Source organism: Myotis nattereri, assembly GCF_964212035.1.
Source record: "Myotis nattereri genome assembly, chromosome: 11".
Lineage (NCBI taxonomy): Eukaryota > Metazoa > Chordata > Mammalia > Chiroptera > Vespertilionidae > Myotis > Myotis nattereri.
In genome coordinates, this window is record NC_138086.1 from 80,422,790 (window position 1) to 80,491,549 (window position 68,760).

The window sequence follows — 68,760 nt, forward strand, 5'->3', positions numbered from 1 at the left end:
GGTTCCCCAACATCAGGAGGTTTTCTACATTCAACTCACTTTGGACACTTGTCTTCCCAAGACCATAGGGACCTCAGGTTAAGGGCTCAGCCCCTACTTCAGATGCCAACCACAAGCCCGGGCCCCGTGCTCTGACCCCCCAGCTGTAGAGCGAGGTGCTCCTTGGGTTCGGTGACTCTGCTAGAGCAGCGCGCAGAGCCCTGGAAGCCTGTTGGCTGGCTGGGTACGCGTGTGTCGCACAGATAGGAGACAGCGATTGAGCTCAGTTGGTGGGAGCAGCACGGGAAGGCCCACGCAGGGGCCTCTGCCCGTGGATCCGGCCGGAGGACAGCACGTGGACACATTGTGGTCCATCAGCCCCGGAGCTCCGCCCCTGTCCTATGGGTCGGTGCAGAGGCTCAGGCCTGCGGGACCAAACCATCGGCCGTGGGTGATGGAGCTCAGCCTCCAGCTGCTCGCCCTGCAAGGAGGTGGGGAGGGGTGGGGCCTGAAAGTTCCGACCCTCGGAGTGCATTGACTCCATGTCCCAGTCCCTGGGTGCCCCCAGAGTCGCTCCCGTGCACATCAGTGCAGCCTCAACCCTCAGGAAATGCCAGGGACCTCAGGAGCTGTGTGCCAGGACAGAGGCAAGACCAAACACTTCTCACTACAAATCACATCACACCTATCACCAACCTCAGTCCCAGACGGATGGAGGTGATGAAAGTGAGCCTGATGGCAGCTTACAGAAGCAACTTGCACAGAACTGCAGGCAGCTCACACAGAGTCACTGAATTCCTGCCTAACCAGGTAATCGCACTCAGAAGTTGAAGGCGGGCGTGTTGTAAAAGCGGCGGCCTGAAGCAGAAGGACTATTGCATGTGCTCCGGAGACGATGGTAGAGTGACCTGTAGCGCTTGTGAAGACGAGACCAGGCACGTGTCACACGTAGGACAGCCTCTGTCCCATGGAACGCGCTCGGCAAACGTTGTTGATCACACAACTACCAGTAACACCGCATCTCGCCAGTGAGAGGCGTGGGGAGCGGGAGCGCTGTGGAAAGGGAGGGAGGGTGCATACAGACCTAAGTGAACAAGAGAAAGTCCTGGTGTCCTAAATGACATGACAGTGGCAGAGAGTGAGGGCAAGAGGCGGGAGTGGTTAGCCAGTTCGCAGCTGTGGGCCCCTAACAAGGCACTCCCACTCCTTAATGTATGTCGGAGCCGGGACTCAACCTCCACCTCCCGCGGCTGAGCGGCCCCTGTGGGAGCTCTCAGGCCTGTAGCCGGTGACCAGGCTCTTCCTTGTAGCCTGTGCACCTGCCCTGGAACTGGCCCGCGTGCGGGTGTGAACCTTCCTGGCAGACCAGTGAGCGTTGTTGACACTGTGATGGGAGGCGGCAGCCTTGGCTTCACTTGTGGCAGATCAGGCTGTTCCGTGGGCTCTGCCGTTCCAGACGTCAGCTCCTGCTTTCCTCTGTACAGACACTGACGTGCTCTAATCGCTTTCTCCTGATTGGCTGGTTTCTGCCATTTCCCCCCTGGCACACATGCTTGTTCCTGCTCCCGTGTGCGACCCCTGCGCCTGTGCGGAGAGCCACCTGTGCTGTCTGCAGCTTCATTCGCGTTGCCCTGCCTGCAGCGCAGGAGGCAGGATGGACGAGCGCTGTCCCCACCCTCTGCTGCCCAGCGTGACATTTTAAACCCATCAGACAGCGCACAGCCTGTTATGACGACCCTCCGCCTAATCCACAGGCTGGTCTTGTGTTCTTACAACGGTGGCTTTTACCCAGCCTGCTTTGCCTTGACAGTTTGTCTGGTTTCATCAACTGCTTGGAGAAGTTCAACTGCGTAACATCTGAGGCACTCTTCATTATAAGTATTTCTCTCTTCGGAGTGTGACCAGCACAGCTAGAGAGCAGTCCAACAAGTCCGTGAATAAAGTCTTGCGTGCACCAGCATGGCTTGCTACCATGAAGACCTCGCCTCCCGGGTCTAAAACGGGGCTTTTCTGTGCGCTGTGCGCCCTGATGGCGCGAGGTCCCGTTCTGCAGATTGGAGCTCTGGCATCTTCCACGGCTGCGACTTCTCTGCCAGCCTCCCGAGTCCGGCCTGCACACATCCAGCTCAGGATTTGCACAAACATCCAAGCATCCGGTGGTGTCCTTGAGCTCTTCTGCAGCTCCCTCCTTCCTGGTATCTTGTCCCACAGATTCCACTCACTTGAATATCTTTTTTTTTTTTAATGTGTATTTTTTTAATTGATTTCAGAGAGGAAGGGAGAGAGAGAGGGAGAGAGAAACATCATCGGCTGCCTCCTGCACACTCCCCACTGGGGATGGGGCCCACAGCCAGGCATGCACCCTGACAGGGAATTGAACTGCGACCTCCTGGTTCATAGGTCGATGCTCAACCACTGAGCCACGCCAGCTGGACTCACTTGAGTATCTTAAACTCCTGTCTCTTTTTTCTCTACCAAGCAAGGCAGCTGTAGTTCGATTGGGTGTAATTTTTCTGTGTTGCAAGTTGAAAAACACCACCCAACAGAGAATGATGTATTTCTCTAAAGGGCCCAGCCCTGTGCTGTCTGTTACCCGATGTCAGGAAACAGATGAGATATCTGCAGCATCTGTGTAGTTCGCAGGGGATTGTGATGTCCCTTCTCCCATGCTGCTGGAGCCGAAGAGCAGGATGGGTCTCTATTGCGGTCGCTCCTGAATGTTTTTCTTCAGTGGATTACTGTTGCAGATGTCTGGTGAAACGTTTCCAGAAAGGCCACATGGACCAGGATAAGCCACTAGACCCTCGCTCGTATTTAAGCTGTTCCATAAATACTTACGGAATCAGCCGTAAACTTCACGAAGCTCCTACTTTGAGCCCCATGCAATGAGAGACGCTGGAGAGTAGATGCCAGTGTAATACAAGAACAGTATAGAGACTTTTTATAACTTCAAAGACTTTCCATATCCTTTCCGCAGAGAAGCAGGCCGCGCCAGAGAGGGTGGGAGTGAGCAGAGGATGGCTGCTGCCTGGGTAACAATTACATCCCACATTTAATAACCCGGGCGCAGTTGAACCCTGTCCATCAATTACCTGACTTCAGGTGGTGCCAAAGCATATTTCAGATGATCTGAGTCAGAGTAATTATACGTGTAAACAGTGTTTAGGGGAAGTTTTTCCAGCAGCCGAGGGAGGATGGCCTGAGGGAGAGAGTGAGGTCGGGAGACCCTGGAGACGATTCACGGTAATCCCACAGCCACTGGTTGGAAAGGGCCTCGGCGACGGCGCTGGGAACAGTGGAGAGAGGCAACAGGAACCGTCGTGCAAGTGAACAACTGATCAGAACCTGATTCCAGAGTAAACCGGACCACAGGAAGGAGCAAGTCAAAGACCCACCACGTTTTGTCTCTGAGAGATGGTGAGGATGACTACTGAAGAGGGAGCAGGACGAGTTTTGTGCACAGCCTTCAATGGAGTGTCTGCAGTCATTTGCCAGTGTGGGTTGAAATTTATTTTAAATACTAGAGGCCTGTTGCACAAAAAGATTCGTGCAATAGGCCTTCCCTTTCTCTGGCTGCCGGCACCGGTTTTCCTCCAGCACCTGGGACCCAGGCCTTCGCTCCGGCCGGAGCCACCTTCAAGCCTTCACTGCTCCGGCGGGAGCCGCCTTCAGTCTTTGTTCCGCCGCTTGGCGCCTACATATGCAAATTAACCTCCATCTTTGTTGGCAGTTAATTTGCCTATCTCGCTGATTAGCCAGTGGGAGGCGTAGCGAAGGTATGGTCAATTACCATGTTTGTCTATTAGGTAGGATATTTTTATTGATTCATTTTTTAATATAGTTTTATTGATTTCATAGAGGGAGAGGGAGAGAGATAGAAACATCAATGCTGAGAGAGAATCATGGATCAGCTGCCTCTTGCGCGCCCCACACTGGGGACCAAGCCCATAACCCAGGCATATGCCCTGACCAGGAATCAAACCGTGACCTCCTGGTTCATAGGTCAATGCTCAACCACTGAGCCACATGGGCCAGGCCTAGAGTTGGAAGTTAAATGCAAGTGGAATGGAGAAATTTAAAATGCTGTCCGCATCCCTATACGCTGCCCCCTGTGCTTCCACCCGGTGTCTCCCGTCAGGGCTGGCCGTGCTGCATTGCTCACTGTGCACCTACCAGGTCTCATCAGGCATCTGCTTCTACTTTGCAGAAAGGAATTCTGGAGCAGCAGCAGCGGGAGCGAAATGACAACAACTTCCATGGCATCTGCATGTTTTGCGATGAGGAATTCCTCGGGAACAGGTTTGCCATTGTGCATGTCTTTAAACATGACTATTTCGTGTGAAAACTCATCAGAACATCGGTGATGTCAGAATTTATATCAGTTAGTCCCATGGGTTCCCTCAGGAGCCTTTCCTGTTACCAGCAGTGATTTTTTTAAAAATGCCCAACAGCAGAGGTGAACTGTCATTGCTGTGAGCAGAGGAGGGAAATGCCTTTTCTAATTGGCCGACAGGAGGACTGTGAGCAAGCGGCTGCAGACACACTGTCCCCGTTAACGCGTTAACTCTAACTGTGAGCACATTGGGTGTTTTACTTTGGAAAAAGAATCACTAAGTTTCTGTGACCCAAGCTCACAGCCAGTCACATTCATCTCAGGCAGCTGTCTCTCTGGTCCCCATGATGAACTGGAAAAGGAAGGCACTGTTTGTTTAATAGTTTTAAGGACAGAAACCCAGTTCACCTGTAGAGGGAAACCTGACAGTGGCTCACGTACCTGCTAGCTGTCTCCATGGCCTGGTGTGTGTTTTGGTAACACTTGCGTGCACTTCTATTAGGTTGTTTCTCGTTATACATGCGCTCGTGCTGACCTGACTTGTTCCTGAGTGATTTGTACATAATACAAACTGCTCAGCTTTCTTCCTAGATCTGTGCTATTGAACCACATGGCCAGAGAGCATGCCTTCAACATCGGGCTGCCGGACAACATCGTGAACTGTGGTGAATTCCTGTGCACGTTGCAGAGAAAGCTGGACAAGTAAGTACTTCATGCAGCACAGCCTGCAGCCCTGAGTCCTGGACTCGTTGAATGTTTAAAACTTAGATGACCTGAAGTAGCTACAGCAATGGACTCTTCATTTTTCATGGTGGAGGACCTCTGTCAGGTGCAAGTCTCATTCTGTGCAGATCACGTTGTCTTTGATGGGTTTTTTTTTTATATTCATTTTATTGATTTTTCACAAAGAGGAAGGGAGAGGGATAGAGAGTTGAAACATCGATGAGAGAGAAACATCGATCAGCTGCCTCCTGCACATCTCCTACTGGGATTGTGCCCGCAACCAAGGTACATGCCCTTGACCGGAATCGAACCTGGGACCTTTCCGTCCGCAGGCCAACGCTCTATCCACTGAGCCAAACCGATTAGGGTGTCTTTGATGTTTTTAAGTGAAGACGGCACCTATCCCCAGCGCTGCATTCCACCTCAGGTGCGCACAGTGAGCTGGGAGGCGCACGCTCGCGTCTGGCCTAGGAAATGGGGCGCCTGGGGTTGGTTCCGTCTCTGCGCGCCCTCCTCCGAGCACTTCCCAAACCACGGTTCCGAATGTGATGTGTGATTTCTTTACTTCTCATTATAACCTCCTAGTGTGTCAGTAAATATCCTGCACGTGTGGTATGTTCTTCAGCTCCATGTGCGCTGCGGAGGCTGTGCACCCTCCCGCCTGTTCAGGGCACCCAGCCGGGCCTCGCCGCTCCCTTGGGGAGCGCGGCCACGCGTTACCATGGTTGTTCCTGAAGAACAGGCCTCCGTGTGCATGGGCAGCCGGGGCAGGTTGATTAGTAAACCACCTAAGTAATAGGGGGCACAGCCCTCTTTGTTTCGGTTTTAACTAAACAGCCAGCTTAGCAAGCGCAGAAATAAGCACGCATCCTGCCTAGCCAGGCACTGGAAACGGGGGTCGGCAAGGGGGCGCGTCCCAGTGGAAGGTGCGGAGTGGCCTAGAATGAACACGCGTGACCGGATAGTGAGCAAGCGGCTGCCCGGCCTGCGGAGCCCCTGACCGCCTGTGCCCGCAGCCTGCAGTGCCTGTACTGCGAGAGGACCTTCAGGGACAGGAGCCTGCTCAAGGACCACATGCGGAAGAAGCAGCACCGCAGGATCAACCCCCGCAACCGGGAGTACGACCGGTTCTACGTCATCAACTACTTGGTAAGTCCTCGCCTGCAACGCGATTGCTCCCCCAGACGGCCGCCAGCCGGGGCGTCCGCCACTGCCAGCAGCACTGCCAAGGCCAGGTGTCCCCGGCATGTCGAGCAGCCGCTGGCGTGGGGAGGGGAGTGTGCAGAGCACAACAGAACCACTGGTCTCGCTGCAAAAGTGAGTGCCCAGGAAGCACATGGGTGTGCACGTGCTCCCCGTTTCTCCTGTGTCTGCTGCCTGAGGCCAGAGCCCCTGTGCTCTGGTCAGAGTCTGTGTGGGCCTCTGGCCATGCTGGGGCAGTGCTAGCTAATTCCTTAAAACAAAACAGTCTCTTCACTCTTCCCTCCTTCCCTGGTAAAAACCTCCCCTTCCCCACCCACCCCACAATTATCTTTATTATTCTCTTGTGCCAGCTTATTTTTAATGGCAATTTTATTTTTTTAAATATATTTCTATTGACTTCAGAGAGGAAGGGAGAGGGAGAGAGACAGAAACATCAATGAGAGAGAGTCATTGACTGGCTGCCTCCTGCATGCCCCTACACTGGGGATGGAGCCCATAACCTGGGCATGTGCCCTGACCGGGAGTCAAACCCTGACCTCCTGGTTCATAGGTCGATGCTCAACCACTGAGCCGCACAGTCCACGCCCTATTTGTAATGGGAATTTTAGAGAAACCAAGTCATTTCAGTCATTTCACTGGGCAAGAGGACTGTTACGTGTGGCTTTTAGGACCGACTCACGGGGTCACAGGGTAAGGATTTTCCACCCTGAGCGTTCTCCTGCTCAGAAACCACAATCCCACGGCCAGACCCCTGAGGTCCCGTTTCTCTGGGTTAGGAAAAGGGGTTCAGGGAGAGGCGTGTTATTAGGGGCATGGGGGAGTTTACGGGGGTTATGATTGACACAGTGACCACTGCCCCTGCCCGACCTGCTGCTTGGGGGTGAACATAACCCTAGGAAAAGCACTGCTTGTGTGCAGGGAGGGAGGAACTGCCGGGGGCGGGACGGAAGGTGCTGTGTCTGGCACTCCCCAAGCACAGGAAATGGTTTCCCTTCAGGGTGAGTGCTTGGCATGCGGCGCAGCCTCAGAAGGTTCTGTGGACAGAGGAGCGTGTCCCGACTGTGTGGCAGTGTCTGCTCTGGGGTGGAATTTCTGTCTATTCTGTGGACCCGTGTTGGAATGCGTTCCCCTGGAAGCGGGCTTAGCGTGTGTGAAGATGGACTGAGAGGGGCCATGGTTTGCTGCCGACGTTTTACAGCTGGCTCGGGGCGAAGGGTCAGGGTCAGGGTTAGGGCAGTGACGGCGAACCTGTGACACGCGTGTCCGAGGTGGCACGCGAACTCATTTTTTTGGTTGATTTTTCTTTGTTAAATGGCATTTAAATATATAAAATAAAATACCAAAAATATGTCTTTGTTTTATTATGGTTGCAAAGATCAAAAAATTCCTATATGTGACACGGCACCAGAGTTAGGTTAGGGTTTTTCAAAATGCGGACACGCCGAGCTCAAAAGGTTCGCCATCACTGGGCTAGGGCATCCCCCACCTGCTCTAGAGAAATAAAAAGTGACTTGGAAGAGGGCTGTTGTTTAGACCAGACTGAGCCGTGTCGGCAGGTGAATGCACAGGTGAGCGGCGGTGTTTTAGGAGGTGACAGGCAGGGCAGGAGGAGCTGGGACAGCGGAGGGCCTTCTGGTTGGAGCAGCTGAGCAGGTGGTGGGCCGCGTAGAGCCTGGAGGCCCTGGCGAGGATTGGGATTTCGTCCTCCGTGTGCACAACACCCCCAAAGGGTTTATAGGGACGGGGAAGGACGGAGGGTTCACAGGGACGGGGAAGGACGGAGAGTTCACAGGGACGGGGAAGGGCCGTCCTGCCTAGGAAACCGACCACAGGGGGTCTCACGTGCATCCAGGGTTGAGAAACACGGATTTACTTCCGTCTAAGAGAAGAGACCGTGAGAGGGCCTGCTGCTTCTCCAACGAGAAAGGACGCTGAAAGCCTTGGGGACACATCCTTCCTGTGCTGAGAGCTGGTGGGACCCCCGCAGTGTGTGTGGGACGCTGCGTGTGGGTTTGCTGCCGAGTCTGTCCGCCTTCTCTTCCTCCCCTCCCCCGCCCCCCCCCCCCCAATCCCTGTTTCTCCTACAAAGGAACTGGGAAAATCCTGGGAAGAGGTTCAGTCGGAAGACGACCGGGAGCTGCTGGAGCAGCAGGAAGAGTAAGACTCGGGGTCGCTGCTGATGGGTGGTGTTTGGGGAGCTGGGACGGTTCTCTAGTTGGTCTCACACGCCCCCTGGGACGACAGGAGGAAGGAGGGACACCTTCTCAGCCAGGCAGCCTTGCATGTGGTGCGGCAAGAACTGGGCTCAGCAGGACTCTCCCTAAAGCCACGGCACTGCTGGTGTCCCGCCAAGTGGGGCGTGGTCATGAGGCTGCTGACCCGCACGCAGGCTGCACACGCTGGCCAGGTGTCACTCAGAGGTGCTGTCCCAGGGCCTGGCTGGCTCGTGGCCCCGGGGGGGACGGTGCGTGGGCTTTGAGCTCCGGGCTGGGGAGATGACTGGTTCACGGTCGCCTGCTCAGCCCAGTGGTGACACCGAGGACACACACGGCTGCTGGCGGGAAGTCCAAGCTGCGGGCCCTCAGCCTGGAAGGGTCCTGTGTCCCCCAACACCCCCCATCCCCACCTCCACTCCCATCAGTGCCCTTCGGCCCGTTTCCCTCCCTCAGGGCTGAGCTTGATGTCCTGGTTTAGGAGTGACAGAGGTTGTCCTGGTTTAGGAGTGACAGAGGTTGGCAGTATTTCAAAAAATGAATGCAAGGAGAGGAGGAAATGGTAAAAACGGGGGTGTGGGGGATATGCTTTTTGAGTTCTCCATCTACCAACTTGCCCCACTTGAAACGATCACTATTTCCAGTACGAGGTACAGTTTGCTTTTTCAACGCACACCATTTGTCATGCGGAAACCTACCCAGCAGGGCGCATGCACCCAGCGGTGTGTTTATGAGCGCACCCCCACACGTGTCCCCCGCACCCCCACATGTGTCCTCTGCCGTGAAGCCGTGACACGGGCCTCCTGGAGGCAGGCAGGGCCCTAGGAAGTCGCTGCTCAGAGGAGCAGGTGCTCAGCTCTCATGCTGCTTCCTGGGGCTGCTCTGCGTGCCGGAGGCTGCATCAGCCGCATTGATGTGTAGACAGTCTCCCCAAAACAGCGGAGAGATGGGCGGCTTCTGGGGGATGGGGGAGATACACCATGGGCCCTAACGAAGGGGTCTGCCTTCTCTGCTGGGCACAGGGACTGGTCGGACTGGGAGGAGTGCCCCATCTCCGCCGTGTGTCTGTTCTGTGAAAAGCAAGCGGAAACGACAGAGCAGCTGTGTGCCCACATGGAGGTGAGACGGCTCATTTCATCCTGTTCTGCTCCGCGGAGGAGGCGACCACACCGAGGCCTCGCCAGGTTACACCCTTGTTCCTGGAGCACCTTCCACTCCGGAGTGTGTGGGGAAGCGGAAGGCAGGCCACGCCCTCGTGCCACGGCCTGGGGGCATGGAGGGTGGGGCGGGGAGGGGACGGGCCCAGGTGTGGTCTTGCAGCTCCTCCGGGAAAGGATTTGGAGAGAAGAGCAGAGATCCCCAGTGTGTATGTTCCCTTCTTCATAAAGAAGCTCGAAGCGAGCGGTTCTGAGCCTGTTTCCACCCAGGACATGTTGGGGAGGACCCTCCTGACACCCCCTGAGAGAGGGCAGCCGTGCCTCGGGACAGCACTGTGGCTGGACTCGGGGCTGAGGGCTGACTGCGTGGCCGTGCGATTTCGGACATGCCCCTGCCCACCTGTGCCCACCTGTGCCACAGGCAACTCCACTGCCTGTCCCCCCTCACTGCTCCCTGGTCAAAGACTACTCAGCACAGTGAGGACAGGGCGGGTCCAGGAAGGGCACGGGCGCACACAGATGCAGCAGACGGCAGCTTCTCTGCACCGGCCGCCAGCAGTGTGTGCACTCATCCCTGTGTGCACAGGTCCCGTGAGCACAGGTCCTGTGTGCACTGGTCCCATGTGCACAGGTTTTCTGTGTGCACTGGTCCCCATGTGCTCAGATCCCCGTGTGCACTGGTCTCCGTGTGTACAGATACCCGTGTGCGCTGGTCCCCGTGTGTGCTGGTCCCCGTGTGTACAGATCCTGTGTGCGCTGGTCCCCGTGTGTACAGATCCCGTGTGTACAGATCCCGTGTGTACAGATCCCATGTGTACAGGTCCCCATGTGCGCTGGTCCCCATGTGCACTGGTTCCTCTGTGCACTGGTGTCCGTGCACATGTAATTCACAATGTCCGACATGTTAGAACTGGAAGCTGCTGTGTCCCGCCCTGTGTGGGGGTCCCCCCTGCAGCCTCTTTGACCCGAGCCCCCACCCTCTGCTCAGTCCCTTTCGGTGACGACTGTCAGGGAGCCCCATCGTCCTGCCTGTGGGCCCCTGGATGATCAGGGTGAGGTGGCCTTTACTCTGTGCGCTTGTAAGTTCAACCGTTCACCCCGATGAACATGACAGGGATGGACTAGAATAAAGTAAGCGTCTGCGCCGTGAAGCGTTTTAAGTGCTTTACGGGAAGAGTGTGTAAGGAGAAGCCGGCCGGCTTGTCAGGGACAGCATGGAGGGAAGAGCAGAGCGTGTCACAGCACCTCTGCGTGGAGAAGAGCCCGTGTCCACAGCTCTATCCCGACGTGGGACGCAAGGCCACGTCTCCCTCGCACACTGCGTCCCACGTAGTGAACTGCGGAGACTGCAGGACGGGCGGGTGAGGGGTTCATCTGATTGGCGGGCTTGTGTGGAGTCGGGGAGTAGCCGGATGGCAAGACGTCAGACGCCGAGGACAATGCGCTGAGCCGGGGCCTCGGTCTGAGGCTCCTGTGAACCGGCTGGAAGATCGAGGACCTCCCTGCTCAGCTCTCCCCATCCCTTCTTCCAGGAGGCGCACGGATTTGACCTCCTCAGAACGAAGGCAGAGCTGGGTGAGTCAGACTCAGCGCTGCGCCGCTTCCGGCCGGCCATGAACACGCTGGTTCCGTGGTCGTGACGGCAGGCGCACGGCCACCTCGTCCCCGCACACGGTCCCCCCACTGCCGGAACTCCGTGTTCACAGCCAGGGTTCGGCCTCAGGTGGCCCCTTCTCCTTGCCCGCGTATGTGAGGCTTCTAATGGGACCCAGGGTAATGGTCACTGTCTGCCAGAGGCCGAGCAGCGGTCCCAGTCCAGCTGCCGGCCTGCTGGGCGAACGGGACAGGGCGTGGGCGACGTACACAAGACACCTCGTGCTGCTGGGGTGCAGCTGGACTCGCCATCATAGAAGCGCCCGTGCCTGGTTCTCGGGGTCACCGTGACAGAAAGATTCAGGCATTAAACACACAGTAGGGCTTGCTGATGGGCCCAGACCATGGAAAGCTCGCCTTGCGCACAGCAGCCTCCCTCCTGCCTCCGGGTGTGACTGTGCTTTGGTGCTTCTGTAGACAAGTGTATGTGTGTTACAGACACGTGCCTGTGTTATAGACACGTGTATGTTATAGACGTGTCTGTGTTACAGACACTTGTATGTTATAGACACATGCGTTACAGACACGTGTGTTACAGACACGTGTCTGTGTTATAGACACTTGTATGTTATAGACACATGCGTTACAGACACGTGTGTTACAGACACGTGCCTCTGTTATAGACACGTGTATGTTATAGGCGTGTGTTATGGACACATGCGTTACAGACACATGTGTTATAGACACGTGCCTGTGTTACAGACGTGCCTGTTATAGACAGGTGTGTGTGCTATAGACGGGCCTGTGTTAACAGTATATAACAGTGCATGGGTGACTCTGCACTTGCCTCCCTCAGGACTGAATTTCTATGAGCAAGTGAAGCTGGTCAACTTCATCCGACGGCAGGTTCACCAAGGCCGATGCTATGGCTGCTGCACCAGGTTTCCATCCAGGGCCGACCTGGGGGCCCACCTGGCGGAGGCCAAGCACGCGGCCCTGCTCCCTGACAGGAAGACCTGGGACCAGCCCGAGTGAGTAACCGCGATGGGGTGGCCTGAGAGGCTGTGGGGTTCCGGCTGTGTGGAGGTCCCTCTATTCCCGGGTATGTTCCATCAGATCCCCCAGAACTCTAGCCAGGAAGCTCTAGAACAGGTTTTCCTCCTTAACACAAAGGCTTTGGCTTTCCCACAAATCCCAGGTGTGTGTTGACCAGGTGCCTTGTTCCTGTAATTCTCATTCTGAGGTGCCCCAGAACTGACCACACGTGTGTCCAGACAAGGACCCAGCATGACCCGCAAATGTCCATAGAGCTCTGTTGTTGTTACTATTACTAGAGGCCCGGTGCCCAGATTCGTGCACCAGTGGGATCTCTCGGCCTGGCCTGCAAGGATCCGGCTGAAACCAGCTCTCCAGCATCCCCCAAGGGGTCCCAGATTGTAAGAGGGCAGCTCTTGGGTGACACACCCCGGAATTGGGCTCCCTCCTCTCTGGTTCCGGGTGCATCACCCGAGAACTGCAGCTGCCAAGTCACTGCAGCTCAGCAGTTCCTGCATTGAGCGTCTACCCCCTGGTGGTCAGTGCACATCATAGCTACAGATCAGAGCATCTGCCCCCTGGTGGTCATTGCATGTCATGGCTAACGGTCAGACGGTTGCTTAGGCTTGTATATATATAGACTAGAGGCCCAATGCACAAAATTTGTGTAAGGCTCAGCCCTCGCAGCCCCGGCTTTGTCTGGAAGGTTGTCCGGCTGTCCGGTCTAATTAGCATATAACGCTTTTGTTGTTATAGATTATCATCTCCTAGAATGAAGGAACCAGTGATGGTTAGGCTGGGGAAGAAACAGGGAAAGCCATTGTTCTCATCAGATCTTAGCGATGGAGTGTTAGGGAGGAGCTGTATTTGAAGGCTGCTGCCCAGTGGGGGAGAGCGGGGCCTTTGAGGAGGGAGGAGGGATGTCAGCTTCAGCCTCGGAGCGGGAGGCGCTGCCTGGCTGGCGGCCCGAGGTGGAGGGGCGGCCTCTGGCCCAGTGAGCTTGTCTTTCTTTATGTAGAAAACCAGCGAGGACCCTAGCAAGATGTGCGGCAGGAAGGGTCAGGCTGAGCCCTCAGAAGGGTCTCCCTCACGGCCTGTGCTGTTGAGATTGTGGCGAGGAAAGCCATGGAGCCGCGCGGCCTGGACGGCCTCTGGGTGAGGTGCAGTCTGTGAGGCCTGTCCCGCGCGGCCTGGACGGCCTCTGGGTGAGGTGCAGTCTGTGAGGCCTGTCCCGCGCGGCCTGGACGGTCTCTGGGTGAGCTGCGGTCTGTGAGGCCTGTCTGTGCTGCTGCAGGTACTACTTCCCCACCTACGAGAACGACGGCCTGCTGTGCACGCTGTCCGACAGCGAGGGCGACCTGTCGGCCCTGGGGCAGAGCAGGGGCGTCACCGTCATCAGTGAGGACACGTCCCAGCTCCAGGCGCTGAGGCAGAGCAGCGTCCTGAACCAGCTGCTGCCACGGGGCTGGGAGGGCTGACACGAGCCAGGAGTGTGAACCAGAGCCCCAGCCAGGGATGCGTCCTGGCCAAATAAACTGAAAAATGATCTTTTACTCTAAAGTTTTACTATGTAACCAGCGCACCTGGTCTCATTTCATCAGACCAATTGTCTGTGATAGGACACGCACATCACAAAGAAATAAAATGTTCGCCTGGCCGTATGGCTCAGTGGTTGGGCCTCAACCTGTGAACCAGGAGGTCATGGTTCGATTCTTGGTCAGGGCGCATGCCTGGCTTGTGGGCCGGCGGGCTTGCTCCCCAGTAGGGGGTGTGCAGGAGGCAGCCAATCAGTGATTCTCATCATGGATGTTTCTCTCCCTCTCCCTTCCTCTCTGAAATCAATAAAAATATATTTTAAAAATAAATGAAATGTTCAGATTATTTATAAGCCAGGTTTCAGCCACTGTCTTCAGCGCCTTCCCCCCAATTCCACCCCCACCCCTCTCCCTTCGTCCAGGAAGTCACAGTTTTGACCACACATGCTTCATGCCTGCGCTGGGCAACCTGGAGGGCGGAGGCCCGACGCGGAGTCGCGGAGGCAAGGAGCCGGGCCAAGCCAGGTGGCACACAGATGGGCACTGTTTCAGAACAGCCAAGAGTGACCATGTCACCGTTATGCCTTCTGCCTGGAGTTGCAAACTCCCTAGAAATGGATGTGAAGCCAAATAAGTTCACTTTCCCTGCAATATGTCCACATCATTCACGGACAAGTGCCATTTTCTAAGGTGTAACCACATTCCATCGTGACCTCACAGAACTAACAATCACACGGTTTCCGGTTTCCCTACTCACAGTGCCTTTTCCAGGGGTGTCGGCTGTGAGACAGGTGCTCTGTGCCTCCTGATGAGATGCGGTGAGGCGGGCGGAGGAAGCATCGCTTTCGGGGATCCTCCCAAAAACGTTAATGCGAATAGAAGGGAACAGCAGCCCACACCGGGGCAGGTACAGGCTAGAAACAATTGGCCTTCGTTCTAAGTCCAGGCCAGGGAAAAGCAGAAGCAGCTACGTTCCTGACTGAAGAGGCACCACACCTGCAACCCGCGATTGGATCCTGGACCAAGAAAAAAGGGTTTTCACCCGGCTGGTGTGGCTCAGTGGTTAAACTTTGACCCATGAACCAAGAGGTCGCCAGTCCAGTTCCAGTCAGGGCACATGCCCTAGTTGCAGGCTTGCTCTCCAGCAGGGGGCGTGCAGGAGGCAGCTCACCCATGTTTCCAGCTCTCTAGCCCTATCCCTTCCTCTCTCTAAAAATTAATAAAAAATTTTTAAAGGTTTTTCTTATGCGTAAAAAGTATTAGAGGGACAACTGGCAAAACTTGGTAAGGTCTGTAGTACATGTTGTGATGTTGGAGTCAGTTTCCAGTTGTTGGTGATTTATATGCAGGGCTAATACACCACCCACTTCCTCCAACGGGGGCCCGGCGCAGCCTTGGTGTGCTTGGCCAGCAGAGGCAGCCCCCACCCCCACCCCCCCGCCGCCCTGGAGTCTCCCCGATGGGGGAGCTGCGGGTGACAGCAGCTGCAGCACCACCCCAGGAGCCACAGTGGAACTCTAACGTCTCGTGACTGATAAGCTGGAGAGCACAGCAGTTCAGTCCCCTCTGACAGCAATTTGCAAGACTGAGTGGCGCTGTAAGAATGCTAATTGAAACGGAAACACTCAGTGAGTTCATGCAGCGTTAACTCAGTGTCTAAGATTCAAGGGGAGCTGGGTCCTTTGGGGCCTAGGAAACCAGACTACGAAACACAGATTTGTGAGGACATTCTCACTCAGTTGGTTTGGATACAGCGTGAGCAGTAAATGAAAATCTAATCACCGTCAGCTGTGATTTGGGTATTGTCATCATTTGGAAACATTGGGAGATCAAAAGAATATGGTGTGGTAAACAGCAGAAGCAAAAATAAATTGATGTCTTACCTTCAGCAAGGCAGCCCCTCCCACACCTGCCTCGCTGCCCAGAAGGAGTCACCAACGACAGCACCAACAAGTGGAACAACAAACAAAAGCTGCTCTCTCTCCTTTCCTCTCTAACAGCAAAAAATAAATTAAAAACAAAACAAAAAAAAACTTCAGCTTGGCCCGTGTGGTTCAGAGGTTGAGCGTTGACCTATGAACCAGGAGGTCACGGTTAGATTCCTGGTCCAGGCACAGGCCCGGGCTGTGGGCTCGATCCCCAGTGTGCGGCATGCAGGAGGCAGCCAATCAGTGATGCTCTCTCATCATTACTGTTTCAATCTCCCTCTCCCTTCTCTGAAATCAATAAAAATAAATTTTTTAAAAAGAAAGTTTATTTGTCAAGGTAGAAGCGAGCATGTGTTATTGAACAGCTTGTTAGCGTCATTGATAACTTCACCAGTTTAGACGCACAGTATGTCGGCCTTCACCGTTCCCTGGCCCCAGGTCCCACGAGTGCTTGGGGAAAGCCCACCGTGGGCCTCATCCCAGGAGGGTCTGGTCCATCGGCACGAGAACGTGAGAGTCCAGGCGCCCTGCCCAAACCTGGCCCCGCTGACACCAAGTCCCACGTGCTAACACTGAGAGCGCCCAGAGATGGACTGTGGGTAGACTGTACTAGTTACATGTGATATTTTCCTTTTGTTACTGTGGAAATGTTAACCAAAATTATAATTAAAGCAGTTAAGTGAGTAGTACATAAAATACAAGGTGTCCCCCCAAAAACTGTGTACACATTATAAAGGCAGTGTGTATTAAACTACATTTCATTTTCAAAATGTAATAGAATCTACAGCTATCAGCTGTTAAAGGGTGTATACATTTTGGGGGGACACCTTATATATCTTGTAATAATCTTATACTTGGATGTAACGAATTACAATTTAACATAATGAACTCTTTTAAAATTGCCTATTAATGTTGTTACTGATTAGGGCCAAAGCATTCTGGCTGTCTGCCTACGCAGTTTAGTATGAACGATCCAGCAAGCTCTATAGCAGCGGTTCTCAACCTGTGGGTTTCACAGGGGTCGCCTAAGACCATCGGAAAACACATATATAATTACATACTGTTTTTGTGATTAATCACTATGCTTTAATTATGTTCAATTTGTAACAATGAAAATACATCCTGCATATCAGATATTTACGTTACGATTCATAACAGTAGCAACATTACAGTGATGAAATAGCAACGAAAGTAATTTTATGGTTGGGGGTCCCCACAACATGAGGAACTGCATTAGGAAGGTTGAGAACCACTGCTCTGTAGGAATGTATGTGTGTGCGCGCGCACACACACACACACACACACACACACACACACACACTGCTCCCTGCACAAGGACAGTGCTCAGCCGGACCAGTTAAACTTGTTAGTGAATCTGCTTGTGGGGCCGGGAAGGCTGTAGAGCCTTGGGGATCCTGAGCAGCTTCGGGAGTCAGCTGGCTCTCCCAGGGGGTCATTATCTGATCAGCTCCCTGCAGAGGAGCCTCTACTGAGACCGCCCTTGAGGGCTCTCTCCTCAGTCGCAGGAGGAGCCCAGCAGCGCCCCCTGGAGGCCGCCGGGGGTGTTGCCCGGTGTGCTCCTGGGAAGCGTGTCCTTTGCAGCAGGGTAAGAGTGCGTGTCCTCCGCCTAACTGGAGAAAAGAAAAACAGGTTTCCTCCTTGATCACCTCGGGAATAGCTCTTAACCAGGCAGGAGAAGCATAGCCAGTTCCTTGAATCGGCAGGAGAGTTAAAACGCCATTCTGGCAACATCTGCCGCCCCTCCTTCCTTCACCCTCAGTCCCTGGCATTGTTGTCATTGTTCTTGTCGATGGTGCTCATTTTACCTACTTTCACTAAAGCCTTGATTGAAACTGTATTCAATACTGAATGGAATGGGTTTTTTTAAATATGTTTTTATTGATTTCAGAGAGGAAGGGAGAGGGAGGAGAGAGATAGAAACATCAATGAAGAGAATCATTGATCCACTGCCTCCTGCACGCCCCCTACTGGGGATGGAGCCCACAACCTGGGCATGTGCCCTGACTGGAATCTAACCTTGACCTCTTGGTTCATAGGTCAATGCTCAACCACTGAGCCACACTGGCCGGGCAGAATGGGGTGGGGTGGTTGGGTTTTTTGGGTTGTTTTTTTAAGGTTTTGAACCACAGCAGCAGGTGCTTCTGGAGAAACCGATGTGAAGGGAACGGCCCGCGTCTGGATGTTCCAGTGCCAGGGCGTCATCTGGTCGCAGGTGGGTGTGGGGCCAGGTACAGACGCCCTGTGCACGCCATGCAGCTGCAGATGGAGGAACCTCAGACAATCCCCAGTTCGCAGAAATACAGACACCCCTCCCCCCTCCCGTGATAATGAAGCTTCTTCTGATTAAACAAGGTCACAGAAAGTCAGCACAGACTTCGTGCGTAGAGGCCCTCTGGCCTCCTAATAGAGGAGGTGGTGTGCTTGAGGCTATGAGTGGGAGCCCCTCCCCCCCCCCCCCGTACACCACACCTGACAAATGCCACCCCCTCCTGAGAGCTGAGCAGAAGTCGCTGTGGATGACCAGTCCCTCTGTGGGGAGCACAGTCGGAAGTGGGAGCGCCATCCAGCCGGTGGCTCAGCTGGTTGTGCGTCAGCCGTGCACCAGGAGGTCGCCAGTTCGGTTCCCGGTCAGGGCACGTGACAGCAAGGATCTAGCAGGTGCTTAGCTCGGCTCGGGAGCATCCCCCCGATCAGCTGGCACACATCTCCCCACACCGAGTCCGCAGAGCTCGTGGGCCCACATCCCAGCACAGCGCAGCCTCGCTGTCCCGCCGGCTTCTCGCAGCGAGCCCTGCCTCCCGTGATTAAACTCCTGGAGCATCTGTGATTCATGGGAGCCGTTCACACGCTGCTGCCACCCGTGTCCCAGGCTGCACCTCCACTTCTGGACAGAAGGAACCCGCCCGGTGCTTCTGGCTCTAGGAGGCCTGCGAGCTGAATGGGCCGCACATTTCTGCGGGAGATGAAAACTCCACCGCAGGCACTCACCACCAGGCCGCCCGGCCGCCTTTTCCATAACAATACCACCGATGGTGTTTATGGGGCTGGTAGGCAAGGTAGTCGTTGGCCCAGAGAATTGGGCTCATTAAGCCAGAGCAAAGCAACAACAAAAAGTATTCAGCAGTGTGGCCTAGAAACAGTCCCTAAGTCCAGCACGGCAGGCTGGGAAGGCGGTAGGGGGTGGGATTTCCTCATGGTGATCTGTTTACCGTTTACGTCGGCATTTCGTGGTTTAAGGGATCAGTGAATATCCCGGGGCCAAGTCCCCTTGCCGAACCCTGTCCTAGACACATGGCCAAGAGCGTAGCCAGTGCAGGGGACGTAATAAAAACAGCATCCAGTACGCACGGTTTGTGTGAGAAATGAGTGAAGCTGTGAGTGACAGTGGCGCTGGAGCGTCCAGCGCCCTGCGGTGTTATTTTAGTTCCCGCTCTCCTCCTGCCTCGGCCCAGACGTGAGGACTCAGCCAGCAGGAGCTCAATGTGCGATTAGCCTATGTGATTACTCAGTCCCCTGGGCCCTAGGGCCTAGGCCAGGGGTGGGCAACCCCTGGCACGCGTGCCAAACATGGCACACCAATAACTTTTGCTGGCACGCGAAACCCTCTCTTATAATCTTCCATTTACAATTTTTGTGAACATTTGAATGACTTAAATGTTAAATTACAAGGAACTGGCAAGACACTTGATGTTGTGTTTGGTTACATAAAGGCTTTTGAAAAGAAACTGGAAGTCTTTAAGAGGGATGTGGATGGTGAGAGATTTCGATATTTCCCAAACCTCAAGAGGCACATCAAAGACCTCCCAAAAGATGACAGAACAGACTGTCAAAGCCTTCAAAAGCTGTTTTTAAACATCATCGAGTCAACTATTGAGCAGTTCTTCTCAAGATTTGCGAAATTCAGACAACTGGAAGAGACAGCAAAATTCATGAGGTTTCCAGACAGCATGAAACTAGAGGAGCTACACTTACAAATGTTTTCATGGATAGACATGGCTGACTTTGAAATGCAGTTGATTGAATTTCAGAGTAGCTCAATTTGGAAGCAGAAATTTATTGACCTTAGAGTTGACTTGGAAAACATTGAAATAAAGCGATTAGAGACAAGAGTACCAGAGAGAAGTGTCGAAAAGGAACTATTGAGGACTTGGAATGCCATTCCAGAAAATTTTTTCTGTTTAAAAAACTTTGCAACAGCGTTACTCTCCATGTTTTCATCCACATACACTTGTGAATCTTTGTTCTCAGTGATGAATTTTGTTAAGTCTCATAATAAGAGTAGCCTGACGGATGAAAGTAGTAGCTCGTGCATATCTCTCAAGGTCACGAAATATAAACCTGACGTAAAATCTCTGTCATCAGTGATGCAGCAGCAAAAGTCCCACTGATAATATCAAACGGAGTCATAAAGTTTTCTGTCAGACTATCAGTGTACATGTGTACATTAAAAAATAAATGTATTTTTCATCATCATATACCGTGTTTTTGTCGCTCGAATGAATTTTATTATTTCTTTAAGGTTCTTCACATACACCTCTAAGAAATATCAAGTAGGCATAACATGTTCTCAAAAACTTAGGGTTGGCACACAGAAGAATTTTGAGTCAGAGATTTTGCTGGTTTGGGCACACACTCACACAAAGGCTGTTAGGCCCGCAGGTGCGATCTTAGCCAAACGGCACAGCGGGGTGGCAGCTCTGTTCAGCAGAAGCGTGACTTGTCCTGTACCCGTCCTGTAACCCAGCCCATTTACTCAAGCGAGGAATTCTAAGATGATGAAGTGGTGGCAGGCGCTGGGCAGTGGGCGTGCCACTTTGGTTCCTGGTCAACTCTACCCTCCGACCGCACTCTTCCTGGGCCCCAGGAGTTGAGTATATCGTGGCCTTTGGATATCTTCCATCTCTCTCTCCTCACGGCCATGTTTTCTTCTAGCTTCTTGGATATGTAACATATTTATGATAACCATGTCAACATCTCTGCTGATGCCGTGCTTTTCCTTTCTGGTTCTGGTCTGTTGTCCAGGCAGCGTGTCCCCAGGTTATGAATGATCGTTCTTGCCTCCCTGCGTTCATGGCCAGTTGTGAGCAGATGTTGGACGCTGTGAGAGTTACGTTTTTGAAGGTTTGATGCCGTTTCCCTCCTTCAGTGATGCGCTCTGTTATGCACGTGGTTAGTCACATGGAATCGGTGGGACCTTTCCCGCTCTTGCCTTTAAGCTCTCTCGGGGCAGGTCCAGAGCTGCCCTCCGTTGAGGGGTAACGCTGCCCCGTTATCAGGATGCACACCCCTGAGGATTTGGCAATGCCCCTCGGACTGCAAACCCTGCCCTCGGGCCTGCACCGCACAGACTGCTGTGTGCTCCAGGGACCGTGCCTGTCATTCCCAGGCTCTTTTCCTGGCCTGGGCTAGCTTCCTTCACACACACAGCGTCCTGCCCGGCCAAACACTCAGCAATTCCTCCGCCGACCTCGGCGCGCTATCTCTCTCAGCAGCGCCTCCTCACTGGTTATTTGTCTTGAAAATTCTACTTGCCTTAGCCAATACCTGCCTTCACACTCCCCGAGAATGCAGGGGATGGCTGGGTTGGCTGGGCTCATCCATTCAGCAAGGATTCCTTTAACCACCATTTCTGCCAGGTGCCTGCTCTCCTGGCTCTCCCGCAGGCTGGGCCAGCTGCGGGCAGGTGCAGCCAGAGCAGCTGGCAGCCTGTGGCCACCAGGTGTTCCCCTCCCTCCGTCAGTCCCCTGCGCCCTCTCCCAGTGTCCGCGCCGACCTCGGGCCCCGGCAAGGTGGTGTCCCGTCAGGAGCTCTGTGCTTCAGACACCTGCGTTTCACAAACACAGAAAACAGAAGTTTCCTTTTTGTTGTTGTTGTTAATATATATTTTAATTAATTTCAGAGAGGAAGGGAGAGAGAGAGAGAAAGAAACACCAATGATGAGAGAGAATCACTGATTGGCTGCCTCCTGTCTGCTCCCTATTGAGGATCGAGCCTAAAACCCGGGGCGTGTGCCCTGACCGGGAATCGAACCATGACCTCCTGGTTCATAGGTCGACGCTCAACCACTGAGCCATGCCGGCCGGCTGGGCAGAAAACATGTTTCTGAAAGAACACGAGGACCCTTGTCCCTGGGCCCCAGGACATGGCTCTGGTGTAGCAGGGCCCTGACATGACACGTCTGCCCCCAGGACCCAGGGAAATACTCAGCCACAGCTTTTCCCTGAAGTCCCTTTAAACAACAGGCAGGCATGGAACCCTGAAGGACGGATGGGTTTCCTGCAGGCGGAGGGAAGGACAGGCTCTGGGGGAGGATGTGCTTGCAGAGATGTTCAGTGAAGAGAAGGCAAATTAAGTCCCTGTTGAACGCTGCCTCTCAGGGGCCGGAATGCAGTAGATGCTACCACGTGGATGCACCTCGGGCACATCCCGCTACGTGAAGTAAGCCAGTCGCACAGACAGGTCCTGCGCGATTCTGCTTCCATGAGTCCCCGAGGGGTTAGACTCCACGACACCCAGTGCCATGCGATTGCCAGGGCTTGGGAGAGGAGGGGGGAGGGTTAAGTGGGTGTAGAGTTTCCATTTTGCAAGATGGAAAGTTCTAGAGATGGTTGCACAATGAGGTGCATTTAGTCAACAGGATTGTACACTTCATGCCTAGATGGTCAGTTTAAGTTACTTTTTAAACCACAGTAAACAAATGTTAAGCATCATCATTCATTATAATATTGTGCCTTGTCGTTGTAAGGGAACATTTGAGACAAAAATAATCCTTGTCCGTTTTCTCTGGCCCTTGGCCCCACCGAAGCAAGGTCAGCCAAGGGTCGGCTTCTCTCCGACCTCGACCTTGCCTCTGCCGGGTGCGACACCCTGACTTCCAGGCCTGGTCTCTAGGCCCCGTTGGGTGTTCGGGAAATGTGGTTCTTCACTGTAACTTGCCCCAGTTGACTTGAAACAGTGCCAACCCCCCTGCCCCCGCCCACACGGTCACGGGACAGAGGGAGGGCTGAGGCCTCCGGGGACAGAGCCAGGAGCGGGGCCAGTATTGGTGTCACTGTAGCCAGTGTTGATACCAGCCATGAAGTGTGGGCGGCATACAGCAGGAAAAGTATGTAGTTATCCTCAGAGGAAATTGAACAATGAACTCAACCACGTCCCACCCATAGCGGCCACATCTGGACTTCCATTGATCCTCAAGAGAACAATCAGATGACCCACTCCTAAGACACAGTTTCAGCTGTCGCTTTAAGACATCGAGCAGGCCCTGGCCGTGTGGCTCCATTGGCTGGGCACTGTCCTGGGCACAAAAAGGTTGCTGGTTTGAGTCTTGGGGCAGGGCCAATGCCCCGGACAGTAGGGGGGTGCAGGAGGCGGCCCATCGATGCTGCACTCTCACATGGATGTGTCTCCCCCTCCTTCTCACTTGGATGTTTCTCTCTCCCTCTTCCTCTCTCTCTCAAAAAAAGATGTCAAGCAGAACAGTGCATGTGCAGAAATGTTAGCTGCAAACCTTACACTCATCCTCGATTGTCATGAAATCAGACCCACCCGGCTCTGTGAAGCTGCTTCCAAACGCTAAGTGCTTGGCAGGAGGGGCGGGCATTGGGGGAAATGTTAGAATCGCAGCGATGGGAGCAGATGCGTTGTGTCCCGGCAGTGCCCTTGTGGGGGGGCGTGGAATTGGGGTGTTACTGTGCAGATGAGTCCAGGCGGCAGCCCTTCCGAGCTGTTTGGCTTGGGAACAGTCCCTCACCCCCCCCCTCCCCCCCTCACCCCACCCGTGCCGCAGGCAGGGCAGGTGCCAGGCCTCTCATCTCACTGGGCTGATGAGCGAGATGAAGCGTGTGACTAAAATGCTAGCCGAGCGCCCTGCGGCGCGGCTCCGGGCTGGACTCCCGGTCAGGCCACGTGCCTGGGTTGCAGGCTGGCCCCCAGAAGGGGGCGTGCAGGAGGCAGCCCATCGCTGACTCTCTCTCATCATTGAGTTTCTCTCTCTCCCCCTCTCCCTTCCTCTCTCTCTGAAATCAATGAGAACTTTTTTTTTTTTAATGCTGGAGCGGGGCCTGGCACATACCACGCTCTCAGTAAATGCCATGTGTGACGAGTGCTCTCTCCCGGTCGTTCGCTCCCTCTGCGATGGATCCCATCTCCGCTCACCTGCTGCCTTGCAACATGTGCCCGTGTGGAGGGTGCTCAGTGGGTCCGTGTAAACTCGTCACCAGGACAGATGATTAAAACACGACAGCGGAAGGGACCGTGACCCTGGTGGTGGTCATCGTGCCCCGGAGCCCCCGGGGAGGCGGGGACGGCGGGTCTGTGCTCAGTCACAGCCAGAACCCGCGCCGAGGGCCACAGGTGTGTGTGAGCGGCCGGCGGGGGAGCCCGAGGTGGGCGGGCAGCGGCCGCCTGTGACAGAGCCCTTGCCGTCCGGTCACCAGGGTGGTAGGCGGGGACCTGCTTCTCTGTTCTGTGACCCCGGGCTTGTGGAACAGGTTTGTGAAGACGGAGGTCATGTGAGCTCCTGCTGAAATCAGGAGCAGCCGGTCGGACTGAGGAGGACGCGGGGTGACTGGGGGGCACCCCACCGTCCCGGATGCGTGCATATGCTTTGCCTGCCTGCTCACATCCTGAACTCGGTGACCCGTCCACATGCTGCTGCGTCTGGCTGCTCCTGAGTCACTCCTTCGGGGAATGTCTCGCTCCCCGTGGGGAGAGGACTCTTATCCGTAGGCATCAGCCTCGTCTCAGCAACGGGTCTGTAGCCGCCGCCGCCCTGGCTGCTCTGTTCCGATGGCGCGGAGCTCTGCCCCGAGCGCTCTGGGTGGCCTGTCGCTGCCGGAACCCAGAGCCACTCTTTTCCTCTCGTTCCGTGACCTTGAAAGTCCAGCCGCGTCCTGGTCGGCTCTGGGTGTTCTTTTTAAAGCTCCGAGCTAGCGAAGGTGACCTCTGGCACAGCTCCGCCTGGTCTGACAGGAGGCACAACAGCCGGGCTTTGTGAGATAAGCAACTTCTGAAAACAAGGACCCTTATTCAGCATCAAGTTTTTCACAAGGAGGAAAAAACCACCACCTAAAGTTAAAAATAGGTCGCCCAAGCGTGCAGCCCACTCCCTCGGGTGCCCTTGGGGAGGTGGGAGGGCACGGACGGGCTTCCGGGGGATCGAAGCAGCTGCTTGTCGGCTAGAGGTTTTGGACGAGTTACAAACGGGACTTCACTCCCAGGGGCAAGTCTCTCCTCCGTTTGGAAACACACACACCCGTGCTTTCTGTGCAACAGGGATGGCATTTGGTCAGCGTGCGATTAAAATCCCTTTGTCTGGGCTTGTGGCTCTAACCCAGGGGTGGGCAAACTTTTTGACTCGAGGGCCACAATGGGTTCTTAAACTGGACCGGAGGGCCGGAACAAAAGCATGGATGGAGTGTTTGTGTGAACTAATATAAATTCAAAGTAAACATCATTACATAAAAGGGTACGGTCTTTTTTTTTTTTTTAGTTTTATTCATTTCAAACAGGCCGGATCCAGCCTGCGGGCCGTAGTTTGCCCACAGCTGCCTAACCTCTTGAGCAGAGAGAAGCCCAGAATGAACTGTGTGGTGCGTTTCAGAAGGAAGAGATGCATCTGACCAAGGAGACAATTCTGGCCCCACAAAGGAGGGAGCGGCTCCGAGCTGCCCCCTGTCCGGCCGCTGCAGAAACACAGGGCGCATTCTGCTTGTGTGCCAAGAAAATCTTCCCCAGGAAACGTCTCCGATCACCTCCCTGGGAATAATCTGGCTGCATGTTCAACACAGAGACTTCTCCCAACAGAGGGGCAAGAGGAACACGATAAGCTAAGCAACGGAGCAGAACACGGAATATGTGAGAACTCCTGGGTAGGTGCTGAACGTCTGTATGCCCTGCCCCACCCCCAAATCCATACGTGAAGCCCTAGTGCCCAGTGTGGCGGTATTTAAGGTGGGGCCTTGAGAGGGACTTAGGTCAGGGGTGCAGCCCTCATGAAGGGGATTAGTGCCCTTATAACAAACGCTTTTCTGCACTCATTGAGATGGTCATGTGATTTGTATCCTTACCTGTGTTAACGCAGTTACCTGTGCAGTTGAACCATCCTTGCATCCCAGGGCTCCATCCCACTTGGTGAATGATCCTTTGACTCTGCTGTTGAATTTGGTTTGCGAGTGTTTTGTTGAGGATTTCTGCTGGCACCTTGTTCTTAAACGTCCCAGCCTCCAGAACTGTGAGAAATAAACGTGATCTAGTGCCAACCAGTGAATATAAGAGCATGTCAGCTGGGGAAAGTTTCTTCCCTGATAAGAGCCGAAGCTGCAGGAGACCCTGGTCTCTGGACTTCCAGCCCAACATGCTTCATATCAGTGCCAGCCCCCCCCCCTCCCCCAATGAAGTGTGTGAACAGCACAGTTTGTCCTGGAGGAACCTGGCTGCAATTTATCCAGACCCGAGGCTGTGGGCTTGAAGCTTCATTTGACAGCAAGTACCATATTTTTCTGTGTATAAGATGCCCCCATGTATAGGATGCTCCCCACTTTTCCAACCCAAAACTAAGAAATCAATATCTTACACATTTTGCTGGTTTTCCTCTTAGGGCCCTCTTCTTTATCGGCATCTTAAGGAGCTGTTCTTCCGGTTTTCTCCACTGTCTGATCACACACTCGGTGGGAGGAGGTCCAGATTGTCTCTCTGCAGCTCTGTGTCCATGTTCTCTGCACAGCTGGTTACATTCAGTTTGAATTTTGCAGAGTAAGACAATCGCTTACGGGTATTTATCTTTTTATTTTTTGACATCTTTATGGGCTCAGAACACTCTGGTTTCTGTTGCATCTGTACACTCTCCACCTCCACCTCCAATCATGGCATCAGCTGACGTCAGTGACAATAAGGCTCGTGATTGGAGGAAGCCTGTTTGACAAGGTATGGGCAGCTGACTCCCTCCTCGGCTGACTTCCGTGTATATAACGCTCCCCTCAATTTTCAGTCTAATGATTTTAGAAAAAAAAATAGTGTCTTATACACAGAAAAACACAGTATACCATCTGCAATTGGGGGGGGGGGGGGGCGCAGCATGAAGGGAGGACCCTGGAGGAACCCAGGGCCAGGGGCCACAGGGCTTTGCTGGCGTCTGAGCCTGCTCTTGCCTCTCCCGGCGGGAAAGGGCAGTTCCTCCTCTCAGCCTCCCCACCTCCAGCTCACTTACCTGCAGACTGAGTACATGTCCGTTTCCAATAAACAACATTTTGGTATTTGTTGGTCCATTTGTCAAAGGTCATTGCATGTTCTATTTCCAATAACATCACATTCTCCAACGAAACCTATTTCTGGGATGTATAAATTAATCACAGCTCTGTGTGCTTGTTAAAGTTTCAGAGACTTTACTTCTGTGGGATCTTCAAATAAAAGTGTTCCTGAAACTGTGCGGTTACATGATCCCAACATTTCCCCATATTTCTGTCAAGTATTTAGGGATCTGTAAGAAATGCATGTACCATTTGAAGAAGTTCTGACTTTTTATAGAAAAGCAGGACTTGGTTGCAATGTTGACAGTCCTCGGTCTCTGCTTTAGACACGCGCCTTTGAATCAGTTCTCTCGAAAGAGCCACACGTGCCACTGCTTTGGGTGTTCGTTGTGCAGACCTCCTGTCTCGAGCTTCCCCAGGCCCGTGCACCGCGCGTGGTCTCCGGGCTCTCTTGCCCCCTGCTGGCTAAGCTGAGACCTTCCTGGGAAACAGGCACCAGTGGACGCCCTGTCCCGGTCTACTCATTTTCAGGGCCATTTGGCAAAAGCCTCCTTCACAATCGAAGGGGTTCGGAACAGGCCTCCCCAAGACGGGCCACCTTGGCGTACAATTGATTCCGAGCTGAAGGCAACTGGGACTCTGCAGACGCCTCCCTTCAAAGAGTTTAAATCCGGGGCTTTGCCCATTAGAGCTATCGCCAGAAACACCTATTTATCACCTCTCTCTAGGGCAGGGCAAACACCCAATTACTGAGCAGTCTGCTCTTCCATCATTCTGAGAGGGACCCCCCGCCCCTGCAGCCCCGAGGGGTCTTACCTCATCCTCAGCTCGGAAGGCCATAGGTACCTCATCTTCCTTTTGTGTCTCTGACTCCCTCGTGTGTGGGGCTCCCATCTGCACGTCAGTAATTGAATCTGGTTGTTTTCTCTTGTTCCTCTGCCTCAGATGCAAGTGGTTGTGGGATCAGCTCTGTCTCAGGTGGAGGTGGTTGTGGGACCAGAAGGTTCTGTCTCAGGTGGAGGTGGTTGTGGGACCAGAAGGTTCTGTCTCAGGTGGAGGTGGTTGTGAGGCCAGCGGGAGGCCCTCGAGGGTAAAGTTTCTCCCTCCCCCCACCACCTTTCTGCCCCAGGTAACCATCTAGCTTTAGACCCTGCTTCTCATCAATGTCCCGTGACCTGGTGACCGGCTCCCGGGGCCGGGCCTGTCTCACACATCTCCTGTGTTCACCCCCCACCCATTGCCAGCACCTCCTCACACTGCTCTGACCATGTCTCCGCTGCGGACTTCAGTAGATGTGTCGGCAGGTACATGCAAGGTGGTTTGGTAAGTGCCTTCTGCCTGGGTTATTGCTTGGTGTTTGCCTTGCTCGCCCTTGTCCATTCTGTGGGCCTCCAACCCCATGGACGGGGGCCAGCGGAGGCCTCAACATGGAATCCAGCCCTCGCACCCCACTAGACCTTCACGGCAAATGAGGGGCCTCGTCTGGCTGGGACCCCACTTTCCCAGGCCCCCGCCGTTCCCCTTGCAGTGGCCACAATGGAGCACACGCCCTGGGTACGGTCAGCCCCGCCCTGGGGACCTCGGAGGAGAGTGGACCAGCTCCCCCTCTTAGCCCGTGTCCCCTGCTCCTGCTGCTGAGACCCCGCGTGCTCTCCTCTCGTCCGTGTAGTTCCCCTCCGTCCGTGTAGTTCCCCGCGTCTGAGGTCGGCTCGGGACCGACTGCGCTCTCAGATTTCCACTCTCCCTTTTCCATCTCAAGTGAGATCGGTGTGATTGTCTCTGAGCTATTTTGAAGGTACGAACTTCTCTCTCCCTCTTTAATTTTTTTAAAATAATTGATGAGTTTATATTATTTTTTTAAACATATTTTTATTGATTTCAGAGAGGAAGGGAGAGGGAGAGATAGATAGAAACATCAATGATGAGAGAGAATCACTGACCGGCCGCCTCCTGCACGCCCCCTACTGGGGATCGAGCCTGCAACCCAGGCATGTGCCCTGACCGGGAATCGAATCTGAGCCCCTGGTTCATAGGTCAACAAGGCTCCGCCCCTGAGCCACACCAGCCGGGCCGGCTCTCTATTAATTTGTACTTTTCCCAAAGGGAGGGCCGTGCATAGGTTAGTTAGGATTGAGGCAGCGGGCGCTCTGTCTCATGGGGGAACCTGCAGACGTTCTCTCCGGGCCTGGGCCTGGGCCTGGGGCTGGGGCTGGGGCTGGGCTGGGGCTGGGGCTGGGGCCGGGCTGGGGCTGGGGCTGGGGCCGGGCTGGGGCTGGGGCTGGGGCTGGGGCTGGGGCTGGGCTGGGGAAGGGGCCGGGCTGGGCTGGGGCCGGGCTGGGCTGGGGCTGGGCCGGGGCCAGGCTGGGCCAGGCCAGGCGGTGTGACCCCCCACAGCAGGAGTGACAGCGTGGTGTGGGGTGATAAATTTAAACACCAGTCCGCGTGGCCAGGGCTTCTCTCCACCCCGTTCAGCTGCATCCTGTTGTGGTTTCTCCCAACGACACAAAGAAAAACCACAAGCAGATGGGAGCGGCCAGCCCCGGGCGGCCCCGGGGAACCGGACACACGGGAGGACGTGTGTCCTCGGCCCTCAGCTCAGCCACGGGAGGCCCCTCCTCCCCCGCCCCCCAAGGTGACGGGCACGTTTACCGCCATCACAGGAGGCCTGGCCGTTTCTTATTTATTTTTCGGGAGCCAGCAGAGTGGATTCTAAAGTGCATAAGGAAAGTGAACGCGCGAAAGTGAATACAGAAGTAGACATTTAAAGAATGTAAAATGGCCCTCACACACCTGAGAAGGCACTTGCTGCTGCTTAGACTAAGAGAGAAGGGAACTAGCAAGTATTTCAAAGTCTGATTGCTCACCCATCCAATGGGGAATATCTTCTGTTGGGGAGGCATGGACCAGCAGGTGTCGCCCTAAGTGTGGGCGAGCAGAGCGGGCAGCCTCTAGGGGGCGTACTTTGGAATCCTACATAATAAAAGGCTAATATGCAAATTGTCCCCTCGACCGGGAGTTCAACCAGGGGGTGAGGCCGGCCCACCAACCGCCCATGGCCCCTCCCCCCTGGCCGGCCTAGCCTGATCTAGTTAACTAATAAAGTAACCTTTCACGCACCTGTTGACTTAGCGATTCTACGCGTAAGAATCTCTTGAAAATCAAAACATTATACAGTATTTATTGTGATATTATTTGTAAGAGCAAAAGTTTATAAACAATCCAAGTATTCATCAATGGGGACTTATATAAAAGAGAACACAGAGCAGTTGTTTAAAAAAATAAAGGAAAAGAGGAACTCGCTAAAAATAAGACTCAAACCAAAGGTTGGGTAGAGAGACAGACAAACGATACGCATAGAGCACTCACGCTCTCTCTCTCGCTCTCTCTGCCTCCCCATCTATCCCTGTTTCTTTCTAGCACACTTACATGGCAAGCAGTGGTATTTTGGATTCATGGAAGAGTAAATCTCTAAGGGTGGCTGTGCACAGATGAAATTTCAGTAGGTCGGATTTAGCAATAAACTGGACAGACCTGACTCAAACTAACAATAGCGTCGACCAGGCCCAGTAGGTGTGGCTCAGTGTTTGAGCATCAACCTACAAACCAGGAGGTCAGGGTTTGATTTCTGGTCAGGGCACATGTCTGGGTTGTGGCTCGATCCCCAGTGTGGGGCGTGCAGGAGGCAGCCAATCCATGATTCTCTCTCTTCATTGATGTTTCTCTCTCTCCTCTCCCTTCCGCTCTGAAATCAACCCATATATATAAAAGCCTAAGCAACTGTTAAGACCAAACCACCAGAATGACCGGTAGACCAGTCACTATGATGCGCACCAACCAACGGGGGCAGACGCTTAATGCAGGAGCTTCCCCCTGGTGGTCAGTGCACTCCTACAGCCAACCTCCCACGGCTCCTCCCCCCAAGCCCCTCCCCTCAGTTGGCCAGACCTCCATGGCCCCCGATCAGGGGTGCTGGCTGGGCAACCTCCTGTGGCCCCTCCCTCCCCCAGGCTGGCCGGCCCTCTGATAGGCCTAGATTGCCAGGCAGGCCAAGGGACCCCACCTGTGCACGAATTCGTGCACCGGGCCTCTAGTAAAAACATATTTTAAAAAAATAGCACTGAGCCTCTGACATTCCTCTCTCATTTCATTTCTCCATAAAATCCACTACCAGGCTTCAGCTTGGAAACCACTTTTTTAAAAAATTTATTTATTGATTTTAGAGGTGGGGGGAGGGAGAGAGAAACATCAGTTTGTTGTTCCACTTATTTACGCCTTCATTGGTTGATTCCTGTATGTGCCCTGACCAGGATTGAACCCTTAATCTTGGTGAATCAGGATGATGCTTGACTGAGTCACCTGGCGAGGGCCTGGGAGTGACACGTGGATTTCAACCTTTGCTCAGACTAGTGACGAACTCACCTTCGTGGGACCCAGTGCCCACCACTTCGGCAGCACCTATCTTTCCAAGCTGTTGGAAATGCCCGCTCACAGGCCGCACACCTGTAGCCAGCTCTTCGCTGAAGGGCGCCCTTGATAAAAATAACATCACTGTGCCTGCGGGAAATGTAGGAAAAAAGACTGGAAGGAAATGTAGGAAAACATGGCTGGTGGTCATGCCCATGCCGTGGGGTGGCAAGATCACTGGGCTTTTTATCTCGGTGACTAGACGCGCCTGGGCTTTTCCTGTCTTGTAAAATGATGGCTCAGTACTTTTATTATCAGGAAACAATGGTCCCTTCTCCTTCCAGGTCTCCGCCTGTTTCTCCAAAACAACTCCCAACAGAAGTCACACTAAATAGAGGAAGTTGTGTCCATTCGTTCCATTCACCACCAGGAGAATGAATGTGAACACAGACCGGCCTGAAAAAACCCCGCAAGCGAATATGGGAAGAAGGAAAAGTGCGGACTTGCTCTTATCACAAAGCTGACGTCAGGCTTCAGCACCTGGCAAGCAGGTGGCAAGTCCTTAAATTGTTGGCCAAGAAGAGCCGGCCGGAGGTGGGGGTGGGTCCCAGAGCGCCCTGCCCGCGGGACCCCAGGGAGCAGAGCGTCTGCTATCACAGGCCGCTCTCCGGGGGAGGCCCCTCCTCTGCGGCCCTGCGGGAGGGTTGCATGTGCGAGGGGCACCGGGGCGGGCAGCTCTCGCCCCTGCAGCCCGGTCAGCGTGGAGGACGCCCGCCAGGGCAAGGGGGGCTTGCAACGCCGGCGGTGAAGGGAGCAATCGAGATTGGAGCCCAGGGGAAGGAAGTGGAGAGGGGTGGCTGCCGGCAGACCTGCAGCCTGGCCACCTGCTGTCGCTGCCGGGGCTGCGGTCAGGGTGGCAGAGGAAGGGAGCCCGGGAAGGCTTTTCTGACCGCGGGCATTTCACAACCAGGACACAGGAAGCGGGTTACAGGGCCCGTGGGGCAGCAGCAGTGTGTGCACCCCACCTCCGGCCTTGTTGCCAAGACAGGCGCCCAGGAAGCCAAGATGGTGACAGGTGTCCCCGAGACTTCGCCCAGAGTGCTGCCCGCTCCCTAGGTCGCACACACAGCCCTGTCCCTAGGCCCCACGCACAGCCCTGTCCCTAAGTCACACACACAGCCCTGTCCTTAGGCCCCACACACAGCCCTGTCCCTAAGTCACACACACAGCCCTGTCCCTAGGCCCCACGCACAGCCCTGTCCCTAAGTCACACACACAGCCCTGTCCCTAGGTCACACGCACAGCCCTGTCCCTAAGTCACACACACAGCCCTGTCCCTAAGTCACACACACAGCCCTGTCCCTAAGTCACACAGCCCTGTCCCTAGGTCACACACACAGCCCTGTCCCTAGGTCACACACACAGCCCTGTCCCTAGGTCACACACACAGCCCTGTCCCTAGGTCACACACACAGCCCTGTCCCTAGGTCACACGCACAGCCCTGTCCCTAAGTCACACGCACAGCCCTGTCCCTAGGTCACACACACAGCCCTGTCCCTAGGTCACACACACAGCCCTGTCCCTAAGTCACAAACACAGCCCTGTCCCTAAGTCACACACACAGCCCTGTCCCTAGGCCCCACGCAGAGCCCTGGGGTAAAGCCGGGTGAGCCTTCGTCCTGCAGCACAGAGCAGGTCGGCAGGTCCCCAGCGGACCGTTCCCATGGGGGGGATTGTAACAGCGAGTAGATGGAGGCCCTGGGACCACAGGTCCGAGTGCTTGAGCTCTGTTGATCTGGAAAACATGCCTGGCTGGTTGAGCATCGACCTATGAACCAGGAGGTCAGGGTTCGATTCTGGTCATAGGCACAGGCCCAGGTTGTGGGCCTGATCCCCCGTGTGGGGCCTGCAGGAGGCAGCTGATCAATGACTCTCTCTCACAGCTGATGTTTCCCTCTCCCTCCCTCCCTCTCTGGAATCAATAAAAACATGTTTAAAAAAGAAATGCACCCAAGTGTTTGCTGCACTGCACCCATGTCCTGCCCTCTCCCCTGGCTCCCTCCTGGCGTCACTCAGCTGAGAGGAGGAACCGGGCGCTGTGCCAGGGGGACAGGAGCACCTGCGCCTGCTCGGGGCCTGGTTCGCAGGGGGCGCCCAGGGTGGGGGAGCGTGCGGCTCAGGAGCCCAGGCCGGGGCTGGTGCCCAGAGGGGAAACGGCCAGTCGGGTCAGTGGCGAGGGATGAGGGCGTGAATAGGCGCCAGAGAGGCCGGCTGCTGGTGGGTCAGGAGCCGGGGTGGACGGGATGGACCCGCTGGGCCTGCTCTGCTGGAGGCCTGCCCGCGAGGACTTCAGTCCCCACCCGCGGCGGGGCCCGGGGCAGGGTGACTCAGCACTTCCTCTTAGTGACTAAGGCCAACCCGAGCCCCAGCCAGCAGGGCTGCGGCTGCTCAGGCAGCCTGTCCTCCTGGCCCCTGGCTCATTGTACGTGGTACAAGGGATGTACAGTCACCCCAGGATTAATGGTCTTTCTTTTTTAAACTTGGGCCAACAGCCTGAACTGGGCTGGCTCTGGGCTGGCGCCAGCTACTCATCTGCTCTTACTCATCAGTGACCTTCACCGGCCATCGATCGCTAGGCGCCGACTCGTGCGAAGAACTTCCTGGGACTTTCTCAGAAGCAGCCATGAGGTAGGTGCCATCGCCGCTTATAGGTGAGAAAACGGAGAGAGACGGTGATGAATGACTGAAGGACAGAGACTCTGACTCAAGGCTTTTTATATATATATAAAACATATATATATATTTATATATATATAAAACATATATATATATGTTTTTTTTTATTGATTTCAGAGAGAAAGGAAGAGGGAGAGAGATGGAAACATCAACGATGAGAGAGAATCATTGATTGGCTGCCTCCTGCACACCCCCTGCTGGCGGTCGAGCCCGAAACCCAGGAATGTGCCCTTGACTGGAATCGGACCCAGGACCTGTCGGTCTGCAGGCCGATGCTCTATCCACTGAGCCAACCAGGTAGGGCGACTCAAGGCTTTTGATGTGAGCATCCGCCCTTGACCTGTCCCCGCTGCACGGAGGTTCGGAGCCGCTCACTGAGCTGCAGCAAACACCGGACGGTGACCCCGAGCAGGGAGATGACAAGCACACGGGGCCAAGGCAGTCGTTCACTGCGAAGCTTCCCCTTCGGCCCCTCCCGTGCACGGGCCCATGCAACGCCCGGGGAGGGGCCCTCGCAATCTTGTCTTCCATCGGCCTTCTTTACCTTAAAGAGGACCCGCACCCTCTCCACGCTTAGACACACACCGGGACCCACCCCGCCCAGCCCCTTCAACCCACCCCTCTTCTTCACGGAAGTTCCGAGTCCCTGGGCCTCCGAGGCCCATCAGAGCTGCCCAGGTGTGTGACCGGTGAACCTTCTCGTCGGCTACTAGTCCTCTTGCTCTGCTCTTTTCTGTTTGTTTAAATCCTCACCCGAGGATACTGTCCCGTTGATTTTAGAGAGAGTGGAGGGGAGCAGGAAAGACAGAGGGACACATGATATGAGAGAAGCACATCGATTGGTTGCCTCATGCATGCGCCCCAACCAGGCCCCGGGCCAGGGAGGCGCCTGCAATCAAGGTACGTGCCCTTGACCAGAATCGAACCCAGGACCTTTCGGTCCGCAGGCCGACACTCTATCCGCTGAGCCACACCGGCCAGGGCTTGCTTTGCTTTTATACCCACTGAAGCCCTTCTGCCTCAAACCCCCGACTCGTCTCATCCTGGCCGTGCCGTGGCGACGGGTGTCTGGGCGTCCTGTGCAGACAGAGCCCCGGCATCAGCAGGTGTCGCTGTGGCCACGCGCACATCCCGCATCCGACACTGACCGCTCCCGTCCTGCTGGGCACCGATGAGCCGGGCACTTGGCCCGCTGGCCTGCTCCCTCGGGCTCCACGCCTCTGGACACTGGTCACTCAGGAGGTCGGGCTCCTGGGATCGGCCACGCCGTTCCTGCGGCCGCAGAGCTGCCCGGGCCGCGCTCCCCCGAAGGGGCGTCTGCATTGTCCCCGCTGCTCTGCCTCCTGATAAATGCCTTCTGAGCAGCTGTGGCTCCAAGTGTGAAAAATCCAATTTCACCTCCTCCGCCTCCCTCCACAGCGTCCCCTCTGTTAACATGGGCCTCTCGTGTCAGCGTGTCGTTCTGCGTCTCCCTCTTCCTTGGGGACAAGGCAGCGCTGCCTCTGAGCGCACCGTGGCCCCCGCGACACAAAAGGCAGCTCGGTCGCACCCCAGCCGCCGTCCTGCGTGTCTTGTAAGATGGTAACTTAGGGGAAAGCTGTCCGAGAAATCAGTACAGCCCGGCCGTGTGGCTCAGTGATCAGCGTCCACCTACGAACCAGGGGGTCACAGTTTGACTCCCGGTCAGGGCACAGGCCCGGGTTTCGGGCTTGGTCCCCAGTGGGGGTCATGCAGGAGGCAGCCGATGGATGATTCTCTCTTATCATTGGTGTTTCTCTCTCTCTCTCCCTCTCCCTTCCTCTCTGAAATCAATAAAAAAAATTTAAAAAATTCTTAAATCATATATAGAATGTCACCATGAGGAGATAGTTCTGGGCCATAGCACACGGTGCTGGATGCTGGATTCCAGACCGGGTCTTCCTCATCACCCTTCTTGTCACTGTCTTTGAACTTCTCAGGGTGAGGCAACAGAATCCCAGCCAAGGGCTCAGCCAACAGCCCTGTTCCCTGGGGCCAGCAACACTCAGTGCTGCGGGGTGGGGGGTGGGGGGTGCGTCCCGTCCAGAGAGCAGGACGGTCCCTGTGTGGGAGCTTCAGGCACGGTCACCAGCTGCCAGGGTGCGGTGAGGTGGGAGCCTCCACCCTGGGCGGGGCGGGCCCGCCCACACCCGTCCTCATGTCTGCGTGGGCCTCCCTCCACCTTGTAGTCATGGGAGGGTGTGTCGGGCAGTGGGGGGGCCTGGGGGGACCCTGTCCCCATCCTCACCTGTGTTTCTGGGCTGGGTGGCAGGTGACCAAGGTCAGAGGCTGCCTCCCCTGACTGCCCGGCGGGAGCAGAAGGTGACAGTTGAAAAGGAGGTATTGGAACAGACAGGCGGGGGGCCGCGTCCTGCTGCGTGTGGAGGCCTCTCTAAATCCCCTTTCCCAGGAAACTCCGGTCACGGGCCCTCAGGCGCTTAGGAAGGAGGCGTCACCCCTGGCCCTGCCGTGGGCGTCCTTGTTGGTAAATATTTGTCCGCGTCGGCCCTGGCAGCCTGGGTGCTGGGTAGATGTTTACTGAGCCGGCAGCAGTGGGGCCAGAGCCAGCGTTAGAGGCGGCGTCACCGGGCGGCCTCGGAGCCAGTCCCGGGCGGGCTCCTCCCGACGTTACCGTAAGCCCCGGCGCGGGCCCTGGCGGTCCTTACATCCTCCTTTTCATTCGCGGTTATTCTGGGAATCAAAGCCAGGACGGGGCCAGGGCTGTTCGACGCCCCACGCTCTGCCTGCCCCAGCCCCTGGTTGACTTTTCGGGCCAGATGTCATCTTTGAGAACTATTTCAGCGGAGGGCTTGCTGAGAGGAGACCCTGGGGTCTTCACGCCGAGCAGGTGGAATCGGCTGCAGGTCGAGGGGGTCCCCGAGTTGAAAATGCACATGATCTGCTGGCCGCCGCAGGCATGACGCCATCAGCCATGTGAACCAGAGGTGACGTCACAGAGAATGTACCTCGCCGGTCAGTGCAGAGACCGCTCTCTCTAAAGCTGCAGTGGCCTCATCACCATGGACATGCAGACCGGGATGTGCTGTCACTGCCGGACGTTTACCTGACCCTTTACCAACGCTTCTCTCTGAAGGTGTCATCTGGCGTCTGGTGGCGTGGAGCATGTCTCCGTAGGCATTCGCTTTGTAAAAGGGATGGAGTGTGTGCTCACAGGGACCCCGCTTACTCATGAGTGACAGCGAGGGCAGGAACGCAGGGCGGTCCCGGGCACATGCGAGCGTGCTCCGCCCGGGGCAGCGCTTGCCCCAGCGCCCAGGGCAGTGGATGAATGATCTGTCCGGAGTGACGGTCACAGCAGGCATCCGAGGGGGCGCAGGCGATCCTACATACTTGCTGAGATTCCTCACCGCAGGGACGCAGGGACGTGCTGAGGGAGTCATCAGCATCTGAACTGAACGAGGCGGAGCATCTGAGGGCTGCGTCCTGGAGTCAGTGCCCTGAGGCCCAGGGAGAGGGTTCCGTGGGGCGCCGATGGGTGGGGGGACCTGCTCTGGCCCTGAAGCCTGAAAATGTAGCCGCATCCCCATCCTGTATTGTGCTATCACATCCACAGACCACTGTGGGGAGCGTGCCTGTTCCTAGCCTGGGGGGACACCTGTAAGGGGTCAGGAGACGGTCCAGGAAAGGGCACCTGCATCAGAGGTGACCAGGGTGGAGGAGAGGCCTGAAGACACTCCTGTGGGGGGAAGGGTCATTTGGGGAGCTGCGCCTCATCTTGCTGGGCCTGCTTAGGGGCAGATGAAGCCAACGGGTGGGTCAAAGCCAGATTCCGGAGGCCCGGGAAGCCAGGCTACAGCGTGTGGGTTTATTCGGGCAGTCAGGAGCCCGTCAAGGGTACAAGCAGGCAGTCACGTGGTCATCCGGTCCACAGGCATCACGGGATGTCCACTAGGTTTCAGGCCAGTGGCAGATGCTGAGCTGGGAGGACGAACTTGACACAAAGAACTCAAAGTCCAGTAAAGGAAAATCCAAACCAGTGAGTCAACGGGATGATGGTGATGGTGATGACGGTGATGACAGCTTACACTGATGAAGCCTCGTGTGCAAGGGTGTGCGTCCTAAGAGCCAGAATAGAAGACAAAGCGGAAGTCGTTTCAATGATGTGTAAATGCAAACAATCTGAGATCCCTCCTTCGCACAGAAAAGACTCGGCTGTGGGAACCAAGCCAACCAATCAGCAGCCTTCAAAGAAACAACAGTCGTGACCTAGATGCTTAGAATCAAATGAACCCTTTTATCATGGGGGTGGGGATGCTTTATTCCCCGTGTGTGGGGCATCGCCAGGGCACCATGGCTCACCCCGGCAGCCCATTTAGAAGGAGAACTGCCATTCCAGTGCCACGGCCTCCACAGGACGAAGAGTAGCCACCTGGGGGCCACTGACAGAGGCACGAGCTCGTCTGTCTGCAGCCTTAGGGGCAGCAGAGGGGTCTGAGTCGGCCAGGCCATCACCAGGCACCAGCACCAGGGGTCAGGGGTCACTGAAAACATAACCACGGCTCCGGAACAAGCAGTTGTGTTCCGAGAGCCAAGGCCAGCCAGGACCCTGGAGGCGACGGGCCTGGCTCTAACCTCGAACTCACTGTTGGCCAACAGTCCGAGCTCAGGGAAGCTGCACACCCACTCGGAGCCCATTTCTTCATCCCCGAGTGGTCAGGCTCGTCTTTCCTTCACGGGTGTCGTAAGAAGTACCTGAGACGTGTAGAAAGAGCCGAGAATTAAGTGTTTTAGCACAGACACACACACACACACACACACACACACACACACACGGCAGGAGGAAGCTTGCAGGTGATGGATATGTCCATGGCACTGGTTGTGCTGATGGTGTTACGGGTGTGTACTTACCTCCAAACTCAACGTGTACACATTAAACGTGTAAGGCTTCTGGTATAGCACACCTCAAGCCAGCGGTTAAAAAACTAACAAAATAACCCGGGAGAATGCCGTGACAGACTTCAGTAGTTAAGCCTCATTCGTCCCCATAAGTAGTTTCTTTGCCTTTAAGAACATGGCTCAGATACAGAGGAAATTCCCTCCTGGTTGAATGAAACAGTTGTTGTCTAGCAGGGCCGCTAAGGTCGGGTGCATAGGCTGTTCCCTGCCGGAGGGAGGGGGAGGGCGGCCCGGGACGGCTCACCCAGTGGGTGCCCTGGCCTCTCTCCAAGGTGCACGAGGCTGCTGCACGCACGCAGTAAAGCCCTGGTGTCTGGTGCCGAGATGACGACCCTGGACTTTGCCCAGTCTGGGTCTCAGTCAAGAATGACAACGCACACAATCGCTGCTGCTCTGGGGAAGGAGCTGCAGGAACAGAGGAGAGATGTAAAGCGGAGGGGCGAGGACCTGGGACCGCAGGAGGGGCTGTGGAGGAGGGGCAGTAGAGGAGTGACACTGAATTACCCGCTTTTCACTCAGTAAACTGAGCATCCGCCGGTCCCAGCTCTGAAGATAGGCAGCCAATAAAACAAAGCCCTCCTCTCGCCATTCCCGGGGAGACGATGGTGACTGAGCCACAGAGACCCGGGGCCCGGCGCTTCGGGAGAACACAGGCTTGGCGGCGGGCGGGGGAGGCGTCATTTAAGCAGAGATCTGAGTGGCAGCGTGGGAAGCTCAGGAGACCTCGTATCGGGCAGACGGAGCAGCTGCAGAAAGTCCTGGGGGGAATGAACTTGGTATTGGGGGTTGCCGGCGGTGTAGCGGACGGAAGAGGTGCAGGAGATGAGATGGAGAGGCAGGCCGTGCCCACCCTGTGCCAGGCCCGGCAGCTCGGGCACAGTGAACTTGGAGACCTTCTAGGCGTTCCATGTGGCAGAGGGAGGGGCCGCGTTGTCAGCTGGTGGGCGGTGAGTCTTAGACTGAGAACCCGGAGGAGTTACTCTCACTGCCACGCGAAGAACCCCACAAAGCCACGACTGCAGTCTCTCAGAGAGACCCTTCCATGTTGCTGCATCAAGAGAGGTTTCAACACCGTGTCTTGTGTTTATTTTTAATATATTTTTATTGATTTCAGAGAGGGAGAGGGAGAGAGAGACAGAAACATCAATGATGAGAGAGAATCACTGATTGGCTGCCTCCTGCACGCCCCACACTGGGACTAAGCCAGCAACCCAGGCATGTGGCCTGACCAGGAATCGAACTGTGACCTTCTGGTTCATAGGTCGACACTCAACCACTGGGCCACGCCAGCCCGGCTTATTTATGTTTCTTGTTCTTGAACCAAAGTCTTTGATATGCACATCCCATGAGAGGTCAGAGCTCACCTCATGTGTGTCCACAGATTCAGGTTAATGTGAAATTTATTCTTGCCACATCTGAAGATACCACGATGGTAATGTCTGTTAGATGGAACGTTCGGCTGCGTCAGTTGTGTTTTGTAGGGGAGACGGGACAAGGATTCACCTTCTTAGGCGGGAAGAGGCATCCCGTGATGTCAGGTTGGTAACAGACATGTGATTCTTATTTGGGAGAATTTTCTCAGTCCAGAAGGTGGACGCAGCCCGTTGCCTGCCTTATATCCATGGTCTCCCCTTCATTCTTGCCCACAGAACCTCAGACGTGATCATCCATGAGCCCAACCACAAACCCTTGCCTCCTGGATGACCCGTGGACGCCAGGCCTCGATGCAGACGAAATCCCTAGGGAGGGTGTTCTTTCCGAGGAACCGGGCAAAGCCTGGGCGGGAGAAAGCCCTTTGCCCTGTCCCCACTTCTCCTCCCATTTCCAGTTATTTGGTGACTCTCTTGTTTGCTGGGAGTCTTCTAATTCCTTCAAAGATGTTGCAAAACCACTATGTTGGTTTTGGATCATTGTCTTATGAGGTCTATGGCTAAATCTTTCTGTGTCTGTACTGACCTGGAGTTAAACCGTAGACATAATAGAGATACAGTTAAGCTGATTTTATGAAAAGGAGCTCTCAGAGTTCATTCCACTGAAAGCAACATGTGTAATAGTGCTCCCTTTTCAGGGCCCAGAAAAATCTAGTCAACAAGTATTTCTTAACGTTCACTGAACGTATACTGTCTGTAATGACAAAGATAACCCTTTTCATGTGCTTTGAGGGATAGAGATGATGAAAACAAGGTTCTTCTTCGCAGGGAGTTGACAATTTCATGAAATGACAGCTGTGTTGACAAACTGATGTAAAACCAGTGTGTACCTGATGAGGTGGCCATGGCTAGTTGCCCCAGGGAAGCCCCTAAGCGGCCATGAGTGGATGCGGATACAAGGACTGCACCCCAAATGCAGACAAAGCACAGCTTTCGAGGCTGGGAACCTGGACGATGTGGCTCAGAGAGTAGAGTAGCAAAATTGTTGCCTGCGTTGTTTCTGGATGATAAAGAGCCTGGGTTACAAAATAGTTCTGTACTCCTTCAGCCTGGGCCTTCTCCCTCGGTGTCAGCCAAGGCCACGGGCTCGCTCCCCAGCCTCTGAAGGGAGGGCCCGGGACACAGCGGGAGCCCTGCCCACCGGCCGGCACCCTTATCTGGTCGGCTCGCTCGGTGCGGTATACGTTTACGTGCTGCTTCAGGGTTTGAACAGCCGTGTGGCCTGTGCGGATGCAGCGAGAGCCGTGAGAGCGCTTCAGGGAGGCTGAGGAGGCCGAGGAGGCCGAGGAGGAAGAGGCCATTCTGGTCGGAGGCCTCATGAAGGGGCGGCATTGGAGCTAGACCTCGAGAGACGGGTGGCCTTTGGCAAGGTGAGGATGGGAGTTAGGACATGGAGAACACGGGACAGCGTGAGTGGCCGCTCCGGGAGGGCAGCAGAGCTGTGCGCTGGGAACGAGAGCGTGCAGGTGGCTGAAGAACAGGCGGTGTCTGGGGAAGCAGTGAGAGATGGGGCTGGAGAGGAAGGCCAGGCCAGGCTCAGAGGATCGGCACTCAATATACTAGTGAACGGAGCCGGGGGGGGGGGGGGGGGGACGGGGGGGCAGGAGGGTTCTTGAACAACTAGGAAAGCACGTGAATAAATAAATAAGTCTGGCAACTTCATCACCCATGAAACGGTGGTGGCATAACTGGGAGATCCCTTACAATGTCCAGGCATGAACTGAGGGCACGTGTTGTTGAAGGCTAGGACTCGAAGAGTTTTATTATTCCTGGAGGGAGGGTGGTGCCCAACGGAGAAGGAAACCACATACGAAGGTGGGATTTTGAACTTGGACTCGTGGGAGAATAGCAGGAGTGTGAACACCCAGAGGGAAGGCAGGAAGGGGGTTGAGGGGCATGGGGACCTTTGGGTGCACATGTGCTCCAGGCAGCCAGGAAGAAAAGGAGGAACTCAGGAGAGAGGGGGAGAGGTGAGTCAGCCAGTGTGGCTTGTCAAGCCCGGGAGCACGAATGGAACAACAGGTCCTAAATACATGACAAATGCACCAAGGAAGGCACAGCTAAGATCACCTTGGGGGGAAAACAAAACAAAACAAAACACTGCGATTAGTGCTATTTATAGCTCCTGTCTGTTTTACCAGCTGTGATGTTCCCAGAAACTAACCCTGAACCTGACCGCCTACCTGGCAGGTGAGACATGTGATCCCTGAACCGCCAGATCTTTCCAGTCTAGAATAAGAGAAGGACATGAGCTGCTAGACTCATCTGGTTAAGCTCACCTTTCTGTGGCACACAGCCCCGACCCAGAGTTCAGCTATAGCTACTGGCGATCGCTAAGCTAATTCAACAGCTACAGCCACGGAAACGTTGCCACGGCCGCGGAGGAGAATTGGGGAGAAAGGTAAAAGCGGAGGAGAACGCCAGCGGCTGGAGGAAGGGCCACCGATGGCGTAGTTGCCACTGGGCGGCGGGCTGTCGTCATCACGCGTACCCGCCCCATTGCTCACCACCCTCGGCCACTGCAGGTCCATTCCCCGCCGCCCCGGAAGCAGGGGCGGGGCCGCCAGGAGGGGGCAAAGGCGCAGGAAAGGCCCTTGGGAGGAGCCGGGAGAGGACGTCCCCCGGGCGTACTACATCTCCCAGAGTCCACTGCGGCAACAAGACTGGCTCCTGGGGCGCCGATGGGGCACTGGCGGCATGGGATTGGTAGTCCGCGTCCAGCGGCCGCGCCGGTGGGGAGAGGCACGGGGATTGGCTAGCGAGAGTCCTAACCCCACCCACATGCGGTGACAGGCGGCCGTCCTGCTACTTAAGGCGTCGTGGCCGCGTCCGCCCCGCCTTAGCTCCCGCGCTAGTGAGAAACATGTATCGTTTCCGATCACAGCTCTTCACCGGGATTTCTGCAGCCGCCAGCGCCCGCTCTCACCCACGCCGCTCCTCGCCTCTGTTAGCCGAAGCCTCGCCGCTCAGCCGCCCGCCGCACAGACGCACGAGTAAAAAGTGCAGCTCCATCGGCTGATCCTCGCTGAGCTCCGAGTCTGCGCGGCACCGGGCGTCCCACGATGCCGAAGAATAAGAAGCGGAACACGGCCCACCGCGGCGGCGGTGGTGGCGGCGGCTCAGGGGCAGCTGCAGCGACGGAGACGACGGCAGGTGAGGGGGTCTCGCCGCCGCCGGTGTCCCGGTTGCCGGCCGGGCTGGCGCGTCTTTTCGCCGGGGGCACGCTGGGAGTCGTAGTTCTTTCTTTCTCGAGCTGTGCATCGGCGTGGCGCCTGGCAGGGCTAGCGAACTACAACTCCCAGCGTGCCCCGGGGACCGCACCTCGCGCGATTTGGAGCTGGCGTGCGCTCCGAACTCTTGGGCACTGGCGGTGGGGGCGGGGAGGGGGGGCAATGGGTCCTTGGGCCCGGGAGCGGGCTGGGATCGGGGTGACTGGGCACTGAGCGAGGGTGGAAGTGTCCTCGGAGGCCAGTGCCTGCTCAGCGCGCCCCCTCCCCCGGGTGGGGCAGAGCCGGGGTTGCGCCCCTGCTGTCACGGTTCGCCTTTGGCCGCCTGCGCCGACGTGGACCTGCTGGGAATGCCAAACGTCTGCCGGTCTGGACGGGCCCTTGGGTCACGCGGCCCGGCCTCGGGCGCTGGAGCCGGGGTGACGCAGAGGCGCCCATGTGCCTCCCCTCCCGCTCCCTTCTCGCGCCTCCCGCGTGCGCACCTGGCCGGGCGGGGGCGGGGGCGCCTGGGGGTGGGGGGGGTGGGTCGCTGTCCCAGCCCGGGTTTGCCCCGACCCCGAAGTGCCACCTGCAGAAACCTCCCCTCCCCCGCCGGGGCAGAGCCGCGTTCTCCTTTGTCCTGGAGGTTCTCTGCTCCGAGCCCAGAGGGGAGGTGCGCGAGCTCGGGTTGCACTTGGCCAAAAGTTTAGTTTCTGGTGTGTCCCCGCTGCTTTTCCAGGGTGGGTGGCTGCCTAACTGGACTTTGATTCCCTGCGGCCAGTTGCACAGTTAAAACAAAAGGGCTTCAAGCAGAAAGCCCCTCCTCGACACCACACTAAGCGCAAAGCTCGCTGCGCAAGCCGTCCCGTGTGGTTCTTGTTTGAAGGCTGGAAGTTAAGTACGGAATACCCGCAGACTGTCGCATGGGGGAGGCTTGTGGTCCTTAGAAATTTGTCAACATAGTTGCCACTCGGGTCCTCAGAATGATGCTTTTCGTCAGTGCGTTTTCTCGTTGGGGGTGATTGGAACCGGCTTTGAAAGGCTTTCCCGGAGGGTTTCTAGCACAAAAGCTGGAGATCGTGGCAGGACATTGAATAGTTGACACTGTGAATGCAGTCGCCCCTTTCTCTCGCTCTTCATTTGGTTTGGATGCTCTTGATGTTCCTCAAGTTCATTCTTGATCACCAAAGTAAAATACATGACGAGTTGGTGGCATCTGGTTGCTCCCTGTGAACGGAGGATCCCTCTGAACCTTTTGTGGTTCAGCTTTTCCTCTGAAGGAAACATTTTCCTTCCGTCTTGAAGGTCCTTATTTTATTTAAGTTTGCCTTTTGTTGATGACCCAAATCATGGGGAAGCGGCAAGCTGAAGCCATTGGGATCCGGTGGGGTTAATGGCCTGGAACCATCACCAACCCTGTCTTCCCATCTGGGGCTCCCTGTGGGACCTCCTTCCTTCCTGGCACCAAGTGGAATGGCCAGTCTTCCTGCTGCTGCCTTTTCGATGACTCCCCATGGGAAGGGTGCTTAAACTTAGCACGGTGAGCTGGGAAAGACTGGTCAGTCTGTAAGGCTGCTTGCTTTGAATATCTGCGACCTGACACGGCCTCTGCAGAGAGGGTTGTGAGGTGAGATTGGCTTTTTAAAAATTTTAATTTGGTTCTATGTTAATGTACTTCTTATTTAGTAAATAAGTGAATAAATAATAGTTAATAGACGAGATGGGAAATTGCCAGACAGTTGTACTTACAAACCACTTACTTGGTTTGTCTTTTTAAATGGCATCTAGAAGAAATGGGGTTCATTTGAGATCTTTACATGTACAGTCAAGATAACTCGGTGGTTGAGTGTCAACCTATGAACCCGGAGGTCACAGTTCATTTCATGCCAGGGCACATGCCCAGGTTACAGGCTCAGTCCCAAATAAGGGCGGTACAGGAAGCAGCCGACCAGTGATTCTCTGTCATCATTATCTCTCCCTCTCCCTTCCTCTCTGAGATCAATAAAAATACATTTTTTAAAAAGATAACCAACTTCTTTTACTTTCATGGATTTTCCAAAGTTAGTGGAGGGCTGTAGGAAGGTAATAAAATTGATCTATTATACAGGTGTGCATACTTGTGATAGCACTTACTTTGAAGAGGGTGTTTTTTAGGGGAAAACAACACCTTGTTGGTGAGTAAGCTCTCTTAGAAGGAAGGCCCTTGCGTCTATAGTTGCACCCCATTAATGGTACTTAGGGTCACAAGGTGGATGAGTCTGACACAGATGTTAGGCATTCATATAAGGTTCTTTTCCTTGATTTTTAAAAAAATCTCTATTCCCTTTAAGTCATGGGAAACTTAGAGACAGGAGCTCAGTAAATCCTGCCTAGGAATAGTCTTCTTGACAGATAAGAAATAGGCTGAACATGAAAATTGTAAATTGGTGAATAAATGTTCGTAAAAGTTAAGCAGATGACTCAGCTGTTGCCATGACTTCACATCCTGGAAACAAATGAAGATCCAGAAATAGAGAGTGATGTCATAGGTCTTTGTTTATTTGTTTATTCTTGCCCTAAGCACTCTAAGAAGTTTTGGGGTCTTGGCTGCATTGCTTATTTTTTATGGCTTAATGTTTTGATTGACAGTTTATTCCCTTTAGGGTAGCAGCACATTGGAAGGCGGCTTCCTCTGCTGATAGAAAAATCTGCTAAGTTCTCTGTTTTGATTTTTACAAAAAGAAAAACACCATTAAAAATAAACAACCCAACAACAAGCAAAGTACGTGTAGAGGATTTCTTTAAAACTTACCTTAGGGTAGTCAGTGTCACATGTTTTTTGGCAATCTGATAAGGAAACGGGCTCAGGTAAATCAGGTGACTTGAGGCCACTTTGGGGCAGAATTTGGGAGCTATTTGAGCTCATTGTAATTCATGACTGGGCAATCCTGTTAATATGAAATTCCCACAAAACACAATGACTAGGAATATGGATTTATTACTTAGGTTAATGAAGTTGACAGATTCTAGTTTAAAAAAGGAGATTTTTCATTTTTAGTAACACCACTGATCTTTTTAAACCGTTGCTTATGTTAGAACCTTTCTTTTACAGGTAATTTATATAACAGGCTATATCAAATACCAAAACATTAGCAGCAACCCCACTGGATCCCAGAGGGAAAAAAGGCTTAAAATGGAAGTTTTGGTATTTGATATATCATCTATAAAACTTATCATCTATAAAACTACCATCCTGTAACTCCTTAAATTCCTTCACTTAGGACATGTGTACCCCAAAAACCCATTCACCAGATACTGTTTCCCAAGTCATACTTGTTGGAAAATATGTTTGTCTTGGTCTTATGATGACCTATGACATCATAGTTTATTTCTGGATCTATTTCCATTGTCTTCCTGATTTGAGGTTGTGGTTAGGAAGTAGTTTTTTCATCTGTAAACTGGAGCTGCTGGTCAGATGATTGATGTATTTCTGAAGTTGATGGATATTGTAAATTGTTCATGCTCGGAAGTACATATTAGGTGAATTGACTTATTTTAGAAATATTTGTGTCTTCTTTTATAACATAATCATGTTTTCTTAAATAAGTTTTGGGTTTTTTTGTTGTTGTTTTTTAAATATGTTTTATTGATTTTTTACAGAGAGGAAGGGAGAGGGAGAGTTAGAAACATCGATGAGAGAGAAACATCGATCAGCTGCCTCCTGCACAGCCCCTTACTGGGGATGTGCCCGCAACCAAGGTACATGCCCTTGACCGGAATCGAACCTGGGACCCTTGAGTCCTCAAGCCGACGCTCTATCCGCTGAGCCAAACCGGTTAGGGCAGTTTTGGGTTTTTATGACTGGATTCCCCTTAAGTAACTACTAAGATTCTCAAGTTAAATATTTGCATCGATGGCTGCAGAGTTTCTTACCTCCACCTCTGTTGACTTCCCAGGTGGCCAGCATCGAAATATTCAACCTTTCAGTGACGAGGATGCATCGATTGAAACCATGAGCCACTGCAGTGGTTACAGCGATCCTTCCAGTTTTGCTGAAGACGGTATGCCTTTTACGTTCCGTCGGCAGTTTAGACCGATGCTTTTGGTGGGGAGTTCTTGTGCCCAAGGTGTCCTAGCACTGTCCCCAGCTGCTCTCCTGCCACCTGACTGACAGCGGCTGGTTGGTCCCTGTTGTTCCCTAGGACCAGAAGTTCTGGATGAGGAAGGGACGCAAGAAGACTTGGAGTACAAGCTGAAGGGCTTCATTGACCTGACCCTGGATAAGAGGTAGAGCGCACTGGAGACTTTCCCCATGGGCTGTTCGTCAGCACCCTCTGTGCCCCGAGGGCAGGCCTCTGACTTAAGCGGTCTGTGTGATTTTAAGCTTGATTTGTTTGCTTTGGACGTCTAAATGATTCTTGTTTCTTTGGACTTTGGATGTGGGTAGAAACGTGCCTTAGAATTTAGATTGACTCCGATTAGTGGATGTTCCAGCACAGCGACCCCTTTGGGAGTCGAACAACCCTTTCACAGGGGTCGCCTAAGACCATCGGAAAACACATATATAATTACATATTGTTTTTGTGATGAATCACTATGCTTAATTATGTTCAATTTGTAACAATGAAAATACATCCTGCATACCAGATATTTACATGACGATTCATAACTAGCAAAATTACAGTTATGAAGTAGCAACGAAAGTAATTTTATGGTTGGGGGTCACCTCAACATGAGGAACTGTATTAAAGGGTCGCAGCATTAGGAAGGTTGAGAACCACTGCTCTAGCATAATTCCCGTCACTGACTGCAGCCTGGATGGATGTGTTGAATTAAGAGTTAATGTTCTATAAAGGACAGCTGGACTTTCCTGTGAGCCTCTTGGTCACAGTTTTGTTAGGGTCATGAAAAATACGAAGCTAGTCATTTTCCTACTTCCCATGGCTCTAGAACTCGCTTAAAACCAACAGAATTAAAAGCCCAGGGGATGGGACAGGAACTCGAGGCTTTTGTAGTGTTAAGTAAGATGTGCGTTTACTTTAAATGTGGAGGGTATTCGTGGAATATGTAATACAGCAGGGCATGTCCTGCCCATTGAAATTATAAAATGCCATGCGGTCATTTAAAGTTGTGGTTTTAAACTATAAACAGGAAAATGCTGTGATCTAGAGCAGCTTAGAATCTTTTGTGTAATAAGGTGAGTGTAGATGAAAAGTATGTTATTAAAAAATGTTTAGCGCTGATGACAATTAGATTTTTAAAATCTATAAATAAAAAACACAGGAGGGGAGACAAGCTCAGTTTGACAGTCACTGACGGAACAACGCTTGTTCCCAACAGCGCCAAGACCAGGCAGGCGGCCCTCGAGGGCCTGCGGAGCGCCCTGGCTTCCAAGCTGCTCTCCGAGTTCCTCCTGGAAAGAAGGATGACTCTGACCGACAGCATCGAGCGCTGCCTGAAGAAAGGTACTGTCCTGGCGTCGGAGCGCCGGCCGGCTCCCTCTCTGCCATGGCCCTGGAGACGGCCTGCCCTGCAGCTCCCGTTGTCAGGAACGCACGCGGTTCAGCTCGAAGCCAGACTCCCTAAGCTCCGTGTGGTCTGTGTGATAACAGCCTGGGGTCGTCGTCTTGTCGTATCAGACCAGGGGTTCTCCTGTCATGGGTAGCAGAAAGGCTGGGAACAGGGTCAGATGTCAATTAAAGCTAGCGTTAAAAAAGTCATTTTTTATTTTCCTAAAATTGAAAAAGGACCATAATTTTCTAGCTTATTTCCCTTGTACTTATTTAAAACAGCCGTGCCTGTGGCTGATGTCATTTTCAGGTTACCGCTTGGGATATTTGAGTTTTGGACTTTATAATAGCGATTCTAGAATTCATATTGTCATAATCATGGGACCTTTAAGAATAAAGAAAGGCCTTAAAGAGTACGTCTGGCATTGCCAGACTTTTCAGTTTTAGGAACCACCAAAGTTGACAAGATGTGGGGCTGCTACCTTACTCATTTTGCCAAGTGAAAACGTTACGAAGATCATTACCTTCCATTATTGTGACTTGATTAACAAAATATTTCCAGCACAAACCACGTGGGAAGCACACGTGTTCCTCTGAACTGAATGAGATGCGCTCCATTCCTTATTCTCACTGCCTCGGGGAGCTTGGTCCTGCTGGGGTTGGAGCGCTTTGCCTGACTTGCTCATGCAGCATAGAGAAGGCCCGGGCGGAGACTGTCGAAGCCCATGGAACTTTGTTAGAGCTGTCCTTGTAGAGCCAACTGTTTCGGATGCTACAGTGTCTTTGTTAAAGGTGTTTCCATGGAAACTGTCTCCTGTGAGATAGCTGGGCTAGGTGACCTTTAGCAATTCCATTCCAACCTGCACATTTTACCCATTTTCCGTTTACCAGGTAATAACCTACACCTTCATAGAATGTATTTCTGTGGCTGAAAGAGCTTCGGTTTTCATCCCACTGGGGCCCCTGCAAGTTTCCTTGGCCCCGTGAGCTGGTGCCCCTGCCATGCTCGGGAGAGGAAGTCGGGGCCGGTGCCCTCGCCTGGGGGTGCAGGGAGGGTTTGGAAGGTCACCCGGCTGGAGGGTCCTTATTGTCTGAACTGTGACAGCACTCCCGCAGGTCGGCATCCCCTGCAGGTCACAGAGGGGGGTCTGCCCGCGGAAGAGGGATGAGGTGGTGATCGTGGCTAAGCAGTGGGTCTAGGATTCGAGCAGAGTCTGTGTCCAGAGCTGACTCTGGCTTCACACGGGGTTACCACTCATGTCAGAGCCTGTCTGTGATGGAGCGCGACCTGAGTGCTACGGGTCCCGTCCACGGCGGGTGTATTTGGAAGTCGCCGCCTTCATACACTGGTGCTTGGAAGCACTCATCGCAGTTGTCTCCGGCTCCCCGCAGGGAAGAGCGACGAGCAGCGCGCAGCTGCAGCCCTGGCGTCCGTCCTCTGCGTCCAGCTGGGCCCTGGGATTGAAAGTGAAGAGGTTCTGAAGACCCTGGGACCGATCCTGAAGAAAATCATTTGCGACGGAACAGCTAGCATCCAGGCGAGGCAAACAGTGAGTCTGAGGGATTTGCACGTGTTGGTTTGGGCGAGACCTGGGGGACCAGCCTCCCTGACCCTGGGACAGCAGGAGGGAGGCTAGTGACAGCCCGGAGGAAAGGGAGGAGGGAGTCTCCCTGCCTGCTGGGGCTTCCCTTTCCTCCACCCAAAGGCAGGTACAGGGTCCCAGCCTCTTTTCAGCACGTTCCAAAGTAAGAAAAATCTGAGCTAATGAAATGCTTCTTTAGGGGAGAAGCTGGAGGATGATTACTTAAGTTTTATGAGATTTCTGCTGCTGGTTGCTTATTTTTTTGAAAGTTGATTTATTTTTTAGAAGTTTTCAAAGTAAACTCTACATTAAAACAAATGCATATAAATGATTTTAAAAACCTATAGCAAACTTAATGATTTAAAGCCATGGTTCTCAACCTTCTGGCCCTTTAAATACAGTTCCTCGTTGTGACCCAACCATAAAATTATTTTCGTTGCTACGTCATAACTGTAATGTTGCTACTGTTGTGAATCGTCATGTAAGTATCTGATATGCAGGATGGTCTTAGGCGACCCCTGTGGAAGGGTCGTTCGACTGCCAAAGGGTTGAGAACCGCTGATTTAAAGGTTTTTAATAGAGGCAGTGGATGTGGTGAAGAAAGGGGAAAGTTGCAGTGATGCCCAGGGGCCATGACAAAGGGATGCAGGCAACTCTCGGAGCCAGAAAAGCCAGGAAACAGGCTCTCCCCTAGCACCTCCAGAAGGAACGCAGCCCTGCCCACACCTTGATTGTAGAAAATCCAATTTCAGACTGCGGCCTTCCAGATCTATAAGAATAAATTTGTGTTGCTGAAGCCACTAAGTTTCTTATGGCAGCTATAGAAAACATACAGTAGCTTTAAAAAATAACAATAAATTAAAGGTTTTGAATAGGGAAAGTAGTTTTCTTTATCCCAAATGCCAAGCCTTGTGTGTCTTTGATTGGAATTGAAGTTTGCAAAGATACGCTAGTGGAACGAAAGCGGTGACTGAGTTCCTGACGTCAGAGCTCGGTAGCAGAGCTTGAGCCACACCCAGCCCTTCCCTTAGTCTTGGTCCTGCCGTCTCCTCCCTAACACTGTGTTGGGCCCCGATGTAGGCGTGCAGTTGAGAAAATGCTCACATTGAATTATAACAGCAGGAAGATGTAGAATGTATACAACATGGCAGCCATTCATGTCTGTGTGTGTGTGTGTGTGTATTTATTTTTTATTTTTATTTTTTTAGTGTGCCACGTGCTTTGGCGTTTGCTGTTTCGTTGCCACAGACGACATCACTGTGAGTAGAGAGCCTTTGGCTGCAGCTCCCTTCCCGTTTCTCATTTGAGAGGCTCACCAGCTCTGTTCTCGCGCTAGGAGCTGTACGCGGCCCTGGACTGCCTGGAGAGCCTCTTCTCCAAGGCCGGCCTCAAGGAGAAGGACGCCCTGGTCCTCGGCAGCTGCCCCAGCAGCGGGCTCCCCGTCAGCGCGCTCCTGGCATGGGCGCTGCTGCTCACCATCTGCCCCGCCAGCGAGCTGAAGAAGAGGCTGGAGACGTACGTGTCGTGTCATTGGCCTCAGGTTTTATAAGCGCGTTTATCGAGGACATGGTTTGTGTTCACAGTGTGACGACTGCCTGTTTTCTAGGCATTTCCATAAGCTCCCGAGCCTCCTGTCTTCGGACGACGTGAACATGAGGATCGCGGCCGGGGAGACCTTGGCGCTGCTGTTGGAACTGGCCCGGGGCATGGAGAGCGTGAGTACCCGAGCACCCTCCTGGGCCAGTGTGGGGGGACCGGAGCCCGGCCCCAGGGAGCCCTGGTGGCCCATCGCCTGCGTCTCGGCAGCGGCCCTGGGATGCTTGCAACCCAGAAACCAGAGGGTGGGCAGGGCAGCTTCGGGATGAAGTCCCTTACACCCTGCTGTGCGGTCTGCTGCCGGAGGCTCGGGTGCCCCTCCTACGTGGGGAGCACGCGTCTGTGCTGGGGGCTGCGGGCACATCGAGGTGCTGCGGGCGTGGCGCTTCATCATGAATGTTAGACAGATGGTGGATGATCTGTTAAGTCAGCACAGGTTTGGGATCAGGTGGGTTCCGTCACTGCTGTTTGACTAACGGTGCAGACCTGGCCCTTCAGACGGGCCCCCCATCGTCTCGTGGGTGTCACCACCATGGTCGGCTCCGGGGGCGGGGGGGTTGGATCTGACAGGCACCCACCGTCCTGGAGGGTCCCGGGTCCGCACTCAGAGTCCTGTGCTCTTGGACACCCCGTCTCCGGCTGACGGGACAGTTGGCCATCCTGCTCCTGACTTGGTGTGAACCTTGGGTTACTTACGAGGTCTTTAATTTAAGGAGAAGGGCTGTTTCGAGAATGAAACTTGTGCGGTTAAGTTACTGACAGTGAGTAACCCACTGAGACTCGCACTGCTCTGGCGGCCCTCGTCCTGCCCATCCCGTCGGCCTGTGTGAAAGGTGTTCAGACGGGAAGCTTATGTCTGGGAAGTGGCCTTCCTGCCCCCCCCCCCCTTTTTCTGAAGGAGAGCGGGTGGGAGGGAGAAGGAGGGGTTGTGCTGTCAGTGGCTCAGGATTCTCCGTGAGAAACCACTCGGGTTGAGCGATCAGGCTGCTGTTGCCCAGCGAGGGAACGGCTCCCTATCCGCAGGCCCAGCCACCGCCGTCGCGTCTAACCTTGGTTCCTCCTGCCAGACGAGCTCCCCTCTTCCCTCTCCAACTGCTTCTTAGAGTGAACGAACCACGAATGCAGTTACCCGCATTGAGCTGGTTTGTGGAACTCTGTGCACGTCCTAGGTCCCTGCCCAGGAACGTGCGGGAGCCCGAGGGTGTCATCGGGCGCAGGCCCTTGTCCAGACACAAGTGCACCGGCTTCTGCAATAGAACCGAGCGTTTCGTTTGTTCCTTCTGATGAGGAAGTGAATAAGCTTTCTGAAAGGAGTGAGCGGTGGAGGTGGGGGTGGAGGGTGTCCGTGAACTGACCAGGAGCTGGTGAAGAGTGTGTTGATATCCATGAGGGGCCTCTCCGCAGCGTGTGGCGCTGAGTCACCCAGAGCCAGCTGGGGACGGGGATGAAACGGGCCCAGCAGTGATGACCGCCTGGGAGCCGAGAGACTGGCCTTGGGGGTGCGAGTGCTGAGACCCCCTGCTGGGTCCCTAGATCTTAGGACAAACTAAGGGATGTGTAGCTTTCTTACTTGCAGCTTTATTTTTCCACATGTATTTAAAACCTTTCATACATTCTCTTTTTTTGACAATACTATAAAAAAAACACGTAGTCGGTGACATACGCAGGAAACTGCTGGTGCCTGAATGTACTTAACTACTGCAAGCAAGACTGTTCCCATCTTGTTAAGATGGAGTCGGATTTATTGGGATTTAAAACAGATCAATATAACTTTGATCTGCGTTACTACCTCATCCGCTTTGGTAATTGCTCTTCTAGATACAAGTCTTAATGGGTGTTGTCTCCAGCTAACTCAGACATAGGAGGCTGAAGTGGAACATTTGAAGAAAACATTTGTTAGAACAGTGGATGATATTCAATCTCTAAAATATCAACAAGAAGAAAATATGTGCTTGCAAGTTAGAATGTCTGTTATTTTAGTTTCAACCTCATTTTCCATCAGTGTAATATTCTTTTTCATTCCAGATATTAAAAGAAATCACATTTATACTTTCGAGATTAAACAATATATACACAGTTTGAAGAATGCCCAGAAAAAGAGCTGCTCATTTGAATAGGATGTTAAATGATTATTGCCGCGCGTTAGGAAATGCTAACCAGGCGTTCATAGCAGAACTGGGGTTGCGCACCTTCTCTTCCCTAAGTGTCTGCTCTCGTTTGGGTCAACTAGATAATTTCCGCTCATCTCTTGGTTTTTAACGTGGTTGTAAGATAGAACACGGGCGGCAGAGGAGGAGAGATGGGGACGCGTGTGATAGGATCAACAGTAAGAGCCACCACCCGGAATAAGCTTCATGGAGGGCAGCCACTGGCACTGTCGCAGGGCCCCGTGGGCTCTGGAGCAGCACCTCGTGGTTGTGCGGGGCTCCCGCCCAGTGGGATTGAAACGCCTTCCCTTCGCGGGTGCGGTCGCCTGGGTGCCTGTGGGTAGACGCTTCGTGCCTGTTGGAAACATGCCGGTGCGCCATACCCCAGGTGCTTTGGAAGGCTCCCCGGGCTGCTGAGCTTGGGATGGACCTGTGGACGCCTGGGAATGTGGGGACGAGAAAGGACAGGATGAACGGATGCGCATGCGCCTTACTCTGCTGGCCCTGAGCCCAGCTCCGTCTGAGGCAGCAGGAGCAGCCTTTCCGGTGCGCCTGGCTGTGCTTGGGAGGGGATTTTAGTTGATGAGTGGGATCTGCCATCTTGTGGCCAGGATTTCTGGGTAAATCCTGCATGAGAATGAGTGTTTCTGTGTGCCCATATCAGCAAAGCAGCGCGAGGGCGGCACTGCTGGGCGTCTGCCACGTGGGGTGCCAGCTGCAGAGGATGCGGGGGAGGAACCGGTCGCACTCACCTAGTGTGTTCCCGCAGGACTTCCTTTACGAGGACATGGAGTCTCTGACCGAGATGCTGAGGGCCCTGGCGACCGACGGCAATAAGCACCGGGCCAAAGTGGACAAGCGGAAGCAGCGGTCGGTGTTCAGGGACGTGCTGCGGGCCGTGGAGGTGAGCCGGGCGCCGGCAGAGTTCCGGCCAGAGGGGCGGTGGGTCACTGAACCTCACCTGTGACCAAAACAATTCTCTCATTTCGATACTGAGCAGGTTTTCAACAACAGAAATGAAGACTTCTATTTTTCTTTCTTTTTAAAAATATATTTTCATTGATTTCAGAGAGGAAGGGGGAGAGAGAGAGAAACATCCATGATGAGAGAGAATCATGGATCGGCTGCCTTCCACACGCCCCCCCACTGGGGGTCGAGCCTGCAACCTGGGCCTGCGCTGTGACCGGGAATCAAACCGCGACCCCCTGGTTCATAGGTTGGTGCTCAACCCCTAAGCAACACTGGCCAGGCAAGACTTCTACTTTTAATTCTGATGTGTAAAGGTATTTTATTAAGTTTAAGCAGTTAAACATTTTCGCGGTGATAGAAATTACTTCACTGGGGTGTACTTGGCCGTGACTTAAGCAGCGGTACTTAGCACAGACATACTTAGGGTAGTGCTTCTGTGTGAAGGGTGACTTATCGCCTGCCCCTCAGGAGCTTGAAGCCCCTAAAAGCTGAAATAACAAAGTCCAGCGTTTTAACAAGACCTTAAAGCCGTTGTCCGATGCTCCGGGCCCTGCTCTGGCCTCTGCCGTCTGCCTGCAGGCAGGTGGCTTTGGAAAGGTCGGGGTTGGAATGACTGGGGAAGGTGCGCTGCCGGCGAAAGGCCATCTTAGTGTGGACCACAGTCCAGTGACGTGTGTGCGCGCACATGTGTGTGTGCGTGTGCCCGTGTGTGCGTGTGTGTGTGTGTGTGTGTGTGTGCCCGTATGCGTGTGTGTGTGCAGGTAAAAGTACGTCTTGGCTATGCAGGTGGTTCTTCACTAAGTGCATCGCCTGAGTCATTCACCCGACCTCCTGTGGGACTCGAATGGGAGCTGGCACAGGTGCTCGGGCCCGGTGTGGTGGTTCCCGGCTCCCGCAGCGGCTGGGCTGCTTTCCTCGCTGCAGCCTGTGCTCTAGCAGTAAAACCTCGGCTGCAAGTGACATAGAGCTCCTCGAGGACGGGGTGGGAGGTCCGGCCGGGGCCCTCCGCGGCCTGTGAAACCATTGGGTCTGGCCCTGCCCCTGCCGAGGCCACCGCAGGCGGGACTGCCAAGTCAGTAAATCCAGGAGCTTGTCCTAGCAGCACACGTTCATATGGAGTGAATTACGGGAAGTGAATGGTGTGATAAGTACCCACGTGGCCCTTGGCAGAAAGGAGGTTCCCCACCCCGACCCTAGGATCTAAACCTCGGGTTAATGAAACTTCCTCTGGGTTTTATCTTCTAAAACAAGGCTCACTTGAGCAGACATCCAGCTGAGGACTCATCTTGTTCTCATCAGGGTGGTGGTAGCCCCGAGTATCAAGACTACTCCCCTATCTGAGTGTGTAGCCACAGGGCAGCCACAGGCTCCGGATGTGGGAAGAGTGTATATCCCTCAGTATCTGTAACTCTAGAACGAGATGCCCTGCAGCTTCTGCCCGTACAGATAGTTGACTTTCTTCAGGTTGGTTGGGTGGCGTTGAAATTGAAAAACGTGCACAACAGTGTGGCTGCCGTTACAGGTCGCCCACACTGAGCGGTGCCTGCAGGTCTGCCACCCAGAGAAACCCTGCCTCAGGCGGGGCAGGGGGTGGGCAGTGCGTCTGCGTCCGCACACGTCCCAGGGACGGGTCTCAGTCCAGCCACACCTTCACGGATCTCGGGGTGTGTGTGTGTGTGTGTGTGTGTTGGGAACTGTGTTGGTGTGGGGCTTCTTCAGCCTTTTATTTCCTCTTACAATTTTGGTTTTCCTATTGGCCAGGATCGGGATTTTCCAACAGAAACGGTTAAGTTTGGTCCTGAGCGCATGTACATCGACTGCTGGGTCAAGAAGCACACCTACGACACGTTCAAGGAGGTCCTGGGCTCCGGCCTGCAGTACCACCTGCAGGTGAGCGGCGGCTTCTGCTTGCCCTGAAGTTGGGGAGCTTGGGAGGCGGCTGCTAATGGCGGTGCGGTTAGTGAGTGTGCGGAATGCTCTCGGCATGTGCAGACGTGACACAGAGCGGGACACGGAGGCTGACATGCCAGGGCAGGGAACGTGTCCCGTGGCTCCGTCTGTGTCCCCGGAGAGCACCGGGATCTTTGTGGAAACGGGGGGCGTAGCTCCAGGTTCAAGGCCTTGGGAACAGGTCTCCGAGTGAGAGGGCCGTCGTGACCCAGTGCGCAGCTACCCCTGGCACACCTGCCCCGCCAGACCCACTTTCTGCAGCAGAACAGCCGGCTCATCCGAGCCTCCCACCGTTTCCTTTTCCAAAGGCGAACGAATTCCTTCGCCACGTGTTTGAGCTGGGGCCCCCGGTGATGCTCGATGCTGCAACACTGAAAACGATGAAGATCTCCCGCTTCGAAAGGGTACGTGTTGTTCTCCGCTCGCGGCCTCAGAGCTGCCCCGCACGGCGCTGTGGCCTGTTCTGCAGGGGCGGGCCTGGCGGGGCCTGGGCGGTTCTCCCTGGCGCAGACCAGGCTCCGGAGGCGGACCTGAACCGCGTGGAGAGTGCGCGGCTCAGACGCAGACTTCTCGCCCGTATCCAGTTATCCTAGCGTAGGCGTTATTTTCATTTTGTTTACTTTTCTGTGAAGTTTTTTAATTAAAGGATAAATATTAATACAGTGCTGCTTTGGTGCCAGATCACTGAGCAAGTACCAGGCTCATTTTACGATGAGGGAGCTAAAGAGCCTGTGAGCTAGCAATTCATTCCTCCTGCTAGCAGTTGAGAATTCCCGAGTTACAGTCTTCCTTTTTCCCTGGGGTAAATTCCCGTTACGTAACAGACACTTGGAAAGTGGGTAATCCAGTGGCATTTGGCATATTCAGTGTTGCCCAGCCACACCCCTGCCCAGTCCCAGAACATTTCGTCTCCTCAAAGGAGAACCATGGAGCCTGCACCCCCCACCCCACCCCCCACAGTGCTGGAGTGCTCCATGGCATCCTGCCGGCTCTCCTCACAGCAGTCCGCTGCTCAGGTTCATCACGGGTGTGGCAGGGCCCCTGCCTCAGCCCTCCGTTCCCATGTGCGACACGCGCGTGTCCTGTGCCCACTTGTCCCCGTGTCCCTGTGTAGCTGCTGTGGACGTTGTGTAGGTTTGTCAGAGCTCCTGTTCTCGGTGCGTTCAAGTCAATGCTTAGGCGTGGGAGTGCTGGGCCTTATGGTAATTCTATGTTTAACTTTTTAAGTAATGGCCCTGCTTTTCTATAGCAGCTGCCCCTTTTGCATTCTCACGGCAATCTATGAGGTCTATCCCTGCACCCTGGCCAGCACTGTGATTCTCTCTTTTTTTAAATAATGTAACCTTTGGTGACATTTTTTAATACTTTTTTAAAATATATTTTTATTGATTTCAGAGAGGAAGGGAGAGGGAGAGAGAGAGAGAGAGAGAGAGAGAGAGAGAGAGAGAGAGAGAGAGAAACATCAAAGATGAGAGCCAGTCTTTGACTGGCTGCCTCCTGCACACCCCACACTGGGGATCGAGCCTGCGACCCAAACTTGTGTCCATGACCACCTGGTTCATAGGTTGACGCTCAAACACTGAGCCCCGGCAGCCGTGCGCGCATGTGCGCGCGCGCTCTCTCTCTCTCTCTCTCTCTCTCTCTCTCTCTCTCTCTCTCTCGTAAGCTATCCTACTCCCACTCCCTTTTTCTCTGAAATCAATGAAAATATATAAATAACTAAGCCATCCTAATAGGTGTGACATGCTTAATTATATATTTTTTTAGAATTTTTTTAAAAATATATTTTATTGATTTTTTACAGAGAGGAAGGGAGAGGGATAGAGTTACAAACATCGATGAGAGAGAAACATCAATCAGCTGCCTCCTGCACACCCCCCACTGGGGATGTGCCCGCAACCAAGGTACATGCCCCTGACCGGAATCGAACCTGGGACCCTTCGGTCCACAGGCTGACGCTCTAGCCATTGAGCCAAACCAGTCAGGGCTTTTTTTAGAATTTTAAATCATTTTTTATGACCACATCATTGGTGGTTGGGTTTTTAATAAATACTAATATTTTCACATACTTTTTCCTTTTGCATTATTTTTGGAGCAAGTTCTTGTGTGGGAGCCCAGGGCTGGGGCATGGCTCTGACCCATTGCCAGTTACCTTCCAGTTACTCGTCCAGCGGGCAGAGCACGGAGCTGCCACACACTCCACAGCAGGGGTTCATGGTGTAAAGAACTTGTCAGTCTGCTTGGTACTAAAATGGAACTTCGTCACATGTTTTGTGATTGACGGCATGGTTGGAATTTTTTTCCACATTCAGGATTCGACTTTTCCTTGATCAGATTCAGTGTTGGTGCACTTTTTTTCCTTTTTACTCTTTTCACTGGAATTTTCTTAATATAGAGAGCCACTATTGCATGTGTTGATTTCCCCTTGTTCTTTTTGTATGTGTGTGTTTTATAAACATAAAATATTTATAGGGTCAAATTAGTTCATTTCTCATATTTTTTAATATTTTGTAAGCCCTTCTAAGCCTGTGGGTCACGCGTGTTTTCCTGTCTCCATTCCAGCATTTATATAATTCTGCAGCCTTCAAAGCCCGAACAAAAGCTCGGAGCAAATGTCGCGACAAGAGAGCAGATGTTGCCGAGTTCTTCTAGATTCACGCGCGAAGACCACTTCCTGGTCCCCAGTTCCTTCTTTTGTAATTTCTCATGTATTTAAACTCTGTAGACAGTTTTTATCGTGGGTCAACCTAGATAGCTTTTGTAGCAGGGGTTCGATTACTTATAATTTAATGTATAGATTGCAACTGTGAGTTCTGATTATGGACTTTTCTCTGTAAATATCAGTAAACCATGAAGAAGGTGTTTGTGATGTTTGGTCATTTTTGTCTATTTATGAGGAAGCAAAAATAGGGTATTTCATAAGAAAACTATTAGCCAAGATGAACTCTACATACTGCGGTGTGTCAGACATTGATTTAATGATACAGATAATTACAAGGCATTTCAGATCTTAGACAAATGAGTTCTGGGGACAATTTTGGCAGCTAGTTTTTTCTGGAAAAGCTGCTGTGTTTTTAACTGTAAGTGGAAGCTGATGCTTTTACCTGATCACTGGGACCCACGAAGGGAAGGCGGCCCAGCTGTGGGGCCAGCACCGTGACCGTGACACTAACCGCCTGTTGTGAGGCTCCGCGCTCTCCATCCCCAAATAAAGATCTTTTCACACGAATGTGCTTCTTTTCTGTTCGAGGAAACATTGTTTATGGGCCTGAGGTGCATGCAGAGTGCAAAGTGAGGAGGTTGTGGGGGAGGGAGGGAGGAGGGAGACGTGAAGATCTCACGGATTCGGCCACTGGCTGCGTGGCTGCTGGGGAGGGAGTGAGCGTGCTGTGTGCACTGGGCTGTACATGAAACTACCCAGTGACCTTGCACAGTGGCATCTGCACCTGGATCCGCAGGTGCCGTCTCCCGGCGTCTGACCAGTCACAGCCTGTGAAGCTCCCCCTCTCCCCTGGTGGAGCCCGACTAGGGCTGAGGAACTGCTTGGTCTCCATCTCCTCCCGAGGCGGGGTAATGCCTCCAGGGTGGGTGTCAGGTCCCCAGGCGGGGTAATGCCTCCAGGGTGGGTGTCAGGTCCCCAGGCGGGGTAATGCCTCCAGGGTGGGTGTCAGGTCCCCAGGCGGGGTAATGCCTCCAGGGTGGGTGTCAGGTCCCCAGGCGGGGTAATGCCTCCAGGGTGGGTGTCAGGTCCTCAGGCGGGGTAATGCCTCCAGGGTGGGTGTCAGGTCCCCAGGCGGGGTAATGCCTCCAGGGTGGGTGTCAGGTCCCCAGGCGGGGTAATGCCTCCAGGGTGGGTGTCAGGTCCCGAGGTGGGGTAATGCCTCCAGGGTGGGTGTCAGGTCTCCAGGCGGGGTAATGCCTCCAGGGTGGGTGTCAGGTCCCCAGGCGGGGTAATGCCTCTGGTGGGGGGCGGGGTGGTCAGGTCCTGGAGCGAACAAACAGCCAGTCCTCCACAGACCCTCCATCTCGTCAAAGGACGAGGGCTTGAGGCAGAGCAGGTCGCTAGGAGATTGGTGTTAAAACAGCACAATAGTTAAGCATTTTCACTTGTTAAGAAATTGGACATCACTTTTTCATATAAAGTGTGCTTTTTAATTGATCCTAGGTACAGATGACACTTAAGGAAATGCCATGTTGCCCTGGCCGGTGTGGCTCAGTGGATAGAGCATTGGCCTTCCCACAAGGGACCCAGGTTTGATTCCAGTCAAGGGCACATGCCCAGGTTGCAGGCTCGATCCCAGTAGGGGGCGTGCAGGAGGCAGCCAATCAATGATTCTTTCTCATTGAAGTTTCCCTCTTCCTCTCTGAAATCAATAAAAATATTTTTTTTAAAAAAGAAAGAAAACGCCATTCCTTTACCCCAGCCGTGGGCAAACTACGGCCCGCGGGCCGGATCCGGCCCATTTGAAATGAATAAAACTGAAGAAAAAGACCGTACCTTTTTATGTAATGATGTTTACTTTGAATTTATATTCACACAAACACTCCATGCTTTTGTTCCGGCCCTCCGGTCCAGTTTAAGAACCCATTGTGGCCCTCGAGTCAAAAAGTTTGCCCACCCCTGCTTTACCCCGAAGGTAGAGGGGGGTCCAAACTGAATGTAGATGCACCAGAAATTTTGTGACGCAAACTTCCCTGATGTGTGTTCCAGGGACGTCCTGTGTCTGCGCCCAGCAATGGGAGGTCGGACTCTAAAGTCTGTGTATCCTGTTACCTCCCAGCCCTTAGCGGCCCCTGCTGGGCAGGTAGGCTTTGGGCTTGCCGATCTCTCACTGCGGCTCCTCCTGTGTCCAGCAGGGGGCAGAGCTGCTTGACGTGTGTGTGTGTGTGTGTGTGTGTGTGTGTGTGTGTGTGTGTGTGTGAGAGAGAGAGAGAGAGAGAGAGAGAGAGAGAGAGAGGGGGGGGGGGGAGGGAGGGAGGGAGAGAGCTCAGAGCTCAGCCTTTGCAAAGGATGGTGGTGAGACAAGTGCTTCCATTGCCTGCCCTGGTGGGTGTGCGGCCACACACTCCTCCCCTCGCCGCCCGCCGCCGCCGTAGCTCCCAGCAGCGCCCGCAGTCCTCCTGCCACCACTAGTTCCAATGTCACCTTGGCCTGCCCCCTGCACTGCTGGGCAGAGGCCTGTGCGCGCCGGCCGTGGCGGCAGCCTGCTCAGCTCGGATGTTTGTCTCGGGGAGCGCGCCGGCCGCCCTGCTGGAGACGGGCCGGCCCCCAGGGTCACAGCGGCCAAATAAGGACACCAACCTCAGTAAGAGCCGCAGTGCGCCCGCCCGTGCTGCTCTCTCCAGCTTGGGTTCGGTGGCTCAGTTACTAACCCTGGGGCACCGGAGGGAGGGAGTCGGCCTGGAGCCGCCTGCTGCTCCCGTCACCACCAAATGCCAATGCCGGGCAGCCCTCCGGCGGGTGTGCGGCCTGGCAGGGCCCGCGCGGGGGAGGCCCCGGGAGGACTCGCATTTCCACACAGATTCCTTGTCGCCTCTGAGTAGCTGGGACTTGCTTTCCTGCTGACCTAGCAGTGAGAGCTGTGTTTGTGAGTCATGTGCACGCGATGTCACTACCGAGAGGGAAGGGGACTTCGTGCTGGGTGCCTGTGGCTGCGTGTGCTCTGTGCTTCCAGCTTCGGAGAGAAAGGGCCAAGGCAGAATGTGACCGGGCAGAGGCTCTGAAACGGATCCACAGGAGGAGTCAGCGACTCCCTCCCTGAGCTCCCTGTTGGCTCCGCATCCGCCGTCGCAGTCATTCCGACATCGGGCAACAGCGTGAGCGAGTTACTTGCGGGCTTTGATGGCAAGGGCCTGTGGGGAAATACAGACGACAGCAAACCCGTTTTTCCTCGACAACTAGCTTTGCCACAGTCTTCCTTTGTGGGCAGTCAGAGCATTCCCCCGTGACAGACTCAACTGTCAGCTGTTAGCGTGACCTAAAGCCGAGGGAACCACTTACAGGTGTCAGCTGGAGGACTGGAGGGGGTTCCGTGAAGAGGAGCTGCTCTGGTCAGTCATTTACTTACAAACAAGCTTGCCCCAGGAGGAGGGAGGAGGGCCCGCTGGGGATGCAGAATTTAGTGGCTGCTTCCCCTGCCCTCCGGTCCTTCCCAGATGCTCCTGTGGAGAAGCAAAGCGAGCAGGAGCCGGTCGGACAGCTGCGGGCCGTGTTAGGGCACGTGACCCTGTGTCTGTGTATTGGCGAGTCCCACCCAGGATCTTGGCGGCCACACGCACACCCAACACAGCTTTCTCTGCTGATTCTTTTTTTTTTTTTTTTACTCAATGTTTTATTTTTAAATTTTTTTTCTTGTTTAAAGTATTACAAATAGTAGTACATATGTCTCCTTTTTTTCCCAATTGACCTTCCCCCGGCCTCCCCTACGCACCAGCGCATGCCCTTACCCCACCCGACCCCCAGTGTCTTGTGTCCATTGGTTATGCTTATATGCACGCATGCAAGTCCTTTGATTGATCTCTTACCCCACCCCCAACACTCCCCAGCCTTCCCGCTGTAAGTTGACAGTCTGTTCCACGCTTCTCTGCCTCTGTATCTATCTTTTTGTTCATTAGGTTATAATGTTCTTTATTTTCCATAAATGAGTGAGATCATGGGGTGTTTTTCTTTCACTGCCTGGCTTATTTCACTTAGCATAATGCTCTCCAGTTCCATCCATGCTGTTACATCTCTGCTGATTCTGGATTTGCCATTCGCTCGCTGCAGTTCATGTAGAAATGCCTCGAGACAGCGTCTTTCCACACGCGACCCTTCCCCTCGGAGCACTTAGGGCTCGCTCTGCACTGTGTCCCCGCGCTGTGGGGGTTGGTGTGGCTCTGAGTCACCCTTTGAGTCTGTAGCCAGGCCAGGAATGTGGAGATTTTACGAGCTGTTCTGGTCTTCAGGCGATTTTTGTGGTCACGGTTTTCTGGCTGGTCCTCTGCTTTGCAAACGCCCGATGAAGCCGTCTGAGATGTAAGCACAGTAATTACATCCCTGGAGGGGGAGCTCGGGGTCCAGGATATGAAGTCAGATCCCAAGCGAAGCAAATGCCTCTCCCCGAGTCACACGCCTAAAATAGGAGCCGAGTGTGGAGGGATGATCCTCGATGTGACTCACACAAACGCTACTCCTCACCAAACACCAGCCTTTGGGATAATGAAGTATAAAGAGGCAATAAAGTCTAAAACATTCCTGGAGGCATCGTTTAGAGACCTGTGGCCATGACGTCAGTCAGGGCTGGGTTTCCTCTGTACAAGGGTAACAGTAGGTGGCTCTGAGGCCCCTTTGCTCTATATGATGCTACTTTCACTTCTGTACGGAGCAGAGGTATTTTAAATGTTTTTATTGGTTTTCAGAGAGAAGAAGGGAGAGGGAGAGAGAGATAAAAACACCAATAATGAGAGGGACTCATCCATTGATGGGCTGCCTCCTGCACGCCCCTACTGGGAATCGAGCCCGCAACTCGAGTACGTGCCCTGACCAGGACTGAACCGTGACCTCCTGGTTCATAGGTCAACCTCAGCCACTGAGCCACACCAGCCGGGTGCCTTCTATTCACATAATTAATTCAAAGGCCACAGGCCTCTGTCCACCAGAGAGCAGACCTTTAGTCCGTTCGGGCTTTCAGTGCTGCGTGAAGTCGTGCTATCATCAGGGAATATTACCTGTGGCGTGTCCCTCCACCCGAAAAGGCCTCGTGATGTCCGTGGCCTCCGTCTGAGGAAGCTCGGGGGACACCTCAGAGGTCCTGGGTCGCTTCCCCCGCCGCAGGGTTCCTCTCTGAGGTCTTGGCTTCTCAGGTTTGTCCCGGGGACCACCGCCACCTCCAGTGGCTGCAGAGCAGTCACAGCAGCCAGGACCCCGGAGCAGCCAGGACCCAGGAGCAGCCAGGATCTGGGAGCAGCCAGGACCCCGGAGCAGCCAGGACCCGGGAGCAGCCAGGACCCGGGAGCAGCCAGGATCCGGGAGCAGCCAGGACCCCGGAGCAGCCAGGACCCGGGAGCAGCCAGGACCCGGGAGCAGCCAGGACCCGGGAGCAGCCAGGATCCGGGATCAGCCAGGACCCGGGATCAGCCAGGACCCCGGAGCAGCCAGGACCCGGGATCAGCCAGGACCCGGGATCAGCCAGGACCCCGGAGCAGCCAGGACCCGGGATCAGCCAGGACCCGGGATCAGCCAGGACCCAGGAGCAGCCAGGATCCGGGAGCAGCCAGGACCCGGGAGCAGCCAGGACCCCGGAGCAGCCAGGACCCGGGAGCAGCCAGGACCCGGGAGCAGCCAGGATCCGGGAGCAGCCAGGACCCGGGATCAGCCAGGACCCAGGAGCAGCCAGGACCCCGGAGCAGCCAGGACCCGGGAGCAGCCAGGACCCAGGAGCAGCCAGGACCCGGGAGCAGCCAGGATCCGGGAGCAGCCAGGACCCGGAAGCAGCCCCAGTGCCCGTCCGTAGATGAAAACGCTGGGGGACATTCACACCGTGAAGCAGCACTCAGCTGCAAAGGGAAGGAAGTCTCACCCTTTGCGACAGCACGAGGGGCCTGGAGAGCATTATGCCAAGTGAAATAATAAGCCAGTCAGAGAAAGACAAGTACCACGTGATCTCACTCATAGGTGGAAGCTAATGAAGAAAATGAACCAACAAGCCAAACAGAGACAGACTCACAGAGAGAGAGCAGGCTGACAGCTGCAGAACCGGGGGGAGGGATTAAACAGAAAAGGAAAGGAAAAAACTCACGGACATGGACAACAGTGTGGTGACTGCCGGGGGGGGGGGGGGCGGGGGGGGGCGCGGGGGAGGTGGAGGAAGGTATAGGGAGGTAAGTGGTGATGGAGGGAGACTTGACTTGGGGCGGCGAACACACAAGCCAGTGCACAGGTGACGTGCTATGGAACTGAGCACCCGAACCTGTATAATTGTGTTAGCCGGTGTCACCCCAATACATTCAATAAGAAGGAAAAAAGCACATTTTAGGTGGAGACTCAGATGCTGTCCTGAGGGAGAACATGAACATGACGCCCGTGTGGAAACCTCTGCGATTAGAAAGGTTTACGGTCCTTTTCTCCTCTTCCGATGGGCTGCCTTTGCTCTTCCCCGATGTGTAGACATAACCTTGTACACAAAGGATTTGAGTCATCTCACCAGAATGTGAACAGTGCGATGAAAGGGAAATATTTTATAATCAACTGGAGGCCCAGTGCATGGAGTGATGATCCTCGAACAAAGGGGCCTCAGAGCCATCAACTGTTACCCTTGCACTTCCTGCAGCCTCTCACAATCCGGGACCCCTTGGGGGATGTCAGCCAGCCAGTTTCGCCCGATCCCCGCAGGCCAGGCCAAGGGACCCCCACGGGGCCTCTAGTATGCATATAAGATCTTTGGTTAATCTCTTCCCGCCCTCCCCCCTTCCTCCTTCCCTCTGAGATTCACCCATCTGTCCCATGTTTCCATGCCTGTGCATTGAGCGTCTGCCCCCCAGTGGTCAGTGCACATCCTAGCTACTGGTCGAATGGTTGAATGGTCAAACGGTCCCTTAGGCTTTTATATATATAGATTACAAAATAAAAGGGTGGGGGCAGGAAAAATACAGGCAGGATGGGGAAATCGGAGGAGGAGGAGAGGGCGTGCAGATACGCAGGGTGTAGGAGGTGCCCGCTGCACACCAGCCTCCCAGCCTGGTGGGCAAAGGACAGTACAAAGGTGTCCCCACAGGAAACATTTTCCCTGAACAAGCACGGCTTCCCCGGACCTGCCGCTGGAAATCCTATGTGTGTGTGTGGGGGCGGGGGGGTGGATTCTGCCGGCTTGTCTGCTGCCCGCGGGCTGCCACTCTCCAGCCACGCGCTAGGCCAGCCTCCAGCTCACGGCTGATGCGGTGCTTTCTTCCAGGGACCATGCACCGCTCCCCCCGAGACTCGGACTCCCGCGGCATCCCCGTCCCCGAGGACAGGAAGCTGTACGTCGTGGACTCCATCAACGACCTGCACAGACTCAACTTCTGCCCCGCGGGGTCCCAGCACCTGCTCCGTACGTGTGCCCTCTGGCCCGAGGGCTCCCAGCTCCGCGGCCCCTGAGAACAGCAGCTGCTCACCTGGGCGGGGGGGATGGGAGGGGGGGGGGCTGTAGGGCCTCAAACGCTTGCTTCAGAGATGCCCTGACTACTGGGCCACACTTGCTTTTGCCCTGAAAGCCCACGGCGGGCGATGGGCTTTTGTGGCTTCTGAGTGAGAGCTCTTGTCTGAGAAGCCCCTGCTGGGGCGCCCCCTTCCCCAGACACGTCTCCCTTCATGGTGAACGGCTGAGAAAATGTCCCACACGTCCATCTAGTTTTAAAACCGGTAACACTTTGTTGGGCAAAAAGCTCAACGTCATTTTCTCCTGACAAATGACAAATGGCCCCAATTAAAGGGCTAGAATGAAAGGCGGGGGAGAGAAAGCAAAGCAAAGCAACCTGCCGACCCTGAGGGCGTGTCTCGCCCCCGTGCACCGTAAGTGCCCCTGCGGGTCGCGCCGGGCCTCACCCGGTCCCGCGTACCTGCCGCCCCGGCACAGGCCTTGCTGCCGCGTGGCATGTCTCCTGTGGACTCGGGACTCTTCCCGCGCCCGTTTACAGCCGCCCTAGGCTCCTTCCAGATCTCGTGTTCTCTGTTGTGAAGCATTCAGAGTTTTCACCTGTTCTGACGGCAGCCAGTCCCGGGAAAAGGTGCTGCTGCTTTGATTAGAAAGCAAGGCTGTCGGGGTGACCGAGGAGGGACGGCCGGAAGCCAACCCGGCTCTGCCTAATTGGCTCAGGTGGTGACAGCAGCCGGGCCAGTGACTGTCCGGCTACACCTTGCGGAGTGATTAGGTCCCGGGTAGCGGGATGCCCATCCCACTGACCGGCCGTGTGTGTGTCTGTGTGTGTGTGTGTGTGTCTGTGTGTGTGTCTCTCTGTGTGTGTGTGTCTGTGTGTGTGTGTCTGTGTGTGTGTGTGTGTGGGGGGGCGGGCGGGGAGGGGGCCTCTGTGACGGTGTTGTTCTGTGTTAGCGCCGGAGGAGAAAAGCCTGGAGGCCGGCACTCGCTCGGGCGATGGGCGCTCCCGCCTGCTCTTCCTGGGGCTGGTCCTCGCGCTGATGGTCAGCCTGGTGCTGGTCGCCTTGGTGACCTTCCTCATCAGTAAGTACCCCCCCCTCGCTGCTGGTGCGCGCGTACCCGCACTTGCGTCCTCGCTGGTGGTCTGATTTGCTCGGGGAAGGCGCAGAGCGAGCCGGGGCCGGAGGTTCACCAGCGCGTGAGCCAAACATTTCTTCAGCCTCAGATCCCCCCGAG

At 54.4% G+C, this 68,760-nt stretch overlaps 4 protein-coding genes across 7 annotated transcripts in view; all 4 read left to right on the plus strand.

Annotated features, from left to right (window-relative positions):
- Positions 1-14,092, plus strand: part of ZNF277 (zinc finger protein 277) — a 40,905-nt gene extending 26,813 nt beyond the window's left edge. Inside the window, exons 5-12 of the mRNA XM_081101669.1 lie at positions 4,187-4,278; positions 4,904-5,014; positions 6,052-6,184; positions 8,328-8,395; positions 9,474-9,570; positions 11,141-11,183; positions 12,058-12,232; positions 13,531-14,092. Coding sequence (XP_080957795.1) covers positions 4,187-4,278; positions 4,904-5,014; positions 6,052-6,184; positions 8,328-8,395; positions 9,474-9,570; positions 11,141-11,183; positions 12,058-12,232; positions 13,531-13,714 — 903 coding nt within the window. The 3' untranslated portion in view covers positions 13,715-14,092. The remainder of the gene's footprint in view (positions 1-4,186; positions 4,279-4,903; positions 5,015-6,051; positions 6,185-8,327; positions 8,396-9,473; positions 9,571-11,140; positions 11,184-12,057; positions 12,233-13,530) is intronic.
- A 29,216-nt stretch (positions 14,093-43,308) lies between these two features.
- IFRD1 (interferon related developmental regulator 1) lies at positions 43,309-60,641 on the plus strand. Of its 3 annotated transcripts, none has more exons than XR_013996610.1 (12): positions 43,309-43,625; positions 47,614-47,718; positions 47,860-47,944; positions 48,998-49,122; positions 50,560-50,717; positions 51,959-52,009; positions 52,087-52,265; positions 52,357-52,465; positions 55,263-55,742; positions 57,224-57,352; positions 57,721-57,816; positions 59,975-60,641. XR_013996610.1 is itself a non-coding variant. In XM_081102736.1 (12 exons), exons 1-12 carry the CDS (start codon positions 43,535-43,537, stop codon positions 60,062-60,064), a joined length of 1,353 nt encoding a protein of 450 aa, XP_080958862.1. In that variant the 5' UTR covers positions 43,492-43,534; the 3' UTR covers positions 60,065-60,641. The 3 variants fall into 3 exon arrangements, 2 of the variants coding, with proteins under 2 accessions (XP_080958862.1, XP_080958863.1); XM_081102736.1 differs by having other exon boundaries at positions 43,492-43,625; positions 55,263-55,397; XM_081102737.1 differs by lacking the exon at positions 43,309-43,625 and adding an exon at positions 43,911-45,305 and having other exon boundaries at positions 55,263-55,397.
- On the plus strand, positions 43,312-43,491 carry LOC308527409 (uncharacterized protein; the record flags this gene model as incomplete). Its single annotated transcript, XM_081102738.1, has 1 exon — positions 43,312-43,491. Exon 1 carries the CDS (start codon positions 43,336-43,338, stop codon positions 43,489-43,491), a length of 156 nt encoding a protein of 51 aa, XP_080958864.1. The 5' UTR covers positions 43,312-43,335.
- A 1,842-nt stretch (positions 60,642-62,483) lies between the features above and the next one.
- LSMEM1 (leucine rich single-pass membrane protein 1) overlaps positions 62,484-68,760 on the plus strand; it is an 8,102-nt gene continuing 1,825 nt past the window's right edge. Inside the window, exons 1-3 of one of the 2 annotated variants that reach the window (XM_081102739.1) lie at positions 62,484-62,718; positions 67,342-67,479; positions 68,479-68,607. In XM_081102739.1, coding sequence (XP_080958865.1) covers positions 62,631-62,718; positions 67,342-67,479; positions 68,479-68,607 — 355 coding nt within the window. In that variant the 5' untranslated portion in view covers positions 62,484-62,630. Of the gene's footprint in view, positions 62,719-63,217; positions 63,464-67,341; positions 67,480-68,478; positions 68,608-68,760 lie in introns of those variants that run through there. The other variant, XM_081102740.1, reaches the window with a different exon arrangement.

Coding starts and splice junctions, on each gene's coding strand:
- IFRD1 (XM_081102736.1), top strand. CDS start 43,535: ATGCCGAAGAATAAGAAGCGGAACACGGCCCACCGCGGCGGCGGTGGT. Junction 47,945..48,997: donor GACCTGACCCTGGATAAGAG/GTAGAGCGCACT, acceptor TGTTCCCAACAG/CGCCAAGACCAGGCAGGCGG. Junction 52,266..52,356: donor CTGAAGAAGAGGCTGGAGAC/GTACGTGTCGTG, acceptor CCTGTTTTCTAG/GCATTTCCATAAGCTCCCGA.